This window comes from Cyprinus carpio, unplaced genomic scaffold (assembly GCF_018340385.1).
Source record: "Cyprinus carpio isolate SPL01 unplaced genomic scaffold, ASM1834038v1 S000006628, whole genome shotgun sequence".
Taxonomy (NCBI): Eukaryota; Metazoa; Chordata; class Actinopteri; order Cypriniformes; family Cyprinidae; genus Cyprinus; species Cyprinus carpio.
This window is the reverse complement of record NW_024879260.1, coordinates 324,419-385,366: the sequence shown is the minus strand read 5'-3', so window position 1 is coordinate 385,366 and position 60,948 is coordinate 324,419. Positions and strand designations below refer to the sequence as shown.

At 35.9% G+C, this 60,948-nt stretch overlaps 2 protein-coding genes across 2 annotated transcripts; one reads left to right on the top strand and one right to left on the bottom strand.

Moving 5' to 3' along the window:
* Positions 1-7,447: 7,447 nt before the first annotated feature.
* Positions 7,448-11,786, top strand: LOC109091225 (kynurenine--oxoglutarate transaminase 3-like). The gene is given in 13 exon segments (XM_042755041.1): positions 7,448-7,790; positions 7,862-7,926; positions 8,003-8,147; positions 8,225-8,374; positions 8,470-8,556; positions 8,653-8,778; positions 8,849-8,969; positions 9,069-9,145; positions 10,607-10,696; positions 10,781-10,967; positions 11,085-11,158; positions 11,279-11,365; positions 11,525-11,786. Coding segments are annotated over 13 exon segments (1,353 nt in total). The 5' UTR covers positions 7,448-7,703; the 3' UTR covers positions 11,582-11,786.
* Positions 11,787-13,881: 2,095 nt separating this feature from the next.
* LOC109092292 (serine/threonine-protein kinase N2) lies at positions 13,882-38,552 on the bottom strand. Its single transcript, XM_042755036.1, has 21 exons — positions 38,224-38,552; positions 30,210-30,364; positions 26,388-26,511; positions 26,136-26,290; positions 25,062-25,275; positions 23,529-23,714; positions 22,917-23,026; positions 21,617-21,760; positions 21,438-21,513; positions 20,300-20,477; positions 19,891-20,017; positions 18,499-18,620; positions 18,319-18,394; positions 18,056-18,147; positions 17,016-17,192; positions 16,857-16,919; positions 16,696-16,772; positions 16,466-16,608; positions 15,507-15,614; positions 15,251-15,331; positions 13,882-15,169 (listed from the first exon to the last, which is right to left on the bottom strand). The coding sequence occupies exons 1-21, from the start codon at positions 38,504-38,506 to the stop codon at positions 14,966-14,968; spliced, it is 2,895 nt and encodes a 964-aa protein (XP_042610970.1). The 5' UTR covers positions 38,507-38,552; the 3' UTR covers positions 13,882-14,965.
* Positions 38,553-60,948: the final 22,396 nt, after the last annotated feature.

Sequence of the window (60,948 nt, the reverse complement as noted above, 5' to 3'; positions counted from 1 at the left end):
ATTAGCTGCATAGCTAATCACTCTTGTAAATGCACAGACCAGACAACATTTCACAGAAGAGTGTCATGACAAGGACAGAATTCATGACCCACTAAATAGTTGTTTCAAAGTGATTTACTTCTTGCAGGTGGGGATGTCCAAATATAGCCAAGAATTGTAGTGTTGTTCTACTCTTAAAAACTCCAGGACATTGCAGTGATGGGTTTTCTTTAAGTAAAGTTTTGCAACACACATTGTCAAGTATATAGAGAAAAAAATACATTAATTATATATCTGTTTTATTTTCATGGGGTGATGGGGACCAGAGTTTTCAGTTTTGAGTTCTAGATATTTTGAGAAATGTCTCAGTCTATTTATTTATACATACAATGGAAGTCAATGGTTCCGAAACTGTTATCAATATTCTTCAAAATATCTTTCCAAAAAGACAATAAAGTCATACAGGTTTGGAACAAAATGAGGGTGAGAAAATGGTGAAAGAATTGAGTGAACGATCCCTACACTAAAACTTTCAGTGCATGCATTCAATGTACACATTTCATTAGTGCATGTGTTTTTCCTTGTTAATTATGATTATGGTATTATTACATACCAGGCTGGCCCTTTCTGTCATTTCTAAGTCCCGCTATCATGTCACTGTTTAATGACTCCTAAGAGTGGCCTTATTGATTAATAAAAAACGCTGAAAATTTGAGAGTGCCTTATAATGTTTACTACTGTAGCTCAGACATCAAAGCCTAATGAAAAGGTTTGCAAATGTTCTTTTTATGTTTTCTATTCAAAAATTGTGTGAACAGGGATGTATTTGGTGTAGTTGCCACTGATAAAATGTTTCCATAAACTTAGAAGTCTCAAAGGTTCTGTAGACTAAGGATTCATTTTAGGATCTTGTCCAATTCTGTAAAAAAAAAACTTGACCAAGGCCATTTGGTCTGCAGGTGCATGTAGTCTTTGATTTTACCTTGTTATGTAAGTTTCTGTGGTAGGCTGGGATCTGGAATCTATAAAAGTCTCCTAGTTCCCTTCAAAAAAAAAAAAAAAAAAAACTTATGTTTGCACATAAGGTAGATGTCTACTTGATCGTTAGAATTTCATACCTTTTGAATTAACTTCTCCAGAGGCTTAAGCTCAGTGGCTTTTTTTTCATTGATCCCTAACAGAAACATTGAATGTCTCTTTGCCTCTTCAGGAACAATAGATTGTACTTGTCCAGTGGATGAAATATGAAAGCAAAGTCATTCTTGACATCAGCAGTAACACTCTAGCTACTCCCATCCCACATTAGGTCAAAGGATCCTGCCTATGAATTTCTAATCATCCACAATAAATACTGTACATCCTATCTCCTTTCCAGAACACCCTGCAGCTCGACTGAATTTCTTTTGTGTCCTCACTTTGAACAACTGGGTTTAGCCCAGACAATGCTCTTGTAGTCCATGGTGAGCCAAAGCACTTGTGTAAAATGTAAATAATTTGTCCAGAAGTGTATTAGAGCTTGGGTAACTAAGCCAAAAATTGCCTATTCACCTTAAAGGTGCTGTATGTAAGTTTTTGACTCTATTAAAGCATGAAAATACCATAATATGTTTGCAGATATTTAAGAAACAAGCTAAGTTAACATATTTATTTGAAAAACAATGCTACAGTCAGTTATTCTCCTTTGAAAATGTGCATTCTGGGCCAGAAAGTCAGTCTCTGTTTTGGTTTGTGAAACCCGTCCACTGCCAGTTTACCCAATTGTATTTCGGCACCCTGGGTTGCCAGTTGGCGGAAAACACAGCGTATTTAATTTCATTCATCGTCAAGTGCGCTTGTTCTTGTTGGTGTCTTCAATCTGGTAACCTGCGCCAAATCTGAGGAGGAGGGGCGGGGTTAAAAAAAGCCCCTACAATATTTTGAATTTGGGCTGCAATACCTAGTTCAACAACTCTGTCAATACAGCACCTTTAACAATGCTTATGGCAGCATAAGGAAGATGTATTCATAGGTAGATGGTCAGTCAATGCTTGTTGTTTAAGGACAGGCATTTTACAGTTTGTTATATAAAGTGTTCCTCAGACATACTACAAACGTATGAACTTAGAAGTAATGAAAAGAAGACATCTCACCAGGGCTAAAGAATCACAATCACATTTATTTCCAAGTACTGTATGAGGAATTTGTCTTAGTAAATTGGTGCTTGACAAAGACAAAAGAAAAAAAACAAGAATAAAAAAAATAGAACAATGAGATAAGCAAATTTAAAATAAGACAAGTAAAAGCTATACAATAAGAGCCGGGGGGCATTAAACATGAACATTAACTCTACATTTGTGCGGAATATGTAAAGTGGGGGAATGCTAATGTTCACAGTTGAAACTTAAATACATTCCTGAACATTGTGCAAAATGTGCAGCGAGGAGCCAGTGCAAACCTTACCGTCTGGGATGTGAGAATATGAGAATATAGCAGTCGGAGTTGTGTGTGTTAATGTAATACGTGTGAAACTACACACGTGTGTGTATGGTGTTTCTTTTTTATTTACTTTTTTTTTAGGGTCAAGTGTAATGTCCATGGGTGTAAGAAGCCCTGATGGGTTATGGATATTGTTGATGAGGACAGTTGCGGATGGAAAGAAACTGTTTTGGTGGCGTGAGGTCCTGGTACTGATGGACCGCAGTCTTCTGCCAGATGGGAGTGCTTCAAAAAGTTTGTGTCCAGTGTGAGAAGTGTCAGCCACAATCTTAACCGCCTGCTTCAGGGTCCTGGAAGTGTACAGGTCTTGAAGAGATGGAAAGTTGCATCCAATTACTTTCTCAGCAGAGCAGATGACACGTTGCATTCTGCCTTTTTCCTTGGCAGTGGCAGCAGCATACCAGATGGTGATGAAGGTGGTGAGAATGGATTCAATGATGGAAGTTTAGAAGTGAACCATCATTGTCTTTGACAGGTTAAACTTTCTTCAGCTGCCTCAGGACGTACATCCTCTGCTGTGCTGATGTTGAACTCCAACTTGAAGTCCTGGGTGATGATGGTGCCCAGGAAGCGGATAGAATCCACAGTTTCTACTATGGAGTTAAACAGGATAATGGGGGCAGGTGGGGCTGGTTTCTTCCTGAAGTAAATCACCATCTCAACTGTTTTTACAGCATTGAGCTCCAGGTTGTGCTGATTGCACCAGGTCACCAGATGGTCAATCTCCCACCTATAGGCAGACTCATATCCATTAGAGATGAGCCCAGTGAGGGTGGTGTCATCTGCAAACTTCAGTAGTTTGACAGACTCGTGACTGGAGGTGCAGCTGTTGGTGTACAGGTAGAAGAGAAGGAAGAACACAGCCTTGAGGGGAGCCAGTACTGATGGTTTGGGGGTCAGAAACATGTTTTCCCATTCTCACATGCTGCTTCCTGTCAGACAGGAAGTCTATGATCCACCTACAGGTGGAATCAGGCACATTTAGCTGGCAGAGCTTGTCCTGTAGCAGAGCCGGTATGATTGTATTGAACGCAGAGCTGAAGTCCACAGACAGGATCCTGGCATTGGTTCCTGAGGAGTCCAGGTGCTGAAGGATACAGTGGAGGGCCATTTTAACTGTTGGCTCTGTAGGCAAACTGTAGGGAGAGGGGTCTGTGATGGATTAAGTTTAGGTCTAGCTTTAGGCTGGCACATAGCTCCAAAGAGGTCTTAAAGATATCTGTAAACACTGGAGACAGATTGTCAGCAGAGTACTTTAGGGTGGATGGAGAAGCAGAGTCTGGTCCAGCTGCTTTCCAGGGGTTCTGTCTCTTGAAGACTCTAGCCCCTTTCACACTGAAAGATGGAAAAGGTAGATTTTGTGAAGAATGCAGTATTGCCTTCTGTGTGAATGCAAACATGTCCTGGGATTGATTCCGGGATCGATCCCGGGTTGGGGACCTAACATTGCCGGGTTCAGTCCCAGAATGCCAGAACCAATGCAATAAAGGGTGTGTCGAGAGTGATGACGCATGTTATCGTGCGACTCTTTTACCGGGAGTTTTAAAGGCAGATCAACGTTTGCAACGAAAAAATATGTGCTAACTGTAATGAAGCAGAGATCAGGTAGTTCCTCACTATCCGTGCTGAAGCTGAGATCGTTCGCCAGTTTAAGTGAAAGTTAATGTGCCTAGCATTTTCGACTTGTGCATTACACTTCACATCCTGATATCACTTGTCATTACGGGACCTTTACGGGTTGCGTGTGAACGCACGCACAGATTCCAGGAAATCACTGGTAGTGTGAATGAACCAAAATGTAACGATCTGGGAACAATTGCTGGGACACATTACCGGTCATTATCCAGAATCTCAATGTGAAAGGGGTTTCTGTTAACATCGCTCTCCTGGATGGAGAGAGACGTTCCTGTGATGGGGCTGGAGGGGGAGGGAGCCGTTTGGGTGTGGAGCTGTGAAGAGGCCTCAGCTCCTGCTGTTGTGAAGCTGATGAGCTGATGTTCAAGCTCAAGCTGAAGACTGGTGTCATGGGGGATGGTATCAGGACTGTCCCATTGTCTTTCAAAGCGACAGTAAAACTCATTCAGGTTGTTGGCCAGTTGTTGGTCGTTAGCTGAGTGGGGGGCTTTAGGTTTACAGTTTGTGATCTGTCTGAGTCCTTTCCAGACAGAAGTGGAGTCATTAGCTGAGAATTGCTGTTGTAGTTTCTCAGAGTACAGTTGTTTAGCATCTTTCACCGCTTTGCTAATCTTGTACTTTTTTTATCCCCACTTTTAAATGCAGGCTCCTTCTCTAGCTTTAGCTGTCTGAGTCTGGCTGTGAACCAGGGTTTGTCATTTGTCACACATGCTTTAACACTGTTGTTAAAGAACATGCTAAACAGACTGACAAAGGTCTTCAGCTCCCCTGTTCTAGCAGCATGCTAAGCATTTCAAATAAACAGCATTGTGTTGCACTATTTACAGTATTTATCAGTTTTCATTTCAATCAACAAATTGCAAAAAGTTTAAGTGTTTTGTAAAGATTTCAGATTTTATAATACAAAGCATTTAAAAAAAATTGTGCTAATAGGTAGATAGGGTTTACCCATTTACCCCAAAGGTCAAAATGTTTAAATGTGTTAAACAGATAAGGCATATTTTAAATTTACACTTTAAATAAATTTATATATTTTTTATACTTTACCCCACTATTATTGCACATATTGAAGAGAGAGAGAGAGAGAGAGAGAGAGAGAGAGAGAGAGCAATCAAAGTTCCTTTTTGAAATAATACTGGTTTATGGTGATCTTTTTACAACTGTGTTTACAACGGGCAATTATTACATGACTATGTGTAACAGCATCACTTGTGTTATTTATTCTATTATTTTATTTATCATGGGTTTATTTAAAAGAACAATACCACAGGAAAAAAAAATCTCAAGGCTCTCTAGTGTGTGCTGTAAGTGATCTTGATTCAGTTTTTCACTGAAACTATTCAGTGCTGACTGGAAGCCAATTAAATATTAAATGCCTAAGAGAAAACTGAAATACAGGCAATATGAATTCCCTTTCATTTAGAATAATTTGCCCCAAAAGGCACACATACAGGGATCATCTATTATTTAATGTCAGAGTTTTATGGACCCCTGGGGGACTGTGAAGGTATTGCAAAGGGAGAAGCTATGCAATATGTATATAATTGTATTTTTAAATGTCTATGTTATTTTTCTCTATTTGAATGACTAATGGATTGATAAGAAGTTTTTTTTTAGTTTTTTCTAAGTGGGGATCACTGAGTCTATGAAATCTGAAAAACCCTGATTTTGTATAGACTTCATTGTATAGTGATGTGAAGCCAAGAATATGAACAATTATCTAAGCCAGATTTGGTGATTTAACTGGAAAATAATTTTAATCAAATATAAATGCATAGATTCAAATAAGAACAAATTTGTTTAAAATGATGGTTGAAAGATAAGCAGACAAATTAGAAATCCAGACTTTGGATGAGTTAGACTGCTAAAATAGCAAGCTTTTGAGATTCCATTCATAGACAGTTGATGAATAGAATCTCCAGCACATGCTATCCCTAGCAGCTGCTGGGAAGTTTATTTTAAAATTAGAAATTTCAAGAATTTGAAAGGATATTATATAAACTCTGTGAAGAGATAGGCTACACTTTTCAATTCTCTTTTACTTGGTTAGCAGGATTAGCCTCTAGTTCAGTGAACTTGTTAATAATAGTTAGGCCTATATGATATTAAACCATATTCCGGGTCTAAGAAGCAAAATATTCATGATTCCAAGAATCAAGGGATCTTAAATCTTGAGATGTTAATCATCTATTTACTGAATTATATTAAAAAAAGTTAAGCTAATATTCATCACGTATCTGTGATTACAGCGCCATTCGCTGTGTTAAAATCCACATCAACAAATGTAAAAATTTTACATTTACAGAACCGCTCAAACCAGGACCCACCAGGACCTTTGATTTGGCTCGCAACATCACAAATGGGTGGGGAAAAAGCCATTGAAGCATATCATCCCTTTTTGCATATAAAAAAAATATTTTGAAAAATACTTAATAAATTATATATATATATATATAAAGAAAAAGATCCTGCAGGAAAAAATGTGCCTGGGGGCAGTTTTATGTTTGTAGTCTGATTTAAATTAATCATTCATGGAGGCCTCCAACCCGATCCAAGTCTATTTTAGACAATATATTACTTCTTGTATGTGTCACCAAACATTTTGCCCATTGGTATGTACTTTATGTTGACATTAGAAAATTGGTGACACATGCAAGAGTAATATATTGTCTAAAATAGACTTGGATCGGGTTGGAGGCCTCCATGAATGATTAATTTAACAGACTACAAACATAAAACTTCTGCCCCGAGGCACATTTTTTCCTGCAGGATCTTTTTCTTTCAAAAGAGGTGCAATCAAATTAAGCGAGACCATTACAAACGTGAGTAAACTTGCTACTGTCAGAAAACTGAAAGGGTAGCCTATTTTTAGTTCATATGTTTAAGAAATGTAAATAAAGCCGTCTGTTTTACGCCTTGAACCCTTTGTTGTGTCGTTCAATATGGTTCATTGTTTCGATGATGAAAGGTAAACGTTTCTTTCTTTCTTTATGCTTAGAGCTTCAATTAAATGTTTACATTTTTCCCCCCAGACCTTGTCGCGAAGGCCAGAAATTAAAAATTCGACCGCCACGAGCCTGATACCAATGTCAAATTCACGAATTAATCATTTTTGAGTTATCTTTCAAGTAACGTTAGGTCAGAAAATCGTATAAAAGAGTCACTGAATATCGTTTTTGAAGTTATTTTAAATGAAGAAGAACTGATTCGTGGGAATGAGTCGTAATTCTCATCACTGCTAAGAAGATAGATAGCTTATAAATATTTAAATAGCTTATGCGCACTTCGGTAAGTTATCTTCCAAAGTTCCGGAAGAGCAAGGTCATCACGCAACTTAATTAATATCGACGAACCTCACCATAGTAGGACCAGTCTCTTCCAGAACACAGAATCGTTCAACAGAGTCTTATATCGACTCTTTGAAAAGAGCCAACTGATTGGTCCGTTTCAGAGGCGTATGACGTTTGCGTCAGGCCGAATCTGCTTCTTTCAAACACAAAATACTTTTACTGTACTGCTACCAATGAACTGAAAGGAGTCTTATATGTGACCGCAATGTTTTGAAGTGAGCAATTAATATTTGATACGATCTTGACTTATTTTGTTTGCCAGATATGAATCCTATTAATCTACGTCGTGTTTTCAGTTGTGCTCCACGCATATTACAAACCACCAGATTTAATAATTTCACATCCTGCCAAGTGAGTGCAAGTTTTACCGAGTTATCCATTTCTCTTTGACATTCCTTTATTTTGTCCTTTCACTTTTTTAGTACAAGATGGCATCCATAAAACATAAGAACACGAAAAGGATCGAAGGTCTGGACAAGAATGTATGGTAAGAATAGAGAGTATTTGCTAAGACTTTCTCACAGACGTGTTAAATATTCCTAACAGTGTCTGTTGTGTTTTAGGGTGGCCTTCACATCAGTGGCAGCAGACCCTTCCATTGTCAATCTTGGACAGGGTTACCCAGACATTCCTCCTCCTTCCTATGTGAAAGAGGGTCTCGCTCAGGCTGCGATGGTTGACCGGCTGAACCAGTACACACGTGGCTTTGTATGTTTTGTCCACACTTTATGATTATCCTGTATTATGTTGAAAAACCACTCAAATAGCTACATTTCTGTTTTCAGGGCCACCCAACACTGGTTAAAGCCCTGTCAAAAGTATACGGAAAGGTCTATGACCATCAGCTTGACCCGTTTAAAGAGATCCTGGTTACAGTAGGTGGATATGGGTCTTTGTTCAGCACTATGCAGGCTCTGGTTGAGGAGGGAGATGAGGTAAAGTATATTTAGCACTTTCAATATATAATTGCACTAGATTATGACTTATGCATTCTCTCTACTCTTTTTTTTTTCTCCCTTTTTCAATTCAGGTTATTATTATAGAACCTTTTTTTGACTGCTATGTTCCTATGGTGAAAATGGCAGGGGGGAAGCCTGTTTTAATACCTTTGCGATTGGTAGGTTAGCAGGATGAATATTCTTTGCTGAAGTGCTTGCTGTATTTTTTTTTTTTTTCATGAAACATAACACTTGTTTGACCTGTTCTGTATAAGTGATATTTAGTGGCTTAATGTGTTATCATTGTTTTGTGGGTTCTGGACCAGGAAGAACTTGCTAGTAAATTCAACTCCAAGACCAAGGCTATCATAATCAACACTCCTAATAATCCTATTGGAAAAGTAAGGTCACATATATTGTATTTAGATCCAACATGCATTTTAATATCCTAAAGCTCTCTTCCACTTCCAGATATTCAGTAGGAGTGAGTTGCAAGCTATTGCAGATCTCTGCATCAAACATGACACCCTGTGCATCAGTGATGAGGTATATGAATGGCTCGTATATAAAGGCCACGAGCATGTAAAGATAGGTATGAGATAATTCTCCAGTGCTGCATCTTATCTTTTCATGTCAGTGGATTACAAGTTGTATAAAGATGTGCTGATTCTGCTGTATTCTCTCTTAACAGCAACCCTCCCTGGAATGTGGGACAGAACCATCACTATCGGCAGTGCAGGGAAAACATTTAGTGTCACTGGATGGAAGGTATTTGACTGTTATTGTCTTCATTGTTCATATTTATAATAGTAATTCACCCAAAAATGAAAGTTATGTTATTATGTCAATTTAAACCCTCCTGCTGAAACCTTTTCTCTGCCAAATAGTGATTTTAAAGACTCCCGTCTCCAACAAGGAACAAAAATCCATAAAAGCAGCATAATGTCGATACAAACTATATAATCTTATTCAAACTTCAGATTAAGAAATTATGCATCATGACAAGTTTGGTGCCAGATTACCATAGAGTGCAAATCAAATTCCAGAAGGAGAAAAATTCCATTGATTTTCAATTCCATTGAACTGATTTTTAAGGATAACTCATAAACCTTTAAAACAGACCTACTGTTTTTTTAAGCATCATTTCATTTCATTTTGTTGGTTAAATACAGAGGTTGCTTTTGAAACGATTTCGAAAACTTGCGTTCGATTCCCCGGGAACACATGATAGGTAAAAATTGATAGCCTGAATGCACTGTAAGTCGCTTTGGATAAAAGCGTCTGCTAAATGCATAAATTTAATTTAATTTTTTAAATTAATTTAATTTAAATATATATATATATATATATATATAAAATATGAACCACTTTTATGATTTTTTTTTTTGGTTCTTTTGAAGCTTGACATTGTAAATCATTGCATTTTTTAGGTTGATCTTGAGTTCTTGACATATCATTGTATGGTAGAGAGATGCTTTAGGATTCTTAAAAGGGATACTCCACCCCAAAATGAAAATTTTGTCATTAATCACTTACCCCCATGTCGTTCCAAACCCGTAAAAGCTTTGTTCGTCTTCGGAACACAATTTAAGATATTTTGGATGAAAACCGGGAGGCCTTGGGACTGTCCCATAGACTGCCAAATAAATAACAGTGTCAAGGTCCAGAAAAGGTATGAAAGTCGTCATCAGAATACTCCATCTGCCATCAGATGTGCAATCTGGGTTATATGAAGCGACGGGAACACTTTTTGTAATAACGACTTTGTTCAACAATTCCTTTGTCAACAGTCTCCTCTTTGTCTCTCCATATCACTGTATGCTGCGTATGCTCTTGTGTATCATCCACGCCACAAGGATGCACTGTTTTCATTCAAATCAACTCTAAATACATGTAGAAACAGTGCGTCCTTGTGGCTTTACATGGCAGTCTATGCGACAGTCCCAAGGCCTCCCGGTTTTTATCCAAAATATCTTAAATTGTGTTCCGAAGATGAACAAAGTTTTTACGAGTTTGGAACGACATGGGGGTAAGTGATTAATGACAAAATTTTCATTTTGGGGTGGAGTATCCCTTTAAAACATCCTCCTTTTGTATTTCATGAAAAAAAAAGTAGCAAACAGGCTTGGAATAAAATAGTGATAAACAAATAATTCCAACATTTTCAAAATAAAATAAAAATGATCAAATGTTATTTCTTTCATTTCTTTCTTTGTTTATTTTTTGCAGCTGGGCTGGTCAATCGGGCCTGAACACTTGATCAAACACCTCCAGACTGTTATGCAGAACAGTCTCTATACATGTCCGACCCCATTACAGGCAAGTTTTGTCTGTTATTATATAGTTGTACACAATACACTGTTCTAGATTATGTGTTTGTGACATGGTTGTACTGCTCGGTAGGAGGCTGTTGGCCAGGGTCTTCTTCGGGACTTTGAGCTGATGGGTAAACCCGACTGCTACTTTACCTCTCTAGCACTAGAGCTGGAAGGGAAAAGAGACCGCATGGCAGCCATGTTGAGACAGACTGGCATGACTCCAGTTGTCCCGGAGGGAGGATACTTCATGATAGCGGATGTCACAGCACTCAGTAAGTAGCTTGAAGTGACGTTTGTTAAAGAAAAAAATATTTACAAAGGCAACGGTGACATTGTTTGTGGGAAGTTAAATCTGATTAGTGTTGTTCTGTTTTGTCTGTTGAATATAGATCAGGACTTGTCACATATGGGAGATGATGAACCATATGACTACAAGTTTGTAAAATGGATGATAAAAGAGAAGGTATTCTGTTTTGTGCAGAGTAAAATGCACAGAATTGTCTTCAAAATTATATATATATAAATATAGGAGGGATATAGCCTATATATATATATATATATATATAATGTTTTTTTTTTTTAGAAACTGGCTTCGATTCCTGTAACAGCATTTGTGGGGGAAGATTCAGTAAAGCAGTTTGAGAAATACATTCGTTTGTGCTTTATCAAGGTAAGGAGTGGGTTAATTTTAGGTTTTTACAGGAAATGCAAAAGATCATCTAAATAGTTTGCTATTTTCCTTTCTGAAACTGTCTGAATGTTGCAGTGAAAATTAAAAAAAAAAAAAAAAACTGACTAGTGTTGATGGTGTTTAATGGTTTTACTACAGCAAGAAAGCACCTTGGATGCAGCAGAGGCCATTCTGAAGAGCTGGAACAAAGACTGATTTTTGAAAGCCTGGTAATGCAATAATACATCCTCTTACAATGACCTAAACTACAGCTGAAGTGTTTTTTGAGCTCAGTCATTGTTTTAAGCCTGTTGGGATTATGACTTACATGTTCATTTTTAAATTAATTCTTTGTCAAAGGCTACTAGTTGTTTCAAATTTACTAAATTTAATGCTTGAATAAATAAAAAATTTAATCAAATGTGGGGAAGTCATCATTTTTGTCTGGCTTTTTAAAGGTACCTTGTGTACTCTTGTGTACTCTATCAAAATAATTTCTGAAGGATACTTAAGACTGGAGTAATATGGTTCTTGAAAATTAATCACATGACTAAATTACACCTTCAAATATATATATATATATATATATATATATATATATATTAAAATAGAAAACCAATAGGTTTTTTTCACAAGACAATATCATTTGTCAACCTCAAGATGGCATCATTCAACCTGAAAATGTTCAGTATCAGTGTGGTACCTTAAATTAAATTATATATTATTGGCCAGTGAAATGTCATTTAATTTCTTGTACTTTTTCTGTTAACAACAAATGCCTATTTAGTTAAGTGTAAAGAGTTAAGTAGACCAACATTAAGATTATTTGCTAACATTCACAAACCACACACTTAGCTGATCCTTTACAAAATTTATCACTTTTTAGAGCAGTATGTGTACTCACTAATAATTAAGGTGAATACATTTATTACAAAAAGGTGCAAATACGAAAAAAAAAAAAAAAAAAGGCAAATAAAAGATTCTCTGAAGCACCAGCAAAGTGATGAGCGGAGCCTCTCTTCTCCAACCTATTTCCCAGCTTCCCTTTCCTCTTCCTGTCTGTAAATCTGTCCCATGTCCTGACTATCCCCTGGAGAGCATGTACCCTACTATTTCTATGACAGTTTTCCAAGATAACGTCTGGTCACTGACTATCCGACAGCAAAATCAGACAGAATCACTGTAGTTCAAAAGAGTCCAGATTGAAAATATGGTTTAATCTAATATAAAAACAGGGAAAAAAAGTTTCAAGGGGTCATGGCATACCTTTTTATTATTGTAAAACATTTCTCATGACATAAATTAATATTTAAGAATTTTCCGTGTCACTAATCTAAGTACATTTTGACATTTACCATGTGAGCTGTTTTGTGCAAATGGTCAGACGTTCTAGCTTCCACCGAAGTATAAGATGTTCTTTGGGACGTTCTCAGATCGTGCTGGATAACACAGTGCTGTTTCACACACCATTTTGCACCAAATAATTGGTTTCCTTTAAGAACAGCACAGTGGGAGTATTTCATGTTTATGATACTGTGCGGAGGCTGTTCAAACACATTACCTTAATCTTGAACACAGAGAGGAGGGAGTTATGAAAGTTCACGGAGTGGATGAAGCAAAACTAACATGCTTTCCATGGGAAACCCTTATTACTCATGTAGTGACTCTCTCTCTCTCACACACACACCCTGACAGGACCAGTTAGACCCGCAGAGCGAAAACTCTACTTCTTCCCCTCAGTCAGGTGAGGTGACTCAAATATCAAAAATGCTTCTGCTTTTTTTCCAACGAGAATTTATCAAACACCACCCACAGCAGGAAACGGCAAAAAATCAGCTTATTAGTAAAGTCTCTAGACCGGTTTTCATCTGCCACTAATACAAAAACACAGAGTACTAAAACTTGATCGTCGGGTTTGACCAGACAGGTGCATCCGTCATCTTCCATCTGTAGTAAGATTTACATACATCACATTTTCGCTCAGAAATAAATCCATAAGGTCTTATTCCTTAACAGAGAGCCCACTAACACGTTTAGATATGCAGTTATATTCGCGCAAAAGGCGTAACCAAATATATGAAGCATCAAACACACGTTTTTCAGTATGGCAAGCCAATAGGGTCAGAATTTTGGCTTTTCTGTTTTACACCCAAAACGCTGTATTCGGCATCTTTTTAAGTGGATGTAATGACGTCAAACATCCATTTAGCGTCTGACAATTTTTTATTTCTACTCAAGTATAACTTAAAAGTGCATGTAAATGTACTTAGTTGATATTAGGGGTGTCTTTTTTAATTTCCTTGGAGCACATTCTTCTTTGAAGCTCGACCAAGAGGAATAGACAGAAACCAGGTGTTAGTTGGTGTACAGAATGTTATTTGAGGAAGGTTTCATGATACACTTGAGTGGAATTGTTGGCAGGAGTCCATCATAAGCTTGCTCAGAGAGGGGTGAGTTCACTGTAGGAACAAATGTGTCGAACAAGTAGGAATGGTGATCACAGACTTGCAAAACCATTTCTATTAAAGGTGGTTTAATGTTGACATATACAACCACAAAATGGCTAAATTGTGAGAAATCTGAAACAGACTACAAATATTCTTAAAAAAATGTCAACTAATAAAACATACAGCCAGTTTGGCATGACCAAATGCCAAATATATACTTTTTTTTTTTTTTTTTTTTTTTTGGTTTTCATGAATATACATTTTTACATTCCATATGAAAAGTTCAGAATTGCTCTCAACTTTGAGCTGCCCTCTCCAAAATGATAATCTTACAATTCATATATGCGTGTACAACCATTGTCATAACATACAGCAGATCCAAATGGCTAATATTCTAAAAATACAGTATAAAACTATAACTTACATTTCTTTTGTTGATTGGAGTACAAGGATACTTTTATAGAAATGAAAAGAAATTCTCAAAAGATCAATTAAATTGCAGCTTTCTCTCATTTTGCCTTGATCAAATTCAAGTTCATTTATCTGTGCTCTTGGCCAAGGTCTTTTTTTATTCCAATAAAATGGGTAGAAGAACATTTGGCAGGAAGGCTTTGGTAGGTTTTCTGTACCTCATAGTTATTGTTTGGAAGCCCTGTAAAGAATTTAAGGCATTGAAGGGAACACAAGAAAATAAATAATGCAAGAGAACTCTCTTAGAGCTTGCTCATCTTGTAAGATGCTCCTATTATGGAGTGAGGATTTTGCAATGTGACGTCTTGGTCAGGTTCAGTTCTTCAGTTGTGTTGAAAATCCCAAAATCTGAAGATAGTAGGCACATTTCAGCTTTTAAAAGCAGAGAAAATGTGTGGAAAATGGAGAGGGAAGCTGCAGTTGATCTTGCTGATTCCTCACAAGTTTATAATGGTCACCAACCAGTGTCCCAGTGCTCTGACAATAAAAAGATGCCACATTGGGCTACCAAGACTCAGCCATTTAATTCTTGATTCTTAAAACAGGTTATTGTCAATCCTTTAAATGGCACATTAAGAGCATAAAGGGAAAGCAGTTTCTTTTCCAATGTGTCCTACAGAGAGGGAGTTGTTCGCTTGGTTCAGTGTTGAGCATGTGTGAACAGGGTTTATGAGGATCTGGGTTAACACCAGTCAGCGATGTAGTCAAAGTCTGCAAACATCTCCTGCTCGCTGACAGTCAGAACCCTTGGCTCACGAGGTGGAGTCAATATTGGTGCCTCTGAGGTGAATTCATCGTCAAAGTTACTAACATCTTCACGGCCTTTGATGGTCGGCATAAATGGGGGTCGGATCTTCTTTGCCAGCAGTGCAGCCCAATCCATATCCTGAGGAAGAATAAACAAATGTGTGGTAAGGAGATTTTCAGTGACATCTGAAAGTAAAAAAAGGTTAAATAGATGGCCTACTCTGAAAAACGGATGCTTCTTCACTTCCTCGGCATCTCGTTCCCCTGCACCAAGGCGCCGCTCTGGATTTCTCCTTAATAACTGGATAAGGAAGAGAATGTTTAAAGCTTATGAACAGTTAGCTGGTAAATTAATTTGAGAATATAAAAGTGCCATTACAAAAAGGCAAAACAAAACAGTCTTTTCTAATAAAGCTGTGTTGTGAGCTGTAGTCTAGGGATATGGTTTAACCATAGCAGAACACATCCAAACATACCCTTCTCATGATGGAAATGGCTTCTGTGGAGAGGAACCTTGGATAGCGAACTTCATCGTTAACAATACTGTCAAACACCTCCTCTTCATCATCACCAGGGAACGGGGACTGTAATTAAAATAATATTAATATTTCACATAATAAAGTATTGAAAATTAATAAAAGTGCCTTTGTTTGTATTATTTCCATATCACTGAACATGAGCCTATCAGTACTTGATCACTAATAAACAATACATGTTAATTATTGTAGTTAATAATAATAGTACTATCAATGTTCCACTAATTTATGTAATTATGTAAATTGTCAATTTAACACTGAAGTACCACGTTCGTGTTTTTTTTTTTAGTTTGCAACCACTACAAGCAACACGCCTAACAAAACCACTGAGAACGGTTCACATGGGGAAAAAGTCTTGCTTTAAAAAGAACAGTTGGATGGAAAACAACAAAATGGCAACAGAATGGAGAAAACTTGATGAAGTTGAACTGTTTGACACACTGTTTTAAAAACATGGTGCTCATAGAGCGAGACGCTGAAAAACAGTGAGACATCAAATAGCACAGATGGAATGTCTGAAGTTCTGTTCGAATGGTCCATTGGTCTACATCAGGCAGGTTGACTAACTCTGTTGCATGGATTGCTGTGGATTGTAAATCAGTGAAATACTAAAGACCCCGATATACTTCAAACAAAAGCAAAGAACGAACTGATGTGACGTCATATAAAACAAAATCCGGCCAAAATGAAGTTCTTCTTGGGAGTTCGAAATGGCTTGTTTTCAAAGACATAATCATCTGAAACAATAATGTAATAAATTATTTAAATAAAATCATGCAAATGAATCGATTTTTTCTTTTAACAAACCGACAATTCATGTTAACAACATTAACCGTACTCTTCATAAATTTCCCTTTGCAGATCAATGAAGTATCCATCCATCCATCCATCCATCCTACCTCTCCAACCAACATCTCAAAGATGAGAACTCCCAGACCCCACCAGTCCACTGCTCTTGTGTATGACGTCTCAGTTAAAACTTCCGGTGCTAAGAACTCAGGAGTGCCACAGAACGTACTAGTACGATCTTTAAACCCCATTCCTGCATGATGGGAGATGGAATGAGTTACACTCACATTACTGACAAACAACACATATATCACATTAGTTATAAAAATACATTATCTACCTTCTTTGCAAAGACCAAAATCTGCAATCTTGACATATCCCTCAGTATCTAGCAAAAGGTTATCTAGCTTCAAATCCCTGCAGTAGAAAGTTCATGACAGTCACATGTGGTTCATAAAACGTTCATAAAGTGTTGTTTTTACATCCAGGACTGATGCTTACCGGTACACTATTTTATGGTCATGCAGAAATTGCAGCCCCAAGACGACACAAGCAGCATAAAAACTGAGGACATAAAACAAGTTATTTCAGACGGAAATCCAACTTTTGGGAAACGATCATGTCAAAGTGACAGCAGCAATAATAAATTCAGTCACTTACACAGAGCGCACTTCAGAGAACACGTCTGCATGAATGTGCATCATCAGGTCTCCTCCTGCTGCATACTCCATGACGAAACACACATGCTCCTTGGTCTGGAAACAAGCGAATAGGTTCACCAGGAACGGATGCCGAACACTGTTCACTGTCTCAAAGATCCTCTTCTCGCACATGAGGCTGTGGATAGATATTAATACGTAGAGTAAATTGACAGGTGACACAAAACTTAGTCATTAACTTTTTTAAATTCCAGTAAAAATATATACGAGACATACATACTTTAGCTATATTGCTATATTTAAGACTTTCTACTTCAACATATTGTCCTCTAGTCAGTGTGACAAATGCATTTTTAAAAGCAGAATCATTCCACTTTGTTTGTCAGTTAACATGGCCAGATTAACTGGATGCAAAGTAATTATAAGTGAATAAGCCAAATATTAGTGGTTTTAAATGGAATGTTAATTACCCAAATGTATATAATGTTAACAGTGACTATTGATAATGTATGTAGCATGACATTTTTATATACTGTAGATTATATAACAAACAAACAGCTTGTATTTATTTTTTATATTTTTATTTTAGCTTCGACATCAGAAAGATAAGGCGTGAGAGAAAATGGAAAATTGGAGAAGATGATATGGCAGAAAGATAAAAAAACAAACAATTACAGCAAGTTAGAGAGTTGCTAGCACAAGAACTTCCAGTGATCCATTTTGCATATTGCCAACTAAAATATTATTTGAATTATTTTAGTCAAAATAAAATCTCAAATTAATGAATGTGACATGCTAAAATACTGACTAAATTCAAAAAACATTTTTAGCAAAAGACAAAAACTGTAAACACACTGTGCATGTTGGCTCCACAATGTCTAGAGTACAGCTCTGACTCTTTGGCCTTATTAATAACAGGAAGTAAAACAGGAGCAGAACAGTCCCCACAGTATATGATAACTGATGCCTCTACAAATGCTTCAAGCATTGTCATGAAGTTGTTCATTTTTTTTTACTTAAGCACACATAGATAGCATTTACCTGTCAACTTCATCCCTTGCAACAATGTCACCTTTCTTCAAAGCTTTAATGGCAAACATTTCTCCAGTGGTCTTGTACTCAGCAAGTAAAACCTGTTGAATAATTAAAGGGATGAGACATTGAAACCATCTGCAGGAGCCACATCACAAAGTGGCAGCATGTAGACAATCTGCTACCATTACTATAAACTGTACATTTATGACACATTTGCACATTTTACAGAGCTTGCCTTATTGCATATGTGAAAGCAAGTTTAAGTTTACCTTTCCAAAGTGGCCACGCCCCAGGACCGCTACACATTTGAAGTCTGTCAAACTGAATTCAACTTCCTCTTCTTTCCTAAAGCATGACCACACACTTTGAGCATTTGACAACTGTTAACGTATACATGGTGTTTATATGAAGCCGTGAGGTCAGTCATCCAAAGAAGGGGAACAAACTACCTTATTTCAGTTTTTCGTTGAACTGCAGTCAGTTCCAGGTCAGGCTGCTCGTTTTCAACCAGACTGTCATAATCTGGTTTAGCTACTGTTTTGTTCAGGAAGTCAAAGGTCGCTAGGGCATCCTGTAGGCGAGAGGCATTTAAGAGAACTCCTCTTATAAATAATACTTGCCTTAAAGGGACAGTTCAGACAACAAAAATGAAGATTGTGTCATTGTTTACTTGTCATCATTACATTCCAAACCCATATGACTAACTTTTTTCCCATCAAACACAGAAGGACATGTAGGGCAGGATGTTCAAGCTGTTCTTTTGTACACAATCAAAGTGAATGGTGACCAGGGCAACTTTGTGGTCAAGGACAACTTTGCTGTAGCTCTGTAATCTTATTCATCATGTTATATTATTAAATATGGCAGTGGTTTTCAAGCTTTCTTTATTTACAGGTACTAGAAGTGTCCATAGACTTAAATAAATAACTAAAACATTTACAAATCAAATTTCAGGATTCCAGGGGTTTTAAGAGCTACAGGATCTTCAGGCATCCAATTCTTTTTAACCAATGAATATACATGACTTTTCCAGTCATTAGTGATTCTGGATATAGATATTTTTTTTTAATGTTTTTAAAGGATTAGGATTTAAAAAAATAAATAAATAAATCTTTACTCGACGGTTCTACCCAATAAATCTTTTTAGAGCTTAGCATAACTAATAATATATATATATATATATATATAAATATATTTGTTATTAAATGCCCATGGTGTTTTAAGATTTTAATAATTTCTGTGACTTCTTCAGGGCAAGAAATCACACATTACAGCAGAAATCACAGTTCTTGGTAAATTAAAATGTTAAATATCTGGATTGTTTGGTTGCTTTTTTAAAGCTTTTCGTCTTATTTTAAATAATTTCAAATCATCTTTGGAAGTTTGGTAAGGCTGGTTGAGAACCACTGGAATATACACGTTTCAAACTGAGCATGTCATGTTCACACATCGTCTGTTAAAAGACAGAACCAACAACATTTAGCAGCAAACTTCATTTAAAACATTTTGTAATGCCATATTTAATTATATGTGAAGATGAATGGAAATTGCCAAATCTCATTCACCTCCACGTGTATTTAAATAACCTCCTGCCAAGATAATCAGTGAATAACAACTTAAATTACTTTTAATCACCCAAAGCTTTCCATCTTCATCCCATACTCTTTCACTGAATGGAAAAGAATGATATCAACATTCTGCTAAACTTTTCCTTTTGCATTCCAACAGAAAAAAATATAAGTCAGATGGGTTTGAATCAACATGTATTACAATACATATATACAAATACAATATTTTTCATTTCTTGCTGAACTATTCCTATAAAACAACTGCTCCTGTACCTGCACCTCTTTTCCATCTGGGATCTTATCCGGTGATGCAGTTTCCTCTATCTCTACTTTGATGGAGTGCCGTTTTGAGGGAGGGGTGGCTGGTCTGTCAAAATCTAATTTGGTCACAGTGGGGTCGCTGAACGAGAGAAGACAAAACATAAAAGTTTCCATTTTAAACAGTCCAGCGGCTTTGTTTGGGGGGTTGGAGGTTTACAGAATATCTACATTATGGAATGCATACACTGGGATACAGAGCGGGAATGTTAAGTCATCTCATTAACTAAATATAGAGCACCAATTATGTTTCCAGACAGATTAGTCATTGTTTATCAAAGACTGGAGAATAATTCGAGGGCTTTCCGCTACCAGATGCTCTTTTAGGAAATGAGTCTGTCTGGATGATCTGGAATGCGTGTACCTGGGTAGGGAGTGGGCGTCTGGGTGGCCGATGGGAACTGTTTCAGGGCTCAATGCTGAGCCTAGTTCAGCCGCCTGAGGACTGAATGAGGTATTGATTGACGGAATGGCTCTTCTCACCAATCTGCCCCAGGTGGCGATGTTAATGTTCATCTGAGGGGCACGCAGGAACGTTTTACCTGAGAGGAACAAGGTTGATGTATGAGATGAAGAAAGCAGAAGCAAACTTCTGAACGGCAGATCATATTAATTCCAAAACCCAGTGTTCTATTTATGTAGACACTCATTTAATGCACTGTAGACATGCTCTCCGGATGTTCAAAAAAGGTCTAAGATACCTTATTTTAGCAAAATTCTGAAACAACATAGCATTTATCCTTCAAGTACAATGCAATCCCACAATGCTCTGTGACAAGCTCAATAAGAAAGCAAATCCAGGATGGCTAAATATTTGTGTGAAAGCCTGTTCACACCAGGACAAATATCTTGTGTGAAAACAGTGTGATAAACATTTACATTCGAATGACAGTCTCTCTTGTCTCTGTACTCTTGTATTGTTCTTTGATAAACACCACAGCAAACAGTCAAATCTGAACAGCTGTTTGAAAACATGTAAACAAAGTTGCAAAGCGCTAACTGGGTACTAATGGGTATTTTTGTATTTATTTAAGTTGGGTTTTATTTCATTTATTTAATTTGCCGATTGTTATGTTCATTTAGCCTTGTCTGTAGTTTTTATGCATTGGTCTCAACAGACAAATCAACAGTGAAAACCAAATTTACATGCCAGATCCGTGTTGATTTAACAGGGCCTGAGATGGCCTTATAACAGCATTGCGCTGTTTGCTTAGCAAAATGGTCATGGAAACTTAACTTGATTCTCCCATGAAGAGCACTATTTGTGTCACTTTTTTTGAAACAAAGCTTAAGTTTCTAAACCAGCTATTCACCTTCTTTGTCTATAAATAGTTCAAACGAGTTCAAACAAGAAGGTCAAAGTTCATTTTGACTTGGCCCCACAGCAGTGCATTATTGAACCACAGTACTGTGTCAAAAGTAGGCTGCTTAGTCTAATCCGTTTAAGTGATCATGTCAACCCTTCTCAACACTGAGGCATATTTGCCACTTCATAACCTTACCTTGCTGTTTGGAGAATATTTTCTTTTGCCTTTGTAGTTTAGGTCGCCTCTCAATAACTGGGTTAAAAAATGTAACCTGTATCCAAAGAGGTAGAGAGATTATCAATATAAATGTCCTCTACAAGGCCTTCAGATTTGTATATTGCATGTCTATGTGTGATTGAAAAAAATGAAAGTACCTCAGCAAACAGTGTTCCTTGCGGTTCCAGGTAAAGGCACATGCCATGACGCTGGTTGTCCAGGAAGTCTTCCAGCCGTAAAAACTTAACAGCACACAGCGAGCGCCAGTCTCTCCAGTACACAGCTATCTCCAGCTCACGAGACTACAGGTCAACCAAAAAAAAAAAACATTCAATATCTTATGTTAAGTATACACACACTCTATATATATGGGTGGGACTCTCCTTAACCACCACCAAATACATGTTTATGGAGGACTAGAAGTGGCTGATAAATATTTTTTTTTTATTTAAATTGACAAAAAATATTGACTTTTAAAAATTAGGTCAACAACCCCCACCCCCAATTTTATTGTTTATTATAATAATAATAAATACATACATATTTTATTTAATAAAGATTTATTTTGGCCATTTTTTGAATGCCAGTTTAAAATTGTATTTGAGAGAGTACTGGTCAAGTGCTTTTCTTTTTTCATTTATTGATCAAGTTAAAAACGCCCACCAGTTACCACTTATGAGATTTACAACATTTCTCAGCCACCGCTTTGACATTTACAGGCCTTTTACAGGTCTTTTCAGAGTCTGTCTGCCATTACACAACTGCTGATTAGAGCTCTCACGTTGCCTGCCATGAGATTAAATGCTTATGCCATCACACAGCCAAAAGCAAGTCCAAACCCATAGTCATGTGTGTGTAAATAATAATCAACCCTCAAAAATTAATAAAATAACACAGCAAGTAAGCCTCTATATCAGGTTTACAGGAAACACCAATGATGTAACTGAAGGAGTCATTTAATTCACTCTTATTTAACCCTTGCTCCTTTGGGAGATGTCAAATAGAAACCAGAGCAATTCCATCAGCAAAAAAAATTAAAAGCGCCTGAAAGCAAATACAAAATCAACCTATTTCTTAATGTAAATCTAAAAGTTGGGAAAAATCTAAGTTCGGAAAATAAAAACAGGGAACCAATGCTGATTGTAAACATATGAATGTTAAAATTAAACTGCTGTTTGCTTGCGCAGGAGTGTGACTCAAACACATAGCCATCATAAAAAGGGGACAATTATATATGTGAGAGTGAAGAGATTACGAATGATGGCTTTTGATCCGCCTTGTCTGAGTTTCCATAAGAACTGGGTCAAATCTGGGATTAACATTTCCAAAGTTAATTGAAAGAGGCTGGAATGGAGAGCATGTGTGCATATGTGTGCCCATCTACTCATGTGTCGAGAGGATTATGGGATAAGACTGTGGTTTGACAGAGTGTGTTTTATGCAATTTCTCTTGCATTACCCGGTCAAGTTCTAGCGTGAACTTCTGATCCCAAGATTGGTTGCTAACTGGCTTCCAATGGGTCTGTCCCACAACTGTGTTGTCCAGCTTCAGAACGGCACTGATTTCATCTGTCATAACAGTGCAAAACAACTCTTCAACTATTACTTTAGAACAAAAACATGAATATAAGTTCATCAGGGATGTGTATTTAATTAAAATTAAATGTGATTTATAAAAAAACATGTCTGTCTGCATAAAATTCAAAATAACAAAAATACTTAGACAAAGAATTTAAAAGTTGTCCAACAGTTTGGGGTAAAAAAAAAACAAACAAAAAAAAAAACAGTGACCCCAAACTTTAGCCTCCAAGTTAGAACAAGTGTTATTTTCAATTTAGCAGTGGAGACAAATGAGTGAAGATGAATTAAGATGGCAAATCGCCACATTTCACTTAAATGTGACTGATAAATGTAGTTTAATGTGTCTGAATTTAGTTTACTTTACAGTGGTTACTCGATTTGTTCTGTTTCAGAATGAAACAGTGAAGCACAATGGCCATGCAAGATTCTCACGAATGATATTAACTTGGATTTTTAACAAGCATTTAAAACAAATATAAAGCCACTCAACTGGACAGATCATCAGACTTGGAGAGCGTTCGGCTGCTGCCAGATTTGTTCTTGTTTCCTCGGCTCATAAATGAAGATCGTGCCTCACTGGGGCTCCAGCCGGGCAGAGAAACAGATGCTGTCTTAGAGCGACCTGGGACGTTCTCCAGGAGGTCCTGACAGCCCATGAGCCTCACGTCTAACGTGCCTGTGGATTTACAACAGAAAGCCAACTCAGAGCCAAAACACTGCGTGAGCTGAGATGTAAATCACCAAACACATCTATTCTGATTAACACAAGATAATAAGTGCGCAAACAATTGCAAATGTCTATTTCAAGACACACGCAGTGGTTATAGAGCCTTATATGGAAAGCACTACGAGTCTATAATGGTAACGTAAGCTTTCTCATTCTCCTTCAGAGGGAAGGTCAAAGTTGTGTGTGATAAAGCCAAGGGTGGGGGAGGGGAACGCTGGGGCCAAGTGTTGACACAGTGTGAAAAGTCGAATGCAGTTCCTACATGCCTATACCCAGACAGCTGGTACCCTTCTCAAACGGGGCTATATGTACAGCACCATGTGTTGAGATAAAGGGCTAAAGAGCCTGTTCACACTGAGAGAGAATATTTGCAGTGAACACGACTATAAATTGAAACAATGAATTCACATGGATCTGTTAACAGAGACTAAATTCGTCTGAAGACTGGAAGAATTTTTCTTCCCCTTATATAGGTTCTTTTTTTCTTCTACCAGTGCCAAAACATATCTACCAATAAAATATAAGCATAAGGATTTTTGGAATTGCTCCTACATACTCCAGTACAACTGGGGGTGCTGTTTTACCAACTAGTACTGAATGCTAAATGAAGAAGAATCCTGCTTCTAGTGGAATCCATTTGCTACAGAAGTTCATAAAGCGATAATAAAAGTAAACCATATGACTAGCATTTTAATCCAATCCTTTTTATGATAAACAGATTTAATTTAAGCTTTAATTCACATACAAACACTATTTAATACACATGCATAGAGCACATCAAACATGGTCAACTGCATTTCAAACAAACTTGCTTGACAAGTGACAACAAATGCAACTGTAACTCTTGCGACAAGAAAGCACTTTTGCATATCTGAAGTGCAATGATCAATGTTTTGTTTGAATAAAAGCCTGAACTCAATTAATCCTCAATTCATAAAGATCACTTTTATGAGCTCTTTTTGAAATTTCCGAAGCACCATATTTTTGGTGGAATGGTTTTCAATGAAGAGAGAGATATGAAAAAAATATCTCAATTTTGGTTTTGAAGATGGACCTCTGCATTTTATGAATGGCAGACAATCTAAAATATGCATTGTGCCACCTGTTGGATTGGAGTAAATTTGGCTTTCTGACAAATATTTGATGAAAAATGGGATTGTTTTGTGATTCACTTCACTTTTGCACTTTTCTCCCAGTGTGAATAGGTTTTAACCCCATTACAAGCTGTCTAATTTCTAAAACCAATCTAAAATGTGAACAGTAAATACCATGTGACAATGAATTCTGTTATGTTACCGGTCAGAGCAGCTGGTTTTGCCACAGTGCTGTACTTGTTGCTGGTGGACATGATGCTTTGGCGGGGACTGAGAGGTGGGGAGGACACCATTGCTAACTCCTCCATAATCAGATTGCTCTTCGGGTGATTTCTGGGCAGCTCACTGAGTCTCTGCTCCAGAGAGAACTTCAGCAGGTCTAGCTTCTGACTGGACTCATTCAAGCGTGCTTGTGCCTGCAAGAAAGTCAGACAATGCCTTCAAATGCATACAGACATAAATATTCACATTTTGAATGTAAAAGTGCTGCCCCAGAGAATAAGGATTTAAATTTCTCTGAGACAAATGGTCTTGTACCAGAAACTGTTGTAGATGTTTTTATTCTTATTTTTATTATAAATTGATCATTTTAATAGTTTTAAATAATATATATTTTTTAAATAAATACTATTTTACTTTTTATTATTTCCTTTTCAAATTTTTTATTATTTTTTTTTTTTGTATAATCACAATAAAAAAAAAAATAAAAAAATCTGAATAATTTTTTTCCAAACCATTCAACCCCATTAAAATGTCTTCAGTGTAAAGTCAGTTTTTCAGCTTTCGTAAAATTATTTTTATTTTGTATGGGACTGCACTTCCCAACAAGTTCATCCCATTAATTCTAGACTGATAAATTCTTTCCATCTGGTATTTTTTTTTGTCAGTTCGCAATATTGCACGCCCTTTAACGAAAACTCATCATGCGGCACTAGCTCTTTTTCCCTGTATGTTTTAAAAAAAAACAAAAAAAAAAAAATTAAAGGACATTTTCAAGTTAATTCATCCTCCAACAGATAGGAAAAACTGAGTATAACTCACACAGGAATAAAACAATTACATGATAGCTCTAAAGACCATTTAACCACTCTGTGTCATACCACAGTTATGGTGTCAAGTGAGAAAAGGTGTAAACATTTGGCCCTTGAGGCAATGTAGGCTATTACAAGTATATAGTTAAATGAATAACTGCATTAAATGGATAAAGGTATGTGGAGCACAGGAAAAAGACGAGAAATGACTATAAAAATCATTATAATTTAGAAATCGAGCTGACCTCTGAATGAGCTTTCTTCTCCGTCACCTTCCCTGTTCCCAGCAGTTTCATCACATTCTTGGCACCTTCTGCCACAGCAGACTCTATCCGGAAGTGATGTCGGAGCTCTTCTATCCTCAAGTCCAGAGGACTGATTATAGGCTTGCTTGAAGTCACTGCAAACATAAGATTTATGTTTTATTGCCACACTCCTGCCCATTTAAATTGCAAATCACAGATATAATTAGAGAGGAAATCAGCTACACCACATACCGTCATTGTTCTCATAGTTCATCTCGCTGGTCTGGCTGGCTTTGAGAATCTGCATTCGAATGAACTCTATCTTTGTCTTGCTGTCTTGAAGCATCTGTTGAGCTGCTGCGAGCAGTTTGCGGTCCTACAGATGAAGCCACAGGAGGAGGGAAAAACAGAAGAGGAGTTTAGAAAAGAACAGAGGAATGAAAAGTGCACAAATAGCACTTTGTAATGACAAGTATTACTTATTTCAGATCCATAGTTCATAAACCTTCAAATAGAAATACAAGAGATAGATACACACTTCGGTTCCATTTCTATTTTAAATAAATGTTGTTCTTTTGAGCTTTATATTTAAAGAATCCTAATAAAAAAAATTGGCTTAATATTTTTGTAGAAAGCGTGATTCAACTGCACGACACTGATAATATGAAATGTTTATAGACCCTCACATCAGCATATTAGAATGATTTCTGAAGGGTCTTGTGACACTTTAGACTGGAATAATGGCTACTGAAAATTTCACTTTGCCATCATTATTTTAAACCACAGTTATTTATTTTAAACTGTAAAATTTATTACTACATTTATTACGATATTACTAAATTTTTAAATCACACAAATGCAGCCTTGGTTAGCAGTAGAGGCTAAAAAAAAAACATTAAAATAATCATACAGACTTAAAACTTTGCAACAGCAGTGCAAGAATCAAGGTTTCATGCCATTTCAATTTAAATGTACATTAAGTAATGATCGCTTAATTTCAATATTTCAAAACATTACTGCTTAGCACTCATACATTGTGTTTTAACGACATATCAGCAACAATAGCTATATTCATGCCAACATTAACAGTTTATCATTATCATTTCACTACATCAATTTAAAATAATATAAGCAATCACTATTCAAAAACATACAGGTAGCAACAAAAGTACTAATAAAAATCTAATGAGAGACCTTTTTAAAAATGTGTTATATTTTTGGAGTAAAATGTTATTATTTAATATTGGACATTCTATTAAAATGTGTTTTACATTCTTACACAAGTGACAAACTGGTTGAAAAACTGGTCTTGAATGTCTAATTAGACATCTCATCAACCTGGTCATATCTATTTTCAAAACAGCAATTACTTCTTTCATTTACTACTGGATTCACCTCATATAGTTTGTTGTATATGCATTCACTCCATTCAATTAGCCATTTATTATTAATGTACAGACTGATTTACACACTACAGTTTTCTTATTGTTTGCATATCAGGTACTATATCTTTTAGTGAAAAAAAAAAAAAAAAAAAATTACAAATACCCCTTTTTTTTCAACAATTCGTCTCCTCCATGTCACCATGGCGTTATTTTGGAGAGTATCCGCTGAATGTAAACGCAGATACGTTGTTTTCGTTCAGATAGTAAAGTATTAAAGGGTTAGTTCACCCAAAATATAAAAACTCATGTAATTTATAACTCACCCTCATGTTGTTCCAAATCCCGTAAGACCTGAGTTTATCTTCAGAACACAAATTAAGATATTTTTGGTGCATTCCGAGAGCTCTCTGACCCTCCCATAAACAGCAAGTGCTCTTACACGATCAACGTCCATAAATGTAGCAAGGAGATCGGTAAAATAATCCATGTGACATCAGGGGTTCAACCATAATTTTACGAAGCTGCAAGAATACTTTTTGTGGTAAAAAATAAATATTTTTTCAACAATTTGCTTCCTCCGCGTCAACCTGGCGCAATTTTGGAAAGTATCCACTGAACGTTAACGGCGTATGCTGTTCTGTGTCAGCTACGCCGCGTGGATACGATGTTTTCGTTCAGATCAAAGCATAAACGATGTAAACAGTGTATGCTGTTCTGTGTCAGCTACGCCACGCGGATACACTGTTTACGTCGTTTACGCTTTTATCTGAACGAAAACAACGTATCCGCGTTTACATTCAGCGGATACTCTCCAAAATGGTGCCAGGGTGACGCGGAGGAGACAAATTGTTGAATAAAGTCGTTATTTTATTTTTTTTTGCGCTCAAAAAGTATTCTTGCAGCTTCGTAAAATTAGTGTTGAACCCCTGATGTCACATGGATTATTTAACCGATCTCCTTGCCACATTTATGGACGTTGATCGTGTAAGAGCACTTGCTGTCTATGGGAGGGTCAGAGAGCTCTCGGGATGCATCAAAAATATCTTAATTTGTGTTCTGAAGATAAACTGAGGTCTTACGGGTTTTTGAAACAACATGAGGGTGAGTTATAAATTACAGAGTTTTTATTTTTTGGGTGAACTAACCCTTTAATACTTTACTACTCATAATTTAGTCTTAATTCATATTCTTAATATATCTTATTATTTAAAAGTCATTAAAAGTGAAACCCACAAATTAAAAACGAAACCATCCAAAACTCGTTTGAAGTATAAAGGGATGTTTGCTCATCACACCAAACATTCAAATCAGTGACTAAGTCAGGAATCTCCATGGACTAAACTTCCTGTAAGCAGCCATTAGAGGCTGACGTTACCTTAGAGGCCTTTCCGCCGGATGTCTAAAGCAGCTGGGAACCTGCATGCAGGAGTCACCACTTAAAAAAACATCACATACCAGTTGATTTGTTTTTTGTTTTTTTCCCCACAGTCCAACCAATGGAGCAAGTTTGGGAAGGGAATACCTGTTTGGCCCAGCATTTAAAGACAAAGAGTTAGTAATTCTCTTTGGTGCCACAAGTGGCACAAAAATGCAGCTTTAAAGTTCTTAAACAGAGCAGTCCTGGGCCAGCAGAAATGTAGGAGTATCACTTAATCAGTGTGAGTCAAATGAAGTCATGTGTTGTAGTGCTGAGCATGTTTTTATAACGGTTTTTTAAAAGGGACTAAACCGTTCATACATCTGGAAATAAGTCAGACACCCTTTAGTTCTGTCTCCTTGTGTTTATCACTCCATATATTTCCCCCCGAAGACTGTGCTGATTTAACAGAACTCCTTTGTGAGTCCTAGATGCTAATTTTAGCCACAGAGCCTCTTTAATTAACAGCGTCATTCTTGATAAAAGGGAGGAAAGGAGGGTCGGACACTCTAGACCAAAGCCAAGCCAAACCATGAGAGCGATTCTACTGATACTACATGTATGTTTTCAGACACACTACATGCACAGCACCAAAGCCTGATTTCCTGAGGGGGAGGGTGGAGAAACATAACTGAACTGTTCTATTCCAGTTCTCCTTAATGTCAGCTGCACCCTAGGGGGTTCCAACCATGACATTGGCATATGTGTATAAATGAGTCTAGTCTGGCTTTCTTTACCTCTTTTGGAAAAAGGAGAGGAGATTTCACTCAATTTTAGAGGACAAGTTTGCTAACATCTGTTTTCATTTCTTGGGATGAATCTTATCTCCCAAGATCTTTAAGAGATCAAACAGCTTATCCTCTCTGGGAGTAAAAGAAAAGTACAGTATGTAGTGTGATATAAAGATGAAGTATATTTTTGAAATACTTTTCCTATTTCAGCTAAATATGCAGAGGTTACAAATTTTCACTTTTAGGTTGATTTAACTGAAAAATGTAAACAGTGGCTCCATCAAAACATTCTAAACAGCCCAACACTGCAACCTTGGTTCAAACAGGGGTATGAGTTTGGGGCAGGACTACTTAATGGCAAAAAGTGGGAACGTTTTTGGAAATGGCCTTTATTATTTTTGCAATATTACTTGGTAACAAAATAAAATAAAATAAAATAAAGAGAGAATCCGTGTCTATGTAAATAACTATTTGTACCACAAGCAAATGCATTAGTCTACACAAACCACACACCACAGATCCTCTTAAGACAGACTACTACCTTGGAAGAGCCGTTGGAATACATCTGAATCATATTTTCTGCTCCCTGTTTCACTTTGAGCTCGATGTCGGCCTGTTTCTTCAGAGCGGCCAGTCTGCTATTGTTGGTGGACGTCCGTGCTTCACTCTTGGGGGTGTCTGGGGTTAGCGGGTACTCTGATATTGGACAAACACAAATCAACATCAAAGAGTTAATAAAACACTAAACCAACAAACATTGATGGGAATGTTGGAGAAACGTGACCAAACATATGGGCAGGAAACACACACAAGATTAGTGAAACCACACTTGATCCTTCAGGGCAGGTAGGAAATGCTAAATGCAGGACAGACAGCATTAACACACTGTCATTTTTATGATAGTAAACCACAAAACAACTACACTGAAAAATAAAGTGTGGCTGATGTGGCAGATGATGCTAAAAGTTTGATTAACTGAGCAACCTTTAGATTTAGCCAGGCCTTTAACTAAATGGCAAAAGGTCCAGTCCGGTCCACATTATAAAGTAATTCTGGCCACTTGAACCACCTACATATACAAGAAGAGATGAATGATTAAATATACTGTACAGTTCTGCTAATGAATATTTTGTTTAACTGCTATGAAGATAAGAACCTCAGATTAAAACTGTTTGTGTAACTCAGCCAATCAGACAGCTTGCAAGATCGAGAAAGTGTTTTCTAGGTTGCATATGAATGAGACAGCCAGTGAATTGTCTGTGACGTCTGACGATGAGACTACATTAAGACCATTTTTTAATAAACTGTTCCCTACCAGAGTAATGTGAAGAGATTTTTTTTTTTTTTGTGGATATAGTTGTGACAACAGAAGTTAATGCTACTAAAATAGTTTTAAGGTATATTCAACACATTTTGGAAACATTAAGAACATTGAGAAGTCACAACTTGTTAAAACGTGTAACAAAATAACATGGCTTTTCTTTTTAAGCATTTGATGAGTTATGTAATAAACAGAAATGACAATGATATAATGACACCCAGTGAAGGACTTGTGCAGACAGGAAAAATGCAAATGTTCTCTCAGGTGACAGTGAGCCAGTTTCTCAAAGACTCTCTGTGAGAAAAACCAGGCCATCATGGAAAGACTTGCACAAGATTGAGCAAACACAAACATGAGCAAAAACACCTTAGGAGAAAAACTAAAAGAAGGGGGCAAAACTGTATTGCCAGTATTAAAGTTGCTTCATCTTTACCTAAACAAGTAATACCTAAACTACTAAACTATGCAACATGCAATTTAGAACTTGATCAAGTTAACACCTATGGCTAATACACACACACACACACCATACACTTCAGGGTTGTTTTATGATTAGCTGAGGTTCAGAATGATGAGATCATCTACTCATGTCCTGACAAGAACACAAACCACAATTATACACCTGCAAAGGTAAGGTGGAAGCCCTGTTTCTGACAGCTCTGTCATGGCATACAGAAAACCAAGGCAAAACATTAATATTAATAAAACAATAATAGTCAGTAACACCAGAAAACTGGTAGCTTAATTGTGACGTAATACTAAATCTACTGTTTTAAATATCATATTGCTAATTATTAGACATTCAGCTTATATCAATGGACTATATGGACTTTTTGTACTACTGTTTAATGGTAAAATTGTCACACCACACAGGACCATTTCAAATTCATTAAAAACATCACAATTGTGAAGAACTTAACAACCACTTACAATAACTAAAATACACTTAAACAAAATTAATTGCTCCTTGTCTTGATCTTATTGATTTAAAAAAAGGTCCAATGACAGGTTGTCAACTATCCACACACAAAATATGCAAAATTTTATTTCCCTGCAAATATATAAACAAAACTTTTCAAATTACTGCCAGACATCAGTGCATAAAGACAAGCTAGATAATACTGCTGTAGTTTGACTATTAAAAAGGCCTGTAATTAAAACCAGGCTTAAATGCACAAACCTAAGTATTTGATAGGTTTTTAAATATTTCACTTGACCTTGTTAGAAATAGACCAAACAGGAATGCGATTAATTCCTCCAAGGAGAAGATGCCTCCCTGCATGATTCATATGTTGGGAATTCCCATGAATTCCTTTTTTTTTTTTGTAATTGAGTGCCAAGTGATTATTTCAGAGTTCTTAGTAACACATACAGAGAGGATATGAGAATTCAGAATATTCTTGTATAAATGTTTATTCTTTTTGCTACTGTCTAATGGAAATACTGAAGATGCCTACGGGTACCATTTATACATATTTCACATATTTTGTTTCATGTATTCTGCACAGTAATTTAATAAAAAGTTCTTATTCATGTCCTGTTAAATTATTAGCACACCAGCCAATTGCATTGCAAAAAGAAAAAAGTGTCACGGACAGGTTTATAGAGCCTTTCTTTACTGTTTTTGTATAGTGATTTTAAGAGATGGTTGATTATGATTTCCCTTTTTTAACGTTAGCTAGTGTTGCTGTTGAGCATAAACAATATCTGCAAAGTTACGATGCTGAAAGTTCAATGCAAACGGAGATATCTGTCTTTTAAAATTATGTCAGTTTAATGACTACAACGAGTTACTTCCCGGGTTTGTGACGTCACAAACCCTGTTAAACCCCACCCCCGGGAACATGCAACAAAGGGGACGAGGCCATGTTGCGCTGCTTTAGAGGAGAGGAAGAGTTGTTGCCTTGCTGTCAAAACTAGTGGTGCACAAAAAAACTCATATTACTCATTTATTCATATATGAATTGCGATTCTGTCTTCTAACAATAATGGATTCACAAGTTTCAAAATCAATGTCCTAAAGCAGCGGTTCTTAATCATGTTCCTCGCATCCCCCTGCTCTGCATCTCTCTCTCTCTCTCTTTCAGATTATCAGCTCCAATAAACTGTGCGCCATTTATACACTTTTTCACATAGCTATAAAAAGCATTATACATGGATGCATGTGTGGTTGCCATGCCGTATTAAAGCTTTAATCAGGATAAAACCATATATTAAAAGCTAACATTAGCAGTAGCATTTACAAATAACAGCGTATCTAAAAGTATGAGACAACAACAAACAAAAAACATACCATTAAAATCACCATGAAATCAAATTTGAAAATTCTTATTTTTTGATGGAATACTGTAGTGTTTATTATAAATAATTTATCCGTGCACTTCATTTATTTATTTTTTAACTCACGTGTCCTCGTAAACTTTAATCAAAAACGTTAACCTCCCCTCCCCCTCAAAACGACTCATCTTTTCTTCCGGTCACAAGCTATGGTGCAAGGGCGGAGCTAGTGACATGAGGGGTAAACACTGGGGGAAAAACTGAAGCTGATACTTCACTTTATAGAAATCAATACATTGACCAGTACTGACGGAAGCCACTTAAATTGAAAGGATATTAGGATATCACTACAACATTACTCTTAGGACATCGCAAACTATTTATGAATATGACTTAACCTGATGGAGGATGCACTCAGTCATTCAGGCAGTATCTCTCTCTCGCGCACGATGTTAGGCATGTTTTGTGCCGATCCGATCAATTCCCGAAGGAAGAAATCAAGTCCCGCCCTCTCATTTCAGATGCAGATTTGATCGGATAGACGTCACAGTAGAGAAAAAAAGACAATTGCTACTTCCGTTTCATGCCAACTTTAAGAGCCATGCTTGCACAGGTCCTGCACGATCTTCTTTGCTAATATTCTCTGGGTCTCAATCGGGCTCAAATTGATAAAGCAATATTGACGACGCCATTGTTTACAATACAACCGGAGCACATGCCACTGAGCTGAGGGGCGTGACATAGACGGCCAGCTAACCAATCTGAGCCCATCGCCTATTTCTGAGGGAGGGGCTTTATAAAGGAAATCATCCAAAGGTTCATAGGAGAAGGGACAGAGCGGTGTAGAATAAAGGAAAATAATGTGAAAAATGTTTTTTTTTTTTTTTTTTTTTTACGAAGCATTAACGCGTTAGACTGCACCCCATAAACACAATCAAGCCTAGAAAAAAAACAAAAAACAAAAATAAAATAAAACGGTTTCCTTATTTTGACAGATTAGAAGACTACATTTCAGATTTGAAAAGCAAACAAAAAAGATTGTGCATGCATTATTTGCTATTTACGTGCTTGCAACAACATTCAATCTGTACCTGATATTAATACTGCATTTATAATAGTATCTTGCCATGGTAGACATTTAGCCAATCATTTAATGAATACTTAACTACTGTACATTGACAAAAAAAGAATTTCTGGTATAGAACAGCACTAACAATATGAAGGTCATGGGTTCAATTCCGAAGAATGCATAAACAAAGTAAACAGGCATGAAGTATTCACTTTGAACTGAAGTAATGCAACTTTTGAGTTCAGTATTACAAATTCAAAACACACACAGAAAAAAATCTAAATGGGAATTCCTCAGCTAATTATACTGAGATTTAGAGTATTCCTATAACCTTATCTAGAAGAGTGACTCCTATTTGTAAACACTTAAAACTTCCTGAAGTTTGGTCAGTGAGTAACTGAATCAAGGAAAGAGAAAACTAACTGAGTATTTTTATAGAACTTGTATACCGTTGTTGTTTTCTCGTTGATCTGATTGTTTCTACTGTTCTCATTTGTAAGTCGCTTTGGATAAAAGCGTCTGCTAAATGATTAAATGTAAATGTAAATGTAACTTTATGAGGTTTGTTGTTTGAGTTAATTAATCATGGAGAGTGATGCAATTGGACTAGTTCCTATCTGAAAATGGATTGTAGTAATAAATAAATGCATAAATAACATAACACTGTGGCTTTTATAAACACACAGTACAGTGATTCATTGAAGCATTTGTGGAACTAACCAGGAAAAGTCTCACATTTGCCATGGGTTTCCCCAATACTAAGTGCCAGGAAAGACACGCTTCCTGTCCTAATTCTTCTCTAATCCCTCCATCACCCTCCCTCTCTTGAAGATGAGCAGGCTGCGTCTTCCTGACCAATAAAACAAGCATCTGAATGCACCATAAAGTAAACATACCTTAAATTAAAAAAACCTAAAAAGAGTCAAGAAATGTTTAGGCTTGATCCATTCACACCAAGTGTATCCTATCCTATGTGTATTAACAACAACATTGGAATCACTTTCACACTGCATTTTTTTTAGGTGATGAATGATAAAAACATTGACAGCCAATCAAAACCCTTCCTAGTTTAAAATGTGCGCTGCAATTATGAATAAACAATGTCATCTGTTGGTGTGGATGCTAATATAGCTATTTTAGTTATCATTCTGGGTGTGAACGAGTCTTAACTAAGAAAAGGCACACAGCTGGCCTGGCGACAAATGTACATGGATTCAGAGAAACTAAAAGACTTTATTTCAAACAACAGAGGTCCCCTGAAGCACTTGCAGAGCTAAGAAATTACAGCCTTGTAATCATGACTTTCGCATTCATCATTTTCTCCAAGTCCACAAAGAGTCACACTATAATATAAATCACAAACCACAATGCCATGAGCATAATGCAACATTTACACACACAAGAATGCAAAGACTTCATACTGCTTCTTTTAGGGATATTCATTTTGGTTATTTCTCCAAACCGACAGCCAACGCTCGTTAACTGATTATTAACAGACACGATTATTTTAAATTAGAATTGAATTAAAATAGAAATTATAAGTGTCTGTGACCCGTTAAAAATACTAACATTTGTTTTCCTGGGATTAATTTTACATGCGCTAAAAGCAGCAAACAACAGAACATTAGGATTCACATGGTCATATATAAAATTAATAAACAGGCCTATACAAGAAATATATTTTTATTTACATAAATTAAGAAAATGAAAGAAAAAACTGTGCAACAAGTAGCCTAGTATGCAGAGTTTCAGGTCATTTTTGTACTGTGCGAAAGGAAACCAAGACGACAGAAAGCAGCAACCTATTTTTCTTTAGGCCTATTTTACAAAAGCACAAAGATTTGTTTGTATTGTGAATGTACACAAATAAAAGCAGACCTTTTACAATTCCTATTATCTTTATGACTAAAAGGAGTATGATTGTGCCGGCACCGCATGCGCGCAAACAGTTACCTTGACAATAATGCAGCCTGTTCATTACCATAATAAAATGCAGTCAGTCAGTCATTCAGTCAACATATGGAAAAAACAAACACACTGCTCAGTTTAAATATTAAGTAAAATCTGTGCCATTAAGCATTATTACTGCATCGCCGTGATGTTATGCAAAACATTTTGTTTTACGTGGATATTGGAACCCAAATGAAGAAGGCTACATAATAAATAATATTTTGGTATTTAAATACATTGCAAATATGGAAACATTTGATTTTGTCAAATCAGGGACCCAACGGTGGTTTCAATTTCGTTTTAGCCTAAATGAATACGTTTTGGCTCATTGTTTACATAGCTATAGCTTCTTATATTTTTAATTCTTGTTCTTTTCTAAATACTGTTAAATTTAAAGGATTTGTCGTGGAGTGAAGTGAACTAAAATAGCCTAGGTATGTTTACAGTGTTTATTATAATGTTAGAAAAGATTTCGCATCGGAATTAGGCCTATTTCTGAAGTAAATAATAAAATGCGACTTATGATTTTCTTCTCTCTAAAAAACTATTTTTTTATACGCATAGCATATTTTAACCATGCAGCAAAGCTTTTAAAATATTTTTTTATATATTATATATATTATATATCTTTTATATATATATATATATATATATATATATATATATATATATATATTTCTCTCTATTTTTTTTTTTTTTTTTTTTTTTTTTTTTTTTTTTTTTTTTTACTTTTTAAACCATTTAACTTATTGTAATAATCGGTCAAAATTCTTACGGTCGCTTAATGGTTAACCGGTTTAAATGAGCATCCCTAGCTTTGCATTCATTTATGATTAATTTGACAGCTTCTAAATCACATTATACTATTGTAATATTATTGATAAAGTTCACAGGGAAATAAAGACAGCTGCATAAATAATCAGGGTTCTTCCTTCTGTAGCTACCTCATGGTTCAAATGAGCAACACAACAAAACTCAACAGCAAGCCTCTTTTATAACCAAAAGCTCAAATGCAAAACCTTCTATTTTGGATAATCCCTTAAACCCCTGAAAAATCATTATCATTGTTCTTTGTTGTGGTGATTTTTTTCAACAGTATAGAGGGTACAGTAATATCCATGGATAAATGTTGTTTTGGACACAAAGTCCTTGGTTGTACAACCACAGTAGAACAGAAGAAAAGTGCTGTGGTTTTACTAAGGTGCAGTAACAGCATGAGATGGTAATAACATGGTACTTGGAAGTTATACCATTATACTGATGATAACAATATTTATGTACCATGTTATTTACAATTTACCTCAAACATAGTTCAGAGAAAGCCATGATATTACCTCAGTCCAAAACATGGTATTGCCATGAAACCAGTTTATTACCACGGCACTTTGTAAGGCTTGAGATAGATATTCTCAATTATTATTATAATTTTTTTTATTTGGCCATAGCAGCAAACAATTGCAAAAGAGTTGGTAAGGGATTCATTTCCATGAATTGGTTCAATTTATCTGTTTACTTGATTTAAAACTGATTCAAACATTTGTTTTCGCTTGTTCCCCAATGTTACCCATGTGTAATAAACATTGGTAAATACTGCTGTTTATTACTATGGCTTAGTATATTGGTGCATCTATAAGATTATGATTAAATATTTTTCCTTTTGATGTTCATTTTGTGAAAAACTTATTTTTCACTAGATTTTTATAGCATTTTTAATCTTAGAAATAATGGTTTGTCATTAAATGACTAAACAAATCAATAAAAAAAGTTCATTTTTAAGCAATTTCAGTGCAAATAAACATTTGGATGAAAAATCTGTTTTAAAAAAAGAAATGGTAGTACTAATTTTTTTTTTCTAAGTACAATTTTGTCAGTGATTAAAAACAAAAGCTACAATAAATACAAAAGCTACAGAAACAGGTGGAATGAAATCAGCCTTACCTACAACCTCCTCTGGGTCCTTCACCACTATGTGTGCGTTCAGTTCCTGAAGTTCCTGATGCAGTTCCTCCACCTTCTTGTTGGACTTTTTAAGCATGTTGTCCACATAAGCTAGACTCTTCTTATCTGTGGTCACCTTCCTCAGGTTCTCAGCTCCTTCTTTGATCTTCAGCTCTTTGCGGATCTCTCGTTTTATCTGGTCCTTGATCTCATCCAGCTTTTGTTGGACCATTGTGTCTGAGAGGTCCAGATTTTGGCCAAGACCAAGACGTTCTGAAACCATCTGACCCCGAGTATCACTCTGAGGAGCAGGAGAGAGAAAGAGATAGCAGAAATGTTTACAATTATCCGAGGCATTCAGAGACATGGAATGCATCCTGTAATGAAGCATCATTCTCAAGATGCAACGCAATGGCAAGCTCTCAGAATAAGTGGTCTGCATTGTCAGAGTAATATCCTTTCTATGCTGCAGAATGATGGAAATTCACTTTCACATGCAAGGTAGAGTGTATGATCCGGTTCAGGTTGTTATGCAACGGAATAAAGCAACAGCTAATCAGCTTGACTAGGCCCAGAGATCCTCACAAGAACAATGCAACACCTTCAGATCAGCACAAGGGTCTGGGACAAACATTTAATCAGTGTACACTATGAAGAAAAGAAAAAAGAAATAAACCCTGTAAACCAAGAATTGGTATTATTTGAAAGCAATTTTATACCAATTTTTAAGGAAAGTGTCATTTTAATGACTCAAAAAATAACTATAAAAAATAACATTATTATAATAACTATAAACATAAACCTGTAAAATAATACTAATAATACTAATAATAAATACATAGGAAACATTTGGAGAAAAGTGAGGGGAATTGGATCATGAAAGGATCATGAGACAAGACTTAATTTCAGGTGCAAGCACAGTTGTGCCATGGCCCATGTGTTTGCCCAAAAGGCTTTGCCATTGGCCCAACAAACAACTATATATATATATATATATATATATATATATATATATATATATATATATATATATCTATATATAATATATATAATATTTATATATTTTTTTTTATTAGACTTACTGATTCTGACAAACAGCCATGAAGGTTTTCAAGGGTCCTCAGTAACAAGTAATTTTTGTGTTTAATTTATTTACTTTTTCCATGAATGCACCACATGACTTTGATTTGGGCAAAGTTATTTTTTGTATTAAAATGTAGAATTATCTGCCTTTGGCTTGGTCAGTTGGAGGGATGCAGCGATTAACCGGTTTCACGATTAACCGGGCTTTAAAATGGCACGGTTAATTAATTGTAAAGGCTCCGCTAAACCGAGTTTCTGTTGCATGGAACGAAACGCAAAACTTTGACACGGAGACATGGAGGCTACTACACACACTAGATTAACTATGACAGAGGCACCAAACAGCGATCCTTTATTTCCACCAGAGAAATTACTGAAGTCCACAGTGTGGGACTATTTTGGGTACACCAAGAATGACATTTAAATATTGCAGTGAAAACTGCTGCTTAAGAGTGAATACACAGCTTTAAACTTTTAATCCATGACGTGAAGGCAAGACTGACGCGAAGCTACGGCTGTTAGCTCAGCATTCTGCCCGCTTCAGATCAGCCAGAGATGAAATAGTGCGGTAAGATCACATTTATTTGAATTAATTAGTTATAACATTTAGCTACTTGAATTAATTATTCGATCAGGAGAGAGAGAGAGCGAAAGAGAGAGAAGTGTGTGTGTGTGTGTGTGTGAACCTGCATCAGATCGTCTCTCTACAAACGTGTGTTTAGTAACTTAAACGGTGATTTCACCCCCTCGCTGCTGATGAATATAATGTAGCAGTTCAGTATCTAAGCTATTTTATTAATAAAAGTCATGGGGCAGGGTTCACAAGTTTGTGTCCTCCAGAATGTTTGTATGTGTGCGCATTGTGATCTCCGATCACACAAACCAAAATAATAGACATGATTTTAGCCCACATGTAAAATCATATGAATTATTATAAAAATTATTAAAATTAATATGTATGGAAGACAGTTGATTACAATAATAGTTCAGCTTATTCCCCTCCTTATAAATATTTTCCCCTGTGGGATAAATAAAGTTAAAAGTCTTATATTTATAATACTTCATTAACATTGTTATTTATTATCCCTTTTACAGTATTATTCAAAATCAAACAAGATTTTTTTTTTCACCATGTTTCCAGTTCTCTGCCTCAGGTCCAAAACAAATGTAAAGAATGTAGAAACTGAAAACACTAAATACTTTTGTGATCTATTTCCATTAGTTATTTTCAAAAGGAAAATACTGACATGGATGTTTACAGAGCAGAGGTCCTCTTTTTAATTCCAATTGGAGAGATGGACTTTTGTTTGTCTTTATTATTATTATTCAGTGCTGTATTATTGGTAACCGTCTTATTTCTGTTTCAAAAGGCAGCAATAAATAACACTTTAATATCTGAAGAGTTTGCATTTGACTTTATAAATGAATAATTTTGTGAAATGAATAAATGCTTAATAACCGTCATTATCGTAATATTTTGATTATTTCTCAAACAATAACCGTACCAACAAAATCTGTAATTTGTTGCATCCCTAGTCAGTTGTGGCTTAAAAGACAACTATTTAGAAAATAGTCAATCTCACTGTACTGACACTATTGGATGATAACTCACAAACTTGAACTGAACAGAGCTTGATAATGAACCCAATGTCTTCTGTAGACCTGCATTAGAAGTAGGTTCATAATTAATCACTTTGAATTCTGCCAAAGTGTGGGTTTTTTTTTCTATAAAAATGCTGGGTTGAGACCGCTGGCTAGGTTGTTGGTTTATTTTAATTCCATTTTGGGCTGAAAATTGGTCTTGATCATAACCCAGCGGCACTGGGCTGGGAACGCGGATGTGAAGGAGAGCACGCACGTCACGTTAACATCGGACGACGCCAGTGTGAAAAGCCGCCATTTTCTCAGTGTGAAAGAAGCGAGAAGTGAGTGAAAGACATTATGGTAAGTAAAGATTCAAAATGTAAAGTTATCATTCATTGTTTATGCCCGGGAGTATTTTGAGGTTTTATGAAGGGCGGAAATAAAAGAGCTTATATTGAAAAATACGCGGATGCGGTTTTCACCTCAGAAACGGAAGAGATACTTTTAATATAACGTCCGTGAGTGTCTTATGTCATATTTACATAAGATTTTACAACATCTGCACTTTTTATCTTATTTTTCTCGGTTAAACTGAATGTACGTTAGTTTCCTAAAGTAAACGGCGTTATGTAATAAAGACTAGCATAATTATTTTGAGGCTGTTGAAGTGGTAATTGTTAAAAGTAATGTTTTGCATGTAATATTTCAGACTTGCTGAGCTTGTGTCTTCATTGTGCCCACACCGGGAGTTAACTAACGTTACACAGAAGCCTGCTTGTGTGAGGAGGAGGCGGTTTTCTCAGCTTCTTCAGAAGAGAGGGAAAGACTATTTTAAGGCAAGTAACGTAAACTTAATAATTACATCATGTTATCATTTTTTTAAAAGAATGTTTGTTTTTGTAGATGTTGAAAGCCAGAGACAAGATAACTTAAACTAACTTTTTGGTTTAAGGACACAGAAGCCTGCTTGTGTGAGGAGGCGGCGATGTTCTCAGCTTCTTTGGAAGAGAGGGACAGACAGTTTAAGGCAAGGGAACTTCATAATTCCATGTTATCAATTATTTTTAATAATGTTTAACTAAGATTTTTTGTAGATGTTGAAAGCCAGAGACATAGGAGAGCATCATTCTTTTGAGATTTATGTAAGTTATTTTTAGAAAATATTTTTTTTCTGTTGTCTCCTGCCTGTTTACTTCACATTTTGATGCAACAACAGTGTGATTACGTGCTCATATTTCATGAAAACCATTGATGTCAGTGTTTTTCATTGCAAAACTCAAACCAACTTTGGAGTTGTCTGATTTGGGGAGTCATCATTCTTGGTCTTCCTTTCTTAAAGGTATAGTTCACACAAAAAAAAATCATTGCCCTCATGTCATTCCAAACCTATAAGACTTTTGTCTGTCTTTACAACACAAATGAATATACTTTTAATTTTCTCATAATGTTTTGTTAATCCATCGAGAGTCTAGATAATCTGTATTTTCAAGCCTCATAAATACAGAGTTACTGTAGAAGTAATCCATTCCAATATTTATATATGAATAAATCTTAAATTATATGATAACGAACATGTCTGTTCAAAAGAAAATATTGGTCTCCCAGACTAGCAATGGAGGACAAAAATTAAGAGAATATTAAAATTTGTGTTCCAAAAAATTAGCAGAGTTTGTATGGGTCTGGAACAACATGGGGGAGAGTAAATTATGACCATTTTTATTTTTTTGGTGAACTAACACTTTGAAGAGCAGCCCTCCACGTCCATGAACATTTGTGAGGTATGTGAATGTCATGTCTGTTTTAATGTTTTAGTAAAGTAGTAGCTTTCTGAAAGCAATATATTTATTCAAACAATATTACATGCCCTCACACTAGTGCTGCCATTATAGCATTCTAGAGCGCTGTGGTAGACAGAGACATTATACAAAACAACCACACAAAGTGTTGATAGAATTATATAAAACAGACTATTTACCTTTCCTTACTGATGTGAATACATCTCTATCTGAAAATGGATAGAGTTTAATTAAATGTTTAAATGGGATGAATGCTGGTCAAAGAAGAGAATGTCCTTTCCCCTAAACTGATGCAACAGTGGTTTTAAAGGAGGCTGCCCTGGAAGATGTAGAAGATGCCGTCACATGCTGTGCTGATGGGGCTTCTTCATGACTACATCAATTATGCTAAAGAGATCATGAAAATTGACAGTGATGCGTGATCTGTATTCATTATTCATGAAATATGAATGTAAGTGTATGTTTTTTATTTGTAAAATGTTAATTTTTTTTTCTTTTTTTTTTTTTTTTAGTGGAGTTTGAGTTTTGTCTTTGTTATTCATACACATGCTCTTTCACACGCACTTGCGTCTGTTAAATGTTATCAGTGTTAATGTTGTGGTTTATTTGTGTACTGTCATGCCAGAATAGTTTGTAAAGAACTTAACTAATTGTACAATTATTGTATAATAGTGTTTTTGTATATTTTTATACAATATATAAAATTTACCAAAAAAGTCAAATGTGACCTTAAAAGTTATATTCAACAAATGTCCAATGCTTTATTTATAAACTCGGTAGCTGTTAATTCCATACTTTTCTGCATTTCTTCTTACATGCATGTTACTTTTTGACTGTTTTCTCTCGTTTTTAATAAATATTTACTTTTGGTAGTTATTTTTTGTGTTTATTATTTGTTTTTAAATGTGATTTATTTGTAGGTTTAATGCCTAACTTGATTTGGGTTCATTTTAGCCTAGCAATGTAGTAATATTAAACCATAATAAAGCAACCCAGCATGCTGGGTTAAACATAATAACCCAACTTGTTGGGTTAAAATAACCCAGCGCTGGGTTCTTCCCTTTCTGACCCAGCGCTGGGTTGCCAAAATAACCGAAATTGGGTTGTTTTCAACCCAGCAGTTTTTGTAGAGTGCAGCCATACTGACAGTAACACGATTATTTAACTGAACTGACTCAACGCTGAATCAGAACTGAGCAAAATAACGTCACTACTGTCTTCTGCAGAACTGCTTTACAGCTGAAAATGAAGTGTTTCAAGATTTTGCAATATTAATACTGTTATTGTCCCGTTTATTACTGTAAAGCTGCTTTGAAACAATCTGTATTGTATAAAGCACTATTACATAAATAAATGTGAATTGACTTGACTTGTTGAAATGAAATAATGCCAAGCATCAGGCATCAGAAATGAACATAATGTCAAAAAAAACCCAAGTTGTCAAATAATGTCAAGCAATGCTGCTACAATAAATTTTATGAACAAATAAAAATGCTGTGTGTTGCAGAGTTACATTAATGGAACAGTTCACCCAAAAATGAAAATCGTGTCATTATTTACTCACCATCATGTTGTTCCAAACCTGTAGGAAATTCGGTAACACTTTATTTTACGGTGTCCTTGTTGACTAACACTATAACATGTACTTACTATTATAATAACAATAAATTATGGATAATTACATGCAAGTAACCCTAATCCTAACCCTAAGCAAATAGTAAGTACATTTAGTTAATTAATATTACTCCGTACTTGAATGTATGATTACACATGAAAGAAGATATTTTGAAGAATGATGTTAAGCAAATAGTTGTTGGTACCCATTGACTTCCATATTATCTTTTCAATACTACAAAAGCCACTGGCCACCAGCAACTGTTTGGTTACCAACATTATTCATAAAATCTTCTTTTATGTTCAGCAGAAGAAAGAAACTCATCAATGTGAGGGTGATAAATGATGATACATTTTTTATTTTTGTGTGAACTACCCCTTTAAGACATCTGCACCAATTCACCATTTATAAGACATTTAGGACAGTTTGTCCTCATCCATCCAACAACCTCTTGGATGATGCAAGTGTTCGCTTTTGTAAGGTTAAAGGATTCATCAAAACAAGTTCAACTGAGAATCATTTTTCCACCTTAGGTCAGTTCAATGTGCACAGCCTTCTCACTACAGCATGGTTCTCAAAGTTCACACAAACATGCCTGTGTGGTGAATGAGGAGACCCCTCCTAAGAAAGATTTATAGACATACAGCAAACACGGGGTTTGGCATTCAGAGCGCGTGTTATCAGCAGGGTGGGGTCAACACACAGATCACTGACTGAGGAGTCCAACTGCTTCAAATCAACTAGATGTGGCCACACAGAGCGAAAAAACTCAAGTGGTGTGATTAAAAACTAAAGGCTTCCTGAAAAAAAGAGAAGAATCAACATCTAGAAGGTCACCGCAAGTTTTAAAATGCAACAGTCCATAAATAGTAAAGCTATAGCCTATATCCAGAAGAAATCATATAAGTTTTACCAACTAATGTAGAAGTGTATCTTTACGGATTATGATTATAATAAAAGAGTTTTGTTTTCGATTTTTTTTTTGTTTTATTTTATTAAGTAATCATTTAAATCTTTCTATAGATATATTTATCATGTCTGTGAGGCATGTATTTGCTGAGTTTCGGTTAATTTTTGAACTCCTGTTAAAGACGAGATGGCAGAAAGCGCATCATGTTTGTTTTATTTATTTTATAAAAGCATAACGTTTTGTTGATATTGGGAGTGCACTCAAATAAAAGTATGTCCGCAACATACTTTTATTTATGTCCTCCCCCATGTCCCGACCAAAGCGTTCTCTCCGCACAAACTACTGGATATGGCGCACATCATCTAGGTTTAACGTTTAAAACATTGTTATATGCTTGAAACGGTTTTATTATATATATAGCTATATACTAATAATATATATCATATTAAAAGGCAAGTCATGATTGATTTGATATATATATAATATATATATATATATATATATATAATTATATATATATAGATATTATATATATATATATATATATGATTTTAGGCAACGTCGTGTGATGATTTGATAAGGCTAAATTGATCAACACATGGCCTCACTGTCTGCCGCTGGCTGTCTTGGTCGTTACTTAAAAATAAGTTAAAACTTAATTTTTAACAAACAAAAAAAATGCTCCCAAATGTTTTTCTAAAATTAACAGTGAATAAAAAAAAATTTAGAATCTATTTCATAATCTAGACAGTAGTATAAGCTGTTTAAGGAGAAGGGGAAAAAAAAGACGGGCTCGTTGCCGGTAATTCTGATGAGCCTGTCGGACACCGGGCCAGGCTAAGGCCTGAGAGTCTTGGGCCAGGGCCGGGCTAGGGCCTAAATTTGAGGCCCGTGCAGGGCTCTAAACCCAAGTAATCCATACATACAAACAAAACAAAACAAAGTCAGAAATTAAGTTATGTGCAATACAATGGAATGACACAGGGAAAAAAGTATTAAAACACATGAAAAAATGTGGAGGTTGCAAAAAGGCATGGAAAGCTAAGACACCAGTGGAATATCTATCAGTAATTATGAAAGCAATCCTGCACCTATTCAGTGGAAATTAATAATTGGCTGGTTCAGTCCCCCAACCACCCTACAGTACCAGGATGATTGAAGATGAAACAAGGGTGGACATCTCAGCAAGACAATGAATCCCAAAACACAGCCAAGGAACTCTCAACTGGTTTCAGAAATAAAAAGAAAACAAAGCTGCTGAATGGCCCAGCCAATCCCCTGACTTGAATCCAATAGAAAATAAGAACTAAAGATCAGAGTTCATATAAGAGGCCCACAGAACCTTCAAGGACTATGTGGAAGATTGGGCCAAAATCCCACCCTGAGCAATTGCATGCAACTAGTTTCTCCATAACAGGAGTGTCCTTGAAGTTGTCGTGAAGTTACAAAAAAAAGGCTTTTGTACAAAAGTATTAAATACATTTCATTAGTTTCAATACTTTTCCCTGTGTCATTCCATTTTATTATACATAATTTCTATTTGTATTGCTTTCTTTGTATGTATGGATTGCTTTGGTTGTTTACTGGGGGGACATTATGTTTGAAAATTTCATGTCAACAGCACCTTTAGAAATATATTTACCCAAGAAAAATGGTGACGTGTTTTCAATACTTATTTTACCCGCTGTATGCTGTGTGCTATATGGTATGTGAAAATTGGGTAAAAATATAAACATTAAATTTTAAAATGTACCATAGTAAAGAAAAACAAAAGCACAGACTAAACACACACATTCACTATCAATATAGTAATTTATTATTACATTTAGTAATCCATTACAGCAATTCCTTTAGAGTAAGTACCTCCTCTCATAAAAATAGAACTACTTGTTACATTTTTAAAAACCCACAATTAAACGCAAAAAAAAAAAAAAAAAAAAAAACTATATTTATATACAACAAAACATGTCTTTTTAATCAGAATACGTGCTCCCTTTCTACTGTGGGAAGCCCGTGAAGTTTAATGAAGACTTGCCTGCTGTTCAGGACAAGCCTTTATGCAAATGGAAAAAACACAGTTGTAGATTTTTTTTTAATAATTGTTCTCAGATCAAAAAATATTTTCATGAGAGTCACTGAAAAAGTAAGTTCTAATAGAGAGCAAGGCATAATAACAAATGTTAAATCTATGGCAATTTCACAAGCACAGCGCCTCATGACAGCCATTATGAATATCAGTATATGGAACATTTGCACAGAATTAAATCATCTGATTCTACGTTATTTTTGCATGCATACACTATTTTATTTTAGGCGGCTTCTATGTAAAATATGAAACAGAATATCACTGACTATTTGCACCCAAACTATTTGCACCCAAATACTGGAGCTGTTAAAAAAAAGTGAGATTCCTTGTGAATTGTGACTGTTTGGATCAAAACAGAATAAATTTTTGAGAAAAAAAAAAGAAGGGGAAAATATAAATGTGTGTGTAATAAAAGACTATGTTACCACACACAAGATTGAAATGTTTCTTACCAGAAAGGGATGATTCCAGCTGTGCATACAGACCCCCAACACTGTTTTCTCTTAATAGCACAAAAAACCTCAAGCTATCCTTAGAGATTACAGAACTCCCCCGAAAATATACATTCCCTAACCATATGTAAAACTATAAAGCAGCACAAAGCTCTTCTAACAAGGGGAGCCTGTTAAAGTGTGGAAATCAGTCCAGCGTTTTAAACTAGTTTTGGCAGGGGAGAGATTCCATTCAAGGTAAGCCTGACATTGGATAAGCCATTTGTTAATCTATTGCTGAATGATGGCGACTCAGACTAAGGTCATGGTGGTCTTAAAATAACGAGGGTCAAAGACATCAAGCATACTGCAATTCCAGCTGCCTTCCTCAAATTCAACCAATCAGAATCATGCATCAAATTATTACTAATTTAAATCAGTTCACATGCTAGAAAAAGCAGAGACACCGAACAATGCACTCCCAGTCAGTGGGATCTTTACATTGCAATAGCATAAAGATGCTGTCACATTATCAAAAATTTACGATTTCAAAGGCAAAAATGTTCATGAAGCTAAACAGAAGTCACTTTAAACAAAACAGCATACTGTTGCTCAACATTGCGAATTTGTCGTGACTAGGGGTTATTAAGGACTGGGTTACATTAAGTTTCAGGTCAATTTAAACTCGCAGATTCTCAAAAGACTGTCACAAATGTAACCATTTTGGTCACAGTCTATAGGCCCTGGGCACTATAGCATCATGCTACATAAAGACAATTATAAGATTTATACTAGGGACTAGGTGTGTGCGGATATGATGATTTTTGATCGTGGATGATAAAAATGTCTCCACGATTTGCTTTTGAAGAAATATCATAGTATTGTGCCACAGCGCACTTTCTATCAGTTGCAATTCTGACACCTCAGTCTCAATGCTGTACAATACCACATACATTCACATCAGTGTTAACTCAGCGGTAAAGTTACTCTCACAGGACACTGCACTTATTTGCAATCACAAAAGTACATCATTTGCATGTGCTTTTAAATGTTTCATTCACGCGCTGGTCTGACATGCGCTTTTTCTGAGTGCTGTGTACACCTGAACTGGAGCGTGTGCACTAAAAGGCCTGTCAAACAGCACCTGATTACTTAACTATCTTTTGTGCTAATACTGTCAAAGCACACAAGGTTTACTTGTATATAGACCAACCCCTACTACGGACACCTTGGCAACTGAAATCGCCATTGGCTAGTAAATTTTTTAGTTTACTCCGCCAGACTGATGCTACCATATGGCGTGTGTGTGGTGTGTATCTAATAGATTATATATATATATATATATATATATATATAGATATATATATATATGTATAATGTATGTCAAATGGCACATCAGTCAGTCAAACAGTGTATAAATTATAATCAAGATTATTTAATAATAGAACTTTAGTATTTAGAACTAAACCATGTATGAATGCATATTAGTGCATTTAAATTTACATTTAAAATACTTCTGTTTAACCTCACTGCTCCTCGGATTAGCATCCGCCTGCACACCACTGTTTTTAGACAACTCTGCCACAGACACAACATTAATGCTCACTCGTTTGTGGAATCTTTGGACACAGAGTATCAGTGATCGATTGTTTAGGAGATTTTAGTGAGAAACAACTAGTGTAAGTGTGTGCCCAAATGGTTTCCTGTCTACAAGCATCATTGCACTATTGTGTATAGGCAGATCATCTAAGCACTTCTAAGATTCATGTGGAAATGGTTATCAGAAATGTTTGCAGAATCCATAGAATCTTCAACTTACTTTATAGTACTTGCACTGTGTCCACTTAAGAGAACAATGTTTGATGGTTTATCATGCTTGTCACAACTTAACTTATGCATTTTAAACTGATTTTTATCCCAGTGTTACATTAATAGCAGTACAATCGGCATTTTCATAAATGTGTTTTTGATTGTCTCTTTGTTATCAGTACTATGACAGGTCAAACTTAAGTACGGAAACCAAATGTTGAACTAAAGGTAAGGTTTAATGGTAGAGACTCACATGACTAACAACTTACTCAAATTATGTGTGCAAATCAATGGTAGACAAAAAACATCATATAATCAAATGTAAGTAAATAATATAATTTTTTTTACTTTAAACAAGATAGTATTATTGAAGTACGAGGTCAGGTAGTATGGATCAGTGTTGTTAATCTTTTGCTGAGATTATCTCGTATTGTATCTACTTGGTTTTGCTTCTGTTTCTCTAGTATGACGATTTAGTTGGTCTTTACTGTACCGCTCTGTATACTTTCAGTTCACTGCAATCAAAAACCAACAAAAGAGCAATAATATGCAAGTGATATATTTGTATATTATTATAGTTATATTAAAATTACACAAAGAAATGTAACATCATTTTGTCCAAGCAACTAAGGGACACATGCAATTCACTGAATTTGACTAAATATAATTTTGTTAAAAAAAAAAAAATTGTGAATCAAAATCATGAATCGAATCGTGAGTTGAGTGAATCGTTACATCCCCTAGTCACACATAATAATGCACGTGACTGGACAAAGACCGATTAAACAACAAAAATACAAAGAGAAACTCCTCTCTCACTCTACTCTTGACTGGAAAAACTTTAATATAGTTGCTTTCGGAATCAGTCTATAATAGTGTTTAATTTTTTATAGTTTGTTCATCCAATTTCTTGAAATGCTCCTGCAAATTATATTATTTACTTACATTGATTATATTGATGTTTTGGTCTACCATTGATTTATTTATTTGTACCTGAAAATAAAGCACTGTTTGTTTTATTTGTATGTTTTGTGTAGTTGTAATGTGTAATCTTTGTTTTTATTTTTTAATAAAGATATAATAAAATATATATATATGTATATATTTTTTTTTTTTTTTTTTTTACCTTGAATGGATTTGTCTTTATAGTAAGGGAAATTAGTTCGGCTGTAATGCTCAAACAACTTGCAAAATAAGTAAAACCAACATGACAAAGAATCATCGATAATATCATGAATCGTGATATTTAAAATGCACCAAACGTTCGGCAAGCAAAATTGTTTAAATACCTTTTGAATAAGCAAAAAAAGACCTGAATAAATTACACCGAACAATGACATGATGTGATCAAATAGAGGCACGCACTCATGCAGCAAACATATTGGCAGTGTGAAAGTATCAAAACTGTCTGAGAAAGACGCAAAATATCCTTACACGCACCGACAGTGAGAGATGATGTTTGCTTAAGACTGCACATATTTAGAAAACCAGCGCTGGCATGAGCTTGCGAGCACTATTTGCTAGCCAGAGTTCAAAGTCCAAAGGGCGAGGAAAACCTCGCACTGCAAAAGTGGAACTCGCAGTTCGCTCAGTAACATTTTTATGATTTTGTTTTAAAGCATGTGCATGGATACTTATGACAACATCATTAGATCTGCTGTTGTCAACAAAAAGAAGCCTGAGGACTTCCTGTGGGTTTTCCGCCAAAATAAAACAGAGAAAAAGCAAGAACTCTATCAACCATTCATTAGTAGGGGTTATTCGCAAAATCATAATCACATTGTTTGGTCATATGGTTACAACGATTATTAAACACAATTATTAGGGGGCCATATTACCAAAAATGTAATGATGATTTATTTAAAGAAAGTGATACTTCATCAGTGTAAATACTTCTTGTAAACTCAGGTTGCTAGACATCTTCAGTGTAGAGACCAGCGGAATATCAAACAAACAAATAAGTCCTCCAATTCTTGAAAATAATTAAAGGGTTACTCCACCCCAAAATGAAAATTTTGTCATTAATCACTAAACCCCATGTCGTTCCAAAACCGTAAAAGCTTTGTTCGCCTTGAACACAATTTAAGATTGTGAGGCTTGTGACTATCCATAGACTGCCAAATAAATAACAGTGTCAAGGTGCAGGAAAGTATGAAAAGCATCGTCAGAATAGTCCACCTGCCATCAGTGATTCAACTGTAGCGTTGTGAAGCGGCGAGAATACTTTTTGTACGAAGAAAACAAAAAAATAATGACTTTATTCAACAATTCATCTCTCTGTGTCTCTCCAAATCAGCGTAGGCGCCATTTTGGCAAATCTGAGCAATGCACGCAGATGGCGTGCGGCTCCTCTCTGTGCCAGCGCGCTGCGCCGATCACGATGTTTGTTTCAAATCAAAGCGTAAATACACATAAAAAGCGATATCCTTGTGGAGGCGGCTGATACAGAAGAGTGTAAGCCGCCTGCGTGCTGTATATATACCTAGGGCAGCTTTTGTTAGTTAGGCTGTTTTCTGAGAAATTGCAATTTTCTGACCTCAGGTGCATTTAAACCTGTTGTATTAAGACACTTTAAAATACCATACAACCCAACAAATACAAGTTGTGGAGCTTTTTAGTGGCGTGATGGATCATGCATATACAAATAATAACTCGTATACAAATCAATTGTTACTTTTAAGCTTAACAATAGGGTTCCCTGTATAGTTTAATTTAGAAAAAATTTAGAAAAAATAAATAAGTGTACATTACCAGTCACAAACAGTAAGATTTTTAATGTTTTTTTATTTTTATTAAATAATTCTCTTCTGCTCACCACACCTGCATTTATTTGTTCCAAAATACAGCAAAAGCAGTAATATTGTAAAATATTTTTACTATTTAAAATTGCTATTTTCTATGTAAATATAATTTGTAATGCAATTTATTCCTGTGATCAAAGCTGAATTTTCAGCATCATTACTCCAGTCTTCAGTGTCACATGATCCTTCAGAAAGGATCAGTTGTTTTCAACATAATATTAACAATAATAAATGTTTTTGAGCAGCAAATAAGAATAATTTCTGAAGGTTTGTGTGATGCTAAGAGTTCAACTTTGAAGTCACAGGAATAAATTACATTTAAAACCTATATTCAAATGAAAGCAGTTATTTAAAATAGTAAAAATAGTTTTACTGTTTTTGGGATCAAACAAATACAGGCTTGATGAACAGAAAATATTTTAAAAAAAAAAAAACATTAAAAATCTTACTGTAACTAAAACTTGTGACTGGTACTGTACTTAATTGTATAGCTTGTTAATTATTCCTGATAATTCTCACTCCTAGCTGAACTCAGAAGCTGACAGCCCTGTTTTGGTAAGTAAGTTTTAGGTTCCTGAACAACATTTACAAAACTCACTGTGGCCTACAAGTTAATGTTAGATCTTTTGCTTCAACCACTGGTTAATGAGGTGATAGAGAATTAAGAGAAATAAGTTTCCATATACTAAAATTTGAAGTTACAGTATAAATATATAGCTAATGTGGGGTAATGTAAAGTAATCAGCAATCATAGGATTTATTCATGCTTTTTTATGCCAGGTTGGAGTTATACTGATTTTCTGTCATGGTCTATTGACCCCCTGAATTAGCCTTATGCACCCCCTGGCCACCCATGTATAAAACTCTAGCTCTGCCACTGCTTAAGGGTCACAAGGAGGGAATGGAAGATGTAAACTGGTTTTAAGAGCCAAGAACCTAGTGTGGCTGGAGAACAACCTCACTTTCCTCCCTCAGCTTTCTGATATAGCAGTGAGAGACAGGGAAACTTCTGTGTGCCGTCTGTGGAGAGTCCTGTAAAAGCTTTGGCTGGCTAAACACAAAAAGTAATGCAGCTAAAAGAAAAGGCAGGAACTGATGCTGAAGTAAGACAATGCCAAGAACATGAAGTCAGTGACAGGGTGGGGGGTTTGAACATATACAACTGTGCATAGGAAGAGAAAGGAAGAAATTAAGAACAAAAATACATTGGCCAGGACTCTTGGTTGGGTTTTCTCCGCATAATAAATGCCCCCCCCACCCTGTGAGAAGGATATGGCTGTGGAACAAATCCACTCACAGGGGAACACAGTGGCCACATTGCATAATAAACTAACTCCCACACAGTAGACGACATAGCTTGTGACACACTGAGGTTAGAAAGAGCTTCTGTTCATTTAGCCCTATACCTGTACAAGATATGAGGCGGCGACCAAAGCAAACTGCAAAACTTCAAAAACATATCTATACACTTCACTGCAGTTTCCAGCTGGGAAATTAACACTGGAGGCACTAAAACACATTTTCAGGCGTCTGTGATTACAGGGCCAGATTATAGATTAATAAAGCATTTTTAGTGTGGTTTCTTATGCAAGCGTTATGACCTCAAAACACTTCTACAGTTGTGAATGATTAGTAAGCGCATACACTTTTAAATTTGTGTACAAAGCTGTTTTATAGGCCACAGACAAAATATATGATCTGCTTTGTAAAAAAAAAAAAAAAAAGAGGTGTTAAGACGTAAGGTTAATGTAAATCCAGCCTGTTATTTATAGGCTATGTTTTAATCCATTACCATGTTCAAAACAGTTTTTCTGTAATCAAATTCTATAACAAGTCCGATCTACCATGACACATAAGGAGATATGTGACACAGGCATTACAAAACCATACACAAATAAAGTATTTCTTTTATGATATAAGTCAAGGTATTCCATTAAAGTTCCAAATAGGCACAGCCTTTATATTTATATACTTTATATTTTCTTCTAATTAGAGGTCTGGAAAAAAAAAAATAAATAAATAAAAAATCAACAAAAAACATTTTTGTATTGTATTTTTTACATTTAGATACATCTTGAGGCCACATGACAGAAAAAAAAATGTTTAAAAAAAAAAAAAAAAAAAAACCTGTTTCTGTTCAGGGGTTTTCCTCCTGAAATCTATACTATTTTAACATTATAGCTACAATCAAAACGTTCTCATCTTGAGAAGAAAAGAAAGATAACTACCAGTTTCAAAGTTTAAGTTCTATCCTATCCATCGAACAACAATTTTCCCAATTATAATTACATGATTCTTTTGAAATGTTCTTAGCCGTCAGATTAATAATGCTAAATGTAGATCAGAAACGTTGTCACATCTGGTTTGAACAGTCAGAGTCATAGGTTAAATCGATAGTAAGAAAAATAACTATATTTGCCGCATTGTTTTTTTTTTCTGCTGTGTTTTAGTGAAAATAATCTATAATTTTGCTGCTCACCGTGTTTACCACGTCATCTGCAGCTCTTAAACTTGGGCACCGGCCAAGTCTATGATAGTCTATGAAAATCACGACTTGAGTCCGGAGTCTCTACGCTTTCGAGTGCCATCTCTGTGAAGAGCTTATTTAATGTAGTAAACTTGCTCAGTAGCTCACCTGGTACAGCACTGCATGAAACAGACACTCAACAACAGAGTGCAAATTCTTGCAGAAGCAAGTTGAAATTTTATTTTTAATTGCCAATTTGAAATACCCTTTTATTATGTTTGCTTTTGTTCAAACTATTGTTTAGGCTTAGGGTAGGGTTTAGCGTATATTATTTTCAACCTTTTAACTGCACAATTTAAATAAGAGGAATCTCTGAAACTGGGTGTTCTCAGTGCGGTCAGAGTTGCTTCAATAAAACGCACTACTGGACAATAGTAGACGCGAACAGAGAGAGGCTGCGTTTATGGCATCAACATGCGATCACCACGATCATCAGTCAATCAGAACACAGCACTTTACACATGGCAACATCAGCTGACTTCTCTGGATATCCGATCGGATCTGTCTTTCCTGTGCAATATTTAAATAAGTCTGCAGAGAACTGCCTCGTGCAAAGTCAACATAAACTGGTGGGTTTTCTTATGAAGTGTAGGAGTCTCACTAGCGCTCCACACGGGTGTTCTCTGTCTTTCTTTTGATCGTTCTGAAGAGAGGGGGCGGGGTTTTGTGTGATGTCGACCTGCGAATGCAGACACAGTGGCTGGATTGCGTTCACATTACACTGAGATCCGATCACAATGCGTCCTCGACTACCTCTGGACCAGGACACGCTGATCCGGATAACATTCACATACTTGTCTTGTCTCACTTGTCTTTTCAATGTGTATGTGGACAACATCCAGATACAGGTTGCATGTTGATGCCAAGTGTAAACGCAGCCAGAATAAAGACCTGAAACTGATACTGCGATTCACTCTCTCCCCTTCACATTCTCGTTCCTCTCTGTAGAGAAAACTATTGAAATTGTATTGCCAATGTTTCTTTTAATGCCACTATTATATTTTTGTGAAGCACTTTGAGCTGCATTTTAATATATGAAACGTACTTTTTCAAATAAATGATTATTTTTATTATTTATGATTAAAAACTACAATGATTTTAAATGCATCGGTAAGTTTCCTAGACCATTTCAGTTTTGTCACTAGTTTCATGGTTTCTCCTTGTTTAGTGATGCATCTATTTAAATTGCATTATGAACATTATATTTAAAAAAAAAATCTTTAGAGTTTGATTCATAACTGTTTAAGTGAATCAATCAAAACTCTGAAGTCTAATCTATTGAATATTTTGCATTACATGCTTGGATTAATACTGCTAATAATGCAGGTTAATATTGCTGTATATTACTATCATTGTTATATTATTGCATAAAACTGGAATTTATTAAATATAAATAATGAACTATTAAAAAAATGCAAAAATAAAAAACAAAAAAAACCTATTTGTAATATTTCATAAAATATTATATTATTATTTGCAATATCCTTAATATCCATGTGTTTAGATTTATTTTTGTGAGTTAAAGAGTTCAAAACGGGTAGGCAGAGGAGTTCCAACATGCGAGAAGCCCTCCGTGACATCAGTGACCTAGCCCAGGAGTCTCCTGAAACTCCACCCACTGAAAAAGGAGTCATGAATGAGGAGCCAATGAGGGGTTTGAGCGCCACATCCTGTGAGAACATCTCAGGAAGCTCATCCCCTATTATGGTTTACCATGACCCCCAGCACTTACATGAGTGAAGAACTCCCCTCTAACCCACCACCTTATTCATTCCATTACCACTTCTGCAATTAACACTTTACTCCCCAGCAAACACATAAGACAATAGACCTTGTGCTCTGGCACACATCAACTCCAGGAAACGTCTTGCACAGGGGTCTTACACAGAACTAGATTAAATGGGAACATATATCAGGTGACTTGCCAAGTAAAAACGAAGATTAGGAGAAAGACAGAATTTCCAACTTAATGCCACATATAAAAACACACTAATAATAATAAAGTTTGGCCAAGCTGCCCTATCCTGTTTGACTGGGAGGTTCTTGACAGGTCTGTGACTAATTGATGGATGAGGTGTATGCTTTCATAGCAACAGTAGTAATTAAACTAGTAGTAGTAGTAGTAATGGTTATAGTTGTCATTTTAATAACATTAAATTTAATTATTTCAAATATCTAAAAAATGCAGAATATCCATAATTATTAAATAATTTTGTCTTCTTTTTTTTTTATTTACTATTCACATGAGATTTTCCCTCCCCCATAGGAAAAAAAAAAGCCCCAAGCTTTGACCTTGGTACCGTAAGCCATAAAATATTTTTCAGTATTTGACATTTTATGTAAAACCTGATTTTTTTTTACATGAGCTTTTAGCCATGGAATTATTATAAAATTATAAGAAAGAAAGAAAGAAAGAAAGAAAGAAAGAAAGAAATAATAACTTCCTATAGCATATGCATTCTGCAAACTGCTACCTACAGCTATATTTAATTTTTATTTTTGATGGGCTACAATAGCATATTGGGCAGGAGTACCCATTAGAAAATACCCAGTAGAATTGGAACCGCAATATTAATGCATGCATGCTGCGTGAGAGTTTAGTGTGTGTGTGTATTATAAAGTCTGCACAGCCAGAGCACAATGGCTTAAAAAACCAAAACCAAAGGTGTTACAAAACAATGACTACTGTGTGGCCAAAGACATGCATATGAACATGTTTAACATAGCTCAATCGGTAAAAAAAAGAACATGTTTTATGTAAACCACTGTCACGACAATGAGTGCACAGCTTGTTTTCTGTAGTTTTCTCAAGAAATACAAAACTTTATATTAAATAAATAAAAGAAATTTAAAGCAAATATATAACAGTTAAATAATAGTTTTCTCAAGAAAAGAAAAAGAACAAAACAAAACACACCATTCAGGAAGTAACAAGAAAGGAAGAAACCAAAACTTGCAGTGAAATTCCTTTCCAAGGAAATTCTTTCCCTCAACTTCAGCAAATGCTAAAATATTTTGTGGACTGCTAAAATGCCAGTGTGTTTGACAATGATCCTAAGAAAGCTTATCTTTAAAGAAAATAAAAATTTGCTTATCCTTACATCCTCTTCTCTTAGCTACAAATAACTTCCCTACCCAAGAGTGCAGCATTTCTGAGCTAATGCCTCTCTCTCCTTCCAGGAGTTGGCGGCGCAGATAAGAGGCTAGAGGATACCCATGCACTCCAGCCAAAAAACCAACCTGTCGGAGTCCCTCTGAACATTCAAGCTGAGTATCAGTTAACTTGTTGGGTTTCAGTTGAGCCTCACTGCAGTGGGTGGGAGGGGCCACAGCCCAAACACAGCAAAGTACTCACTCTCAAAGCAACAAAATGGCACGACTTTAGAAATGATCCTTTTTTCACAAAGGCCTGATTCACAACCAGTTACACCTTCTACACTACTTCTTGTTTTTTCACCTGAATCACATTTTGTTTTTCAAACATTTTGTCTCTTTAGAATGACCTTAGTTGGGCGACGTGCAACACTTAGTCTTTGTCATAACTAAATAAACAAAGGGCTTTGATGAACAAGCGTCTGCTAACATGACTAATGTACTGTAAATGTTCAACTAATTCATGAAGCCAAACAGCACAATATACATAATATTTGTAGGAAACATTCCTTTTAAAGGGGTCATATGATGTTGCTATAAAGAACATTATTTTGTGTGTTGGGGTAATGCAATGTGTTTATTATTCACTTTAGGTTAAAAAAAACACATTATTTTCCACATACTTATATTATTGTTTCTCCTCCTATCACCCGTCCTTTCTGAACGGTCGTTTTTATTAAGCCTCATCGGTCTGAAAAGCGAGGGGGTGCTCTGATTGGCTAGCTATCCAGTGCGTTTGTAGACTTGGGCCAAATGTTCAACCCCTTGTCATACTTTGATGCATGTTCCCGGTCAGAACAACGGCGAGGACGAGACAAAAACAAAAGCATCATTACAAACAAAGCATTTGGTTGGCATCCAGTTTGGGGACATAAGTCATGGATTATAATGATTATCGACTGTGTTTTTATTAACGCATTGCAATCAGGCCGCGTAAACATAAAATCATGTCTGCCTTTTTGTGAGTCAGAGAAATGACAAACGACTAAGCTTTACTCTACATACCGCGCGTTCTCGATTCCAGTCTTCGCAACGGCCCCCCAGCTCTGCCATAGTTTTCACTGTCTTTTCTTTGTTAACCCACCTGATTTCAGATAACCAGCTCGAGTTAGAAGTGAGCTTCGTGCATGAACTGTGTTCCACTGACTGCCCCTCCACAGTGTTCCCTGCTCCCGTACTAACTTTTCCCTGACGGGGAACTCTGCTGAGTCGCCTCCACTTCGGAACATTCATTTCACAGTTTGCGCTGGCACACCGTCTTCACACACATGGACAAGTGTACAACTCATATACTTTCTGTAAATAAATACAATTTAAATTCCCACGTCTCGCAACACTTCAATGCACTTTGAATGGAACATATACGTTCGCTTTCAACTGAAGCATGGCGGATTATCCTGTGATGGTCCCACTTCGCAGGGGCACTGTATGTTCGAAAGAGAAAAAACGCTGAAGCCGATAAGAAGCAACATCAAAATTTGTGGCAGAGCATGGGGTCTCTAGTGAACTGGAATTGAGAAGTCCCGCTACTCTACAACTGCTCAAACTCACGCCATCAGTGGCCAATCCTTTACATATGTAAAACATGCAGCCGGCATTGTAGTCCTCTCCTCCCCAGGATCAGGAAACAAGTCCCTCCATAAAATGTGGCTGCACTACTAAATATTTGGATTGGAACTGATTTTCTGGAACAGTTGTTGCAAATACCACTTTAACCACTGATTTCCTAGTTGTGTCCTCTTTTGAAAGGCCAAACTAAGGTATTTTCGCTTTCACAACACGAAGCAGCGTCTCCACACACATGGCGCCGGCAAGCAACAGCAAGAATCAAAGTTATGCAAAGATTTAAAAAGCAAATCTCTCCCACAATAGTGATTGTAATACATGTGGGCGTTAGAAATGAGCTGTTTTAGGGGTGTGTGGTTTGACTCTTAACTTTTATAAAGAATATCTCTTTGGGTCTGAACTATAGGTCTTTGGCAACTTTATAGATCTTCTTTATGCACCAAAGCGCTTGTAATCACTCCAAAGTGAAAGGAAAAACTTGAAATCACATAATAATGACCCTTTTAAGAAATAAAAAGCATGCAACCGAAATAATAAAATAAAATTGTTACATTACTAATGATATTAAAACCATCAAATCTTGCAACAGCTGGACTAAAACCCGCTACATAAGTCAACATATCCATATTATGACCTTGCAATTGCAAAAGCCGAGTATATACTTCTCTAAATTAATTCTTGATCAAGTCAAAACTTGCATATTGGTCAGTGCTGGCGGTTTGACAATCAGTTGTTTGTAAAATTTAGTATCTTTCCTTCAAATAGCTAACTTGCATTATAATTTAAAACGGAAGATTTTTTTTTTTTTTTTTTATGAAACGTGTTTAAATAAAAAGCAGGCCCAAACAAACACTGACATTGCCTCATACAGTATTCAGCAGTGTTTTCAGGGGTAGTCAGGGTGGAATCGTTCAGGATGTTACTAATACTAGATTTTTACTCCAGATTTTTCCCTCACCACACAGGCAACGAAAGAGAACCTCTGCTCCAAACTTTATACATTTATTTCGTGTGGGCACTTATGAGCGCTTCCTTTTTAAAGACCTAATCTTTTCCTTCAATGAAAACAAGCTCAACAGGGTTTTTGGAGACCACAACGTGAATTAATTAGCTTGCATTTTTAGGCAGTATACAAAAAGGAAACATTTTTGTTTTCAAATAGTAAGGCTAACATATATAAAAACATCATTACGTTGAAAAAAACAATTAATTACACCTTATGCGAACAAACACAAAGAGGTACAAAGACATTAAAAAGTTTAACCTGCTGTTCTGAATGCTACTAGAATTTAACGTAACGTTAAGACAACTATTTTTAAATATATAATACACCAAAAAAATGCATAGTTTATCTATGGGGCTGT

Coding starts and splice junctions, on each gene's coding strand:
- LOC109092292 (XM_042755036.1), bottom strand. CDS start 38,506: ATGGTTTCAGAACGTCTTGGTCTTGGCCAAAATCTGGACCTCTCAGAC. Junction 30,365..38,223: donor GGACCCAGAGGAGGTTGTAG/GTAAGGCTGATT, acceptor GTCCAATATCAG/AGTACCCGCTAACCCCAGAC. Junction 26,291..26,387: donor GAACTATGAGAACAATGACG/GTATGTGGTGTA, acceptor TTATGTTTGCAG/TGACTTCAAGCAAGCCTATA.